General features: G+C 37.4%; 2 protein-coding genes across 2 annotated transcripts; one reads left to right on the forward strand and one right to left on the reverse strand.

Annotated features, from left to right (window-relative positions):
* Positions 1-16,070: 16,070 nt before the first annotated feature.
* Positions 16,071-20,517, forward strand: LOC103449761 (heat stress transcription factor B-3). The gene is made up of 2 exons (XM_008389086.4): positions 16,071-16,666; positions 19,777-20,517. The coding sequence occupies exons 1-2, from the start codon at positions 16,424-16,426 to the stop codon at positions 20,263-20,265; spliced, it is 732 nt and encodes a 243-aa protein (XP_008387308.1). The 5' UTR covers positions 16,071-16,423; the 3' UTR covers positions 20,266-20,517.
* Positions 20,518-24,438: 3,921 nt separating this feature from the next.
* LOC103449760 (ABC transporter A family member 1) lies at positions 24,439-45,949 on the reverse strand. Its single transcript, XM_008389085.4, has 40 exons — positions 45,342-45,949; positions 43,769-43,848; positions 43,363-43,531; positions 42,306-42,388; positions 41,464-41,680; positions 40,881-41,098; positions 40,681-40,741; positions 40,396-40,482; positions 39,647-39,879; positions 39,416-39,530; positions 39,239-39,328; positions 38,595-38,818; positions 38,395-38,507; positions 38,051-38,157; positions 37,511-37,573; positions 36,551-36,637; positions 36,037-36,135; positions 35,770-35,954; positions 35,371-35,425; positions 35,193-35,264; positions 34,198-34,908; positions 33,879-34,057; positions 33,029-33,239; positions 32,496-32,579; positions 31,677-31,718; positions 31,490-31,586; positions 31,012-31,139; positions 30,805-30,909; positions 30,174-30,320; positions 29,315-29,572; positions 29,080-29,215; positions 28,416-28,495; positions 28,121-28,228; positions 27,696-27,846; positions 26,847-26,983; positions 26,679-26,753; positions 26,255-26,555; positions 25,874-26,007; positions 24,771-24,829; positions 24,439-24,689 (listed from the first exon to the last, which is right to left on the reverse strand). The coding sequence occupies exons 1-40, from the start codon at positions 45,426-45,428 to the stop codon at positions 24,608-24,610; spliced, it is 5,670 nt and encodes a 1,889-aa protein (XP_008387307.2). The 5' UTR covers positions 45,429-45,949; the 3' UTR covers positions 24,439-24,607.
* Positions 45,950-60,948: the final 14,999 nt, after the last annotated feature.

Consider the following 60,948-nt stretch of genomic DNA (forward strand, 5'->3'; position numbering starts at 1 on the left):
GCTCCTTAGAGAAGCAAAGTAAGTCCACATCAAGGGGTAGAATTACCCTTTATCAGCCATTCACACGTTCATCATATTATTTCCAAATGACTAGAGCGTGTTCTATACGAGCTTAATTTGTGTGTAGATTTGTATTTTAACAACTTAGAGAAACTGAGACATGGAAACGCATAAAGTCAAAAACTCATTTCCTTCGTAGAAAACCCCCGAAAAAAAGCATTAGATGATTGCGGAAGAAACCAAAATCCAAAAAATGAAAGAAAATAATATGGATTAAGGAAGTAGCACGTCAGAGACAAACAAAACAGACAGCGTTAAATAAAGAGTGTAGAAACTTGGTTAGTCTACAAAGTACGGCACACCTGAAAAGGACCTTAAACAAACCCTAGCTAGCTACCTAGCTTATTTGAGAGAAAGTGAAGTGTTTCAATCACAAAACACTCCCATGCACCCACCTTGACTCATCTTGACCGTTCAAAAACGATTAAGGTCACCACAAAAATGTGAACGGATATTTATTTTTTCTTGATAAGGTTATAAGTATGATTAATCAATTATGATCCTGTGATGAAATGGCTTGGTTGCACATGCACTGATTCATGTATTAGATCGTACTTTTCATACCAATATCATATGTATTACATTATTAATTACATTGTTGATCACATCTCTTAAATTATAGAGTTTCGTTTTATTGATATATACGTCATGTTTATAAAAACAATGTGGCAATAAATATAGTACAAAGAGAAATGCTAGCAACATTCTCATTCTTCTGGGCTCTTTTTTCTTATCTTAAAATGTTGTCTATGATCTGAACTGTATATGTCTAGGTTGTTGATGCACAAAATCAGCGAGGACTTTGGTACAACAGAAAGTGTCAGGTTTGTGACCTTCGCTTGGTTGCTTCGATCACTAGTGAAGATAAGTACATAAATGAATAGGGACATGGAAGCAAACACAAGATGTACGTGGTTCACCCAGATTGGCTACGTCCACGGAGTAAAGGAGTTTTCATTGATTGTGAAGGGTTTACACAAATACATAGGTTCAAGCTCTCCTTTTGTGAGTTCTAGTGAATAGTTTAGTACAAAATGACATTAGAGATTATTGTGGGAGAATGATCCCTATTTATAGAAGAGAGTTTCTAGTTTTGTTCTGACATTGACACGTGTCGTGTTGTGATTGGCTTCTGATGTTGACACGTGTCGCGCTGCGATTGGCTTCTGATGTCGACACGTGTCACATTGTGATTGGCCTCCTGGTTGAAGGGAAGCTCTTCTGGGTCCTTGACGGTATAACGTTGACCGGTGCTCAGTAGTTTCGAGATTGGTTAAGTATGGTACAAACAGTGCTCCCCTAAGTTCCCGAGTGAGGGAAGCTCCTCGGTTGGGGACTTGCAAGATCCAAGCCATTGAGTAATCACGAAACTTCTAAGTACCGAAGTGTGGTATCATTTTCACTTGCCTCATCTGTCTCATACGTAGCTGTGGCATCTTCTCGGGAAGTACTTTTCTTCCATCCAGGGGTGGTATCTTTAACCGATGAAGATGCCCAAGGTAATGTATCAATTTCACTTGAAGCTTACTTGTAGTTTCGGGCTTGGTCAAGTGCGACACAAACCCTATAGTAGGAGTCCCCCAAGTCGTCGAGCTAGAAGATCTGCCGAAAGAGGTGACAGACAAGGTAAGCAATCAGAGCTCCAAGCAATCAGTCCCAGATCAGATATGTGATTTCGAGTTCCGGCTGATTGTTCTCATTCTCCCTATCTTGCAGGCAGCATGAAGGATAAAGGGAAGAAAAATGAGAAGAGATGATATGAGATACTTTTGCTTTTGAAGAAGTAACTTTCCACAGGTTTATTCTTGAACTGGATTTGATTCAGGGTGGTGGACACTTGAACTTGAATTGGGCTTGTGATATCTTCAAGGCCCGTTGGTGGCTTGATCTTTAAGGATTTGATTCAAGAGTGGTGAATCGGCACGTGTAGTTCACGACGCCTTAATGAGTCGACTCAAGAATTTGAGGGTCAAAACAAGTCCATCAAATCTAGAGTATGATCAACCCTGATTATATGGGATACTCTTGCTGTTGACAGAATAGTGAATGTGGTATGGAAAGGTGTCGTGCTGTAGTGATATGTTTCAGCTCACCGGTGAACCTTCTGCTTCAATCTTTTGCATGGCAGAAGTGGTGTGCAACCTTTGCATTTAAATGGTCCTTCAGAACATTCCTTCATAGTGACTCATCCACGCTTGGCAGCTTCAGTGTAAAGAGCCAATATCTGATCAACTGTCATGAGGTATTTGTTGGTGGAATTCATGACCTTGACAGCAGTTGAAGATGAGTACTCGAGAGGAATGCTAAGTAAGCAACCAGGCAAAGGTCTCAGGCAGTCAGTTCCAGATTGGAGGTTTGATTTCAGGTTCCGACTGACTGCTCTCTTTCTCCTTGTCCTGCAGGTGTGAACAAGGACAAAGACAAGGACAGTGAGAAAGCATGATATGGGATACTCTTGCTTTTGACCCTAATGATATGAGATACTCTTGTTCTTGGTGTGGCTTATTTGCTGAGGTATTATCGGGGGGAAATAAAGCTGAGTATTTCGAGAGGTTATGTTGAGGGTGCATTCTCGAATACGAGAAAGGGTTGAGCATTTTTGCAGGTTTTCCTGTTCGTGGAGGAGGGAGGTCGACGTATATAGGGATTTCCCAATAGCAAGTAGTAATGCTATTCCTTTACCCTTCTTGGTCATAGCAATGTAGTGGGAGCTGCCAGCTTCACGTGTTTTAACTTTGTCAGAGCACTTTGAAAAAGTGGTATGTGGTATCTGGAAAGCTGATGTTGCGTGTGAAGATTACAGACAAGCTTTATCTAAGGAAATCTGGTTCTCGAAGTTCTGAGAGCTGTGCCTCTTCGGTTTTCGAATAAGCAATCCCGTCGGGGACTTGGCTCTCGAGATTCGGAAAGCGATGCCGATTCGGCTTTTAAGAAAGTGATTATGTTGGGAGTCTTTTCTCGAATGTGAGTAAAGGTTGGACGTTCTTGCCAGTCTGTCTTGCCACGGAACACGAAGGTCGACACACATAAGGACTTTCCAGTTATCAAGCAGTGGTGCTGTTCCTTTACCCTTGTGGGTAATAGTATGGTAGCTGGAACTTCGAAATTCTCGTGCCTAAACTTTGTCAGAGATCTTTGGCAAAGTTATACGTGATACCTGAGGAATTGATGTTGCGTGTAGAGAGTGGTGATTGAACAATAAGATTCACGTGCTTTCTACTTCATCAGAAATTTTCGACAGATTGCCCGTAATTTCCGCAAAGCTGAGTGTGCATGTGACAGGTGCTGACGAGGTTGAAAAAGCAGGTGCCTCTTCGATTTCTGAGATCGGCCCTTGTGGTCTCTGAGCAGCCCAGCTTTTGAGAAACCAAACGCTTCTTCGATTTCTGAAGCTTTGTCGAGTGCAGATTTTTATAGGGGCTGGCATTAAGTTCCACAGCACACTTGAATCTTCACCAGTAGAAGCTCCATTCTTGCACTTCTGAGATCTTGATTTGTCTAACCTCTTCTCTCTTCAACACCTTTGAAAATGTCTGACCCCTCCGATCGTCATTTTGATTTGAACCTTGTTGAAGAGGCAGCCACGTCTTCCCCAGACAACATATGGCGCCCATCCTTCTTATCCCCTACTGGTCCTCTTACCGTTGGGGATTCCGTGATGAAGAATGATATGACCGCTGTGGTGGTGGCCAGGAACCTTCTCACTCCCAAAGATAACAGACTACTTTCCAAACGGTCTGATGAGTTGGCTGTTAAGGATTCTCTAGCTCTGAGTGTTCAGTGTGCAGGTTCTGTGTCTAATATGGCCCAACGCCTATTTACTCGAACCCGCCAGGTTGAATCATTAGCGGCTGAAGTGATAAGTCTCAAACAGGAGATCAGAGGGCTCAAGCATGAGAATAAACAGTTGAACAGGCTCGCACATGACTATGCTACAAATATGAAGAGGAAGCTCGACCAGCTGCAGGAATCTGATGGTCAGATTTTACTTGATCATCAGAGGTTTATGAGTTTGTTCCAAATGCATTTATTGCCTTCGTCTTCTAGGGATGTACCGCGTAATGAAGCTCCAAATGATCAACCTTCAGTGCCTCATCCTTCTGGGGTTCTGCCTAGCACTGAGGCTCCGAATAATCACCCTCTGGTGCCTCTTCATTCTGGGGCTCTGCCGACTGCTGAGGCTTCCCCTAAGCAACCTTTGTGAAGGCTCCCTCTTGTTTGTTTATTTTGATTCATGTATATGTACATATTTGTAACTTATCGGAGATATCAATAAACAAGATTTGCTTCATTTCAACGTATTGTGTTAAATACACCAAGGCCTTCTTCACTAAGTTCTTTGAATTTTTTCTTTTGTTGAAGCATGTATGTTGAAACTTTGTGAGTGAAGCATGTAGGTTGAGGTAGTGCTCCCTTAATTTCCCGAGTGAGGAAAACTTCTCGTTTGGAGACTTGAAATATCCAAGTCACTGAGTGGTCGTGAGACTTCCGAGTATCAAGGTGCAGTAGCATATGGTAGGAGTCCCCCAAGTCTCTGGTCGAGGAAGTTGACGAATAAGGCATTTCTTTTCTAAGTGGTAGCCCAAAACTCCTTCATATATATTTGTTATGAAAGTTGTTAGGCCCAAAGAAAAGGAGGCCTAGGCAATTTTTATTTTCGATTTTTTTTTCGGTTTTTTTTTTTTTTTTAATTTTCCATTTTTCGAATTTTCAAATTTCCGAATTTTTTAATTTTCGAATTTCCGAAAAAAAAAATTTTAAATAATATATATATTAAAGCTTTGTAGGTGAAGCTTTGGTGTTGAAGCTTTGTAGGTGAAGCTTTGTAGGTGAAGCTTTGAGGTTGAAGCTTTGTTGGGTACCATGAATTGATTTTGCTTCACACTATCTTGATGAAGAGTGTATGAAGCTTTTATATGTTTTGGTGTTGAAATTTTGTATTGTAGGTGAAGCTTTGGGGTTGAAGCTTGATAGGTGAAGCTTTGGTGTTGAAGCTTTATAAGTGAAGCTTTAGGGTTGAAGCTTTGTAGGTGAAGCTTTGGGGTTGAAGCTTGATAGGTGAAGCTTTGGTGTTGAAGCTTTATAGGTGAAGCTTTGGTGTTGAAGCTTTATAGGTGAAGCTTTTGTTGGCACCATAAATTGATTGTGCTTCGCACTATCTTGATGAAGATAGTGCGAAGTTTTTGAGATTGGTAGTTGAATCCCATTGATGAAGCTGATGTGTTCCCTCTTCCTTTTTTTTTTTTTTTTTTTTTTGAAAGGGGGGAACTGAAACATTTGAAATTTGGAACTCCCTAGTGTTAGAGATTTTTCATGTGAGGCTTTCTCATGGTTTGAATTTGAATTTTGAATGTCAATAGTCATGTTGAACTATATATGAGAAGAGTAAGTTTCCATTCTTTACCTTACCTTCATTTGCTCATCTTGTAGTGATTTTTGAAGACAGAGTGCTCTTTACTTGAGATGGATTCTGGCATTGCTTTGTTGTACCATCTTCAGGTTGGTAGTCTTCTCCACTAGATCGGATGTTTTCATTCTTGTTGAATTGTTTGAGTGTTCATGTATTTTGTTAAGAACATAATGAACTGGTTGAGCTTTTCTTCATGCCCTATGAGCTTCCTTATGTTTTGATCCTTCATGTAGTGATAGAGTTTGTTTCTGTTTGTTGTAGATGTCGGAGTCTGGAAGTCTTAGTGATGAGAGCTCCCCCAGCTCTAGCTCTAGGTTTGAGCCTGCAATGTCAAGGTCTTCATGGCCTTTGTTAGAGTCTTGTACGAAAGAAACGTTGGATGATCCTCATAATTGTCAAACCTTAGCCAATATTGGTTCTTCCTCCATGCTAGTGGGTAAGGGGGTTGTTTGTGACGCCATACCCATATTTCGCTCTGAGTTCACAGCGGACCATTTAGAAAATAACTTGTTAGATAGCAAAAAGTAGCTTGAGGCCCTAAGGCGATCATGTAGTATCCCCCGTAGTGTAGGAATACGTTTGGTGCGTTATGAAGAATTGCCTTCTGAGCCGCCCAAGGGTCATGTTATGTTCTATACCTAGGCATTAGTGACCTTGGGGGTGAATTTACCTTTGCATCCGTGGTTGCAACGGATGCTGTCTTTTATTGGTTATGCACCTAGGCAACTCAACCTTGGTTTCTGGGATACCTTGATCGGGTTTTATACTATTTGGATGGAGTGTGGATTAGGTGAGCCTTCCTTCCATCAGTGGCGCTACTGTTATAAGATGCGCCCGGTGAAAACATGTACTGGTTATGCCGAATGTGCATGTCGGAGCGAGAGAGAACGTGTTGTCTTTGGTAAAAGAAAGGCGTACTGCACATGGAAGAAACGTTGGTGATTTCTTTATAATGATTGGGAGCATGCTAAAGGTGTCACGCCTGAGCGACATGTTCCTACTCACTTCCAGACTGTAGGTTGTAATGTATCCATTTTCTCATTATTTGCTATTGTTGTAATTTTCTCTTGCGTCTAAGATTTTTCTTCATGCAGTGACACGAGGCACCATCAAACTCTCCGGACAGGAGCTAGCTAATGTAGAGAAAGTGCTGAAGGTGCCCAAAGAAGATAGACACTTGGGTAAGCTACGACCCTTGTTTCGAAAGTACGGTTTCCAGCCCTTAGTTTCCGAGTGCCAAAGACGAGCGAGTAAGTTGTATCCTTCAGTTGATCCTTGTTCTTCCCTCTTTTTTTTTTCTTTTTTTTTTATAGATATATAATGTGGTATTCTTTACTTTGATTTTCCTTGTTCAGTGGAGAAGGTGGGCAAGAAAGTGGAGACTAGCACCAAGAAAATGAGAGTGCCCATGTGAGTTCCTTCAGAAGACATTCTGTTTCACAAGGAAGCTCGCAAGCACCGAGTGAGACCAATCATTAAAACTAAGTCTCGAGAAGAAGTCCTCAAGGTTGCTGCCTCAAAGAAAGCTGAAGATGGGGCCATTGGATGTGCTACTGCCATAGTTGCCGGGGAAGATAGGCGATTGTTGCCTCCTCTTCCTACTATCAATCTTATCTTTCCTCTAGTTAGGGAGCACATTGGGCAGAAAAGTGATCCTAGTTCTAGCAGCGAGGGTAAAGATAAGGAAGAGGTTGGCAGTGTCCCTTGGAAGGATTTGAAGGTTGCCATGCGGCCAAAAGACTTTGGGTATATCAACAATTGCCTGGCAGGGCGTCGATTCACTTTCGATGAGCTCGGAGAGCCCTTAGCTAAAGATGAATCGGATTGCAACCGGATGTTGAAGCTGTCTTCATTTGTGAGTGTTACTTTGTCATTTCCTTGTTTTCTCCTCTTTATTAGCATTATTTTGGTAGCGATGATCGTCTTGTCATGCAGGTCATGGCTGAGTATCACAACAGACTACGAGAGGCTGAGCGGTGCAAGGTGAAATTGAAAGAGAATAAGCAGCTTGTGAATGATGCCAAGAAGACGAGCAAAGCTTTGGCTGAGGCCATCCAAGTCAAGGATCAACATTTTGAGAGTTTGAAGAGGCAGAATAGTGAGAACTTGAGACTCAAGGTACAGTTTGAGGCGACTAAGAAACAGTTGGAGACAACTATGCTCGAGGTTTCCAAGGTTAAAGGGGAGTTGGATAGTGCCTTGGTTGAGGTTTCTGAGCTGAAGAGTAGTATCCCGACTGAGAATGAAGCTGCTGTGAAGGAGTTCTTGGGCTCCCCGGCCTTTCTCCATGTCCTTAGACCTCGTTGTACCCGGGAAGTTCACTTTGAAAAAAGGAAATTGATGGTTGTCCTTGATCGTTATGATGATGGAAGCGTTCTTCGAAAATACTGTGAAGAAATAGATAAGCATCATCGAAAAGGTGAAACCTTTGACCTTGCAGTTTATTCTAGTAGTGCAGATGAGTCTGGCGATGAGGCTAGTGCTGATGAGCAGAGTCATCAGGGTGATGATGAGTTTGGAAATGCAGAAAATGATGGTAGGACTCATAGTGATATGATCGGGGGTTCAACCTCAGATGAGGATGACTAGAAGTGCTTTCACTTTTTGCATGTACTCTACCTGCACTAGTTTGTTGTTTGTATGGCATGTGCCATGTTATAAGCCTGAGAGTTTTTTTTTTTTTTTTTTTTGCATGTTTATGAGTGTTTGCATTATCAAGCAAGTGTTTGTATTATCAAGCTTCAAGTTTTTGCATTATCAAGCTTCAAGTGTTTGCCCTATCATTAATGAATGTTTGGCTATGTTTGCATAGATCCTTTGTATAGTCTTGTTGACACATACTTAGATTTTATTTTGTATTGAAAACATTTGCGTTAAAGCTTCAACACTTGAGTGTTTCATTGCTCAGAATGTAAAAGAGTTCAGGGCCGAGTTGGCTAAATCACCTCTTTATTGAATTCATACCAAATGGTCTTTATTACATAGGATGCCGAACGGCTGTAACTTAACACTTGTACAATGTGAGTCTATTTGTAATAGTACTTCAAGTGGTCAGCATTTCATGGATGGCCAAGGGTCTTGCCGTCGGAGCTTCTGAGCTTGTAAGAGCCAGGGCGGCTGATGCCGACTACCTCGAACGGTCCGTCCCAGTTAGGACTGAGTGTTCCTTCACTCGGGACCCTATCATAGAGTAATCTTTTCTTCAATACCCAGTCTCCCACTTTGAAAGAGCGAGGTTTGACCCTTGAGTCGTAGTAGTTGGAAATGCGCTGCTTGTAGGCAACATTCCTCAGGTGAGCCTGATTTCTGTGTTCCTCGATTAGATCCAGGTTGAGGGTGAGTTGTTTGTCGTTCTCACTCTGCATGTAGTTCTGGATTCAGTATGTTGCTTGCTCAAGCTCAACCGGGACAACTGCTTCTGTACCAAAAGTAAGTGAGAATGGAGTTTCTCCTGTGGAAGTCCGATATGAAGTGCAGTATGACCAAAGAACTTAGGGTACGAATTCTGGCCAACAACCTTTAGCTTTGTCCAAGCTAGTTTTCAGAGTGCGCTTGATTATTTTGTTAACGGCCTCGACTTGTCCATTAGACTGGGGATGGGCTGGAGAGGCAAAACATAAGTTGATGTTGAACTTAGAGCAGAACATCCTGAACTTCTTGTTGTCGAACTGCCGCCCATTGTCCGTGACTATCGCATTGGGAATGCCGAATCTGCAGATGATGTTCTTCCATACGAAGTCTTCTATTTTTGCCTCAGTAATGGTTGCCAAGGGTTCTACTTCAACCCACTTTGTGAAGTAGTCAACTGCAACGATTGCATAGCGGACCCTGCCCTTCCCTACAGGCATTGGGCCGATCAAATCAAGTCTCCATTGGGCCAAGGGCCAAGGGCTGATCATAGGAGTGAGCGGCTCGGGAGGGGAGTGAGGGATAGTTGCGTAGCGTTGACACTTATCACATGAGCGAGATATTCTGATGGCATCTAGGTGGAGTGTTAGCCAATAGTATCCTTGGCGAAAAGTCTTGTGTGCTAGGGATCGAGACCCAGCATGATCTCCGCAGACTCCTTCATGTATTTCCCGAAGGACAATTTCCGCCTCCGCAGGTGTAAGGCATCTTAGGTATGGCAGGGTAAAACCGCGCTTGTAGAGTTGGTCATTAATGATTAGGTAGCGGGCGGACTTGTATCGAATCTGCTTAGCTTGGACTTTGTCAATTGGGAAGGTGCCATGAGCAAGGAATTTATAAATTGGGGTGATCCAACTATCTCCTTGTTGTAAATTGCACACTTCCGCGACCATGGTGCTTGGTGCTGCCAACAATTCGACATGAATTTTTCTCCCAATCTTGTCTTCCACTGCCTAGGTAAGGCGAGCCAAAGCGTCTGCATGACTGTTTGCCGCTCGAGGAACTTGGGTGATCTGGTAGTGGAAGTGCTTGAGCAAAAGTCGCGTTTGCGCAAGATATGCTGCCATGGAGCTATCCTTAGCATCAAAGTTGTTTGTGACTTGGTTGACCACTAATTGGGAGTCACTGAAGATATCAATTCGTTTAACCCCGAGGTGCTTGGCCAAATGTAAGCCTGCTAGAAGGGCTTCGTATTCGGCCTCGTTGTTCGATGCCTTGAATTTGAAACGAATAGCGTATTCCATCGCCACTTTGTCGGGGGTAGTGAGGACTAATCCTGCTCCGCAGCCCTGTTGGTTGGATGAGCCATCAACATACAGACTCCATGCTAGGGTTGTTGATTCTATCTTCTGAGCTTCCGATGGTAATGAAGCTACAGCTTCAGGTGTAAAAGCAATGTCAACAGGATATGTGAAATCGGCGATGAAATCTGCTACTGCTTGACCTTTTTCGACTGGTTTTGGTTGGTAGGAGATGTCAAACTCACCCAATGCTATCGCCATTTGATCATTCGCCTAGACGTGTCAGGACTCTGGAGTATCTGTCGAATAGGGTGATTGGTAAGCACGATGATGGCGTGTGCTTGGAAATAAGGGCGAAGTTTTCGAGCAGACATGACCAATGCTAGAGCTAATTTCTCAATGTTGGAGTATCGTGTCTCCGTATCTTGTAGGGCATTGCTAGCGTAGTAGACGGGCCTTTTGACCCCAGTGTCCTTTCGAATAAGAACAGAACTGACTGCTGAAGCCGAAACCGATAGATAGATAATAAGAGTGTCACCAACTTCTGGTTTGGAGAACAGAAGGGCTTTACTCATGTACTCATTGAGGTTCCTGAATGCCTTGGCACATTCCTCCGTCCATGTAATGTACTTCTTATTTCCCTTGAGTGCTTTGAAGAAATGAGCACATCTGTTTGTGGCCTTAGAGATGAACCTGGTTAAGGCTGCCACCTTGCTAGTAAGGCTTTGGGTGTCTTTTGAAGTTACTGGCTCTTTCATGTCGAGGATTGCTTTGATCTTTTTGGGGTTAGCTTCAATGCCTCGTTGGCTAATCATGAAGCCTAAGAATTTGCCAGAGCCTACGCCGAAGGCACATTTGTTGGGGTTCAACCTTATTCGATACCTCTTCATAATTGTGAAGATTTCATATAGGTTGGTGATATGTTGGTCGGCATGTTTGCTCTTGACTAACATATCGTCAACATAAACTTCCATGCTCTTGCCGATTTGTTCGGTAAACATTGAATTAACTAGCCTCTGATAAGTTGCCCCTGCATTCTTTAGACCGAATGGCATGACTTTGTAGCAATATAGTCCCCTGTCAGTAGTGAAGGCTGTGTGTTCTTGGTCTGAGGGGTTCATGAGGATTTGGTTATATCCTGAATAAGCGTTCATGAAGCTCAAGAGCTCACACCCTACTGTAGAGTCTATAAGTTTATCAATGAAAGGAAGGGGGAAACTATCCTTCGGGCATCCTTTGTTTAGGTCGGTGTAGTCGACACACATTCAATATAAGACCTTTTGAAGCAGGAGACTTTCCTTGGTTGGATTTTTCTTAACAAGGACAACATTTGCTACCCATGTTGGGTAATTGACTTCACGAACGAAGTCTATGTCTTTAAGTTTTTCAACTTCTGCTTTCATCCCCTCGTATCGTTCAACATCATAAGATCTTTGCTTCTGTTTTACTGGTTTGGTCTTGGGATCAATACTCAAGTGGTGATAGATGATATCGGGAGAGATGCCTGGCATATCTTTATATGACCAAGCGAAGACCTCGGCGTTCTCTTGCAAAAAGGAGATCAGCGACAACCGAAGGGGTGGTGACAAAGTGGTGCAAATCTTCACCATGCGATCTGGATGGTCTTTGGAGATAGAGACATTCTCTAACTCTTCAGCGGGTTGTGCTTGCTGGGTGAATGAGTCATCTCGAGGGTCGTCGGGTTGACTGTTGCCATCATGAAGATCCGTGTTGGCTTCATCTAGACTGGTCTTTACTACCTGGTTATGTATAAAGAGGGTCTCCTTAGGGACAGACAGGTGTTGTTGCTTAACTGAAGTGTTGTAACATGATCGAGCACTGAGTTGATCTCCCCTGATATATCCATTGCCGAAGGGGGTTGGAAACTTCATCAACAACATATGTGTGGATACCATGGCCTTGAGATCATTGATGCCTGTGCGCCCAAAGATGACATTGTATGCCGTCGGACAATTGACCACTAGGAAGTTAGTGGTAATAGTAGCTGTGTAGGGGCCTGTACCAATGGTGGTAAATGTATACTCCCTAAAGGTTGTACGATATCACCAGAGAAGCTTATCAGATGAGAAATCGAGCGATTGAGCAAGTGTTCAGCTACATTAAGTGCCTTGAAAGCTTCAGCAAACATGATATTGACTGAAGCACCTGTGTCTATCAGGATTCGTTTCACATCAAAATTTGCTATGTGAGCCTCCGCGATCAGCGGGTCGTTGTGAGGGTAGATGATACCTCTTTTTTCCTCAGGGTAGAAACATATTGGATCCCAATTAGGCTTTTGATACTTGCCTCCCCTGATGTCTTCCACGTGAAACACTTGGTGGCCAGGTCTCAAAGTTTGTTCACTGTTTTTCATGGCCCTATTGGAAGATTCAGACATGGGTGTGCCACCGCTTATGGAATATATCACATTCACCTGGCGTTGGTTACGATTATCCCTTGAAGGGTGAAGGAGGAACTGATCAATTTTTCCTTCACAGGCCAAAGCTTCAATATGATCACGGAGGATGATGCACTTCTCGCCATCATGGCCATTATACTCGTGGTAGCAACAAAACATGTATGTGTTCTTCGTGGACTTGTAATCTGGTTGTCTTGGCTTTGGCTTTGGTATCAGGTGAGCTATACTGGGGTAGATGGCCGCGCATGTAGCGTTCAAAGGTGTGTATGTCTCATACCTCGGGGTAGGGCCTGTCTTGACACGTGATTGGCCCACTGCGTTGACTGCCTGGGGACGGGCATTATTGTGACGATATCCTGAGTTATCGCGATAGTGCCCCTTATTCTTTTTATTAAAATGAGATTGGTGAGGATGAAAATCTTTCCTTTTGCCCTGGGATTGATATGTCTGCTGACTTGGCGAAGCATTAAATGAGGTAGGGGGTGTGCTGCTACCTTTTGGAAGGTTGAGGTCTTCTCATTCGGTTGGATCTGGCCCCCACTCCCTACTTGCTGATAAGGGGTGACTGTAGGGGGTTTCCCTTGATATGTCTTTGCCTCGGTGGAGGCATGGTTGTAAGCTTGTGCCATCACCTCAGAGTAAGTCTTCCAAGTGTTGGCGTTGATCATGTACTTGAAGAAATAGTCACGTAAGCCTGCCGTGAAGGCCTTGAAGGCGGTCTTGTCATCTGCCTCAGCGCAGCGAGAATACTCATGGCTGAAGCGGCCAGCATACTTTCGTAATGACTCGTTCGGCTTCTGGTGAATAGTGTACAAGTCATCTACGGAATGCAAGCGATCGGTCTGGAAGATATGTTGAGAGACAAACAGCTTCCTCAACTCTTCAAATGAGTCTATTGTCTCAGGTGGAAGACGGCAATACCAGTTTAAAGCTCCGCCAGAGAGGGTGGAAGGGAAGAGAAGGCACCGTTCTTTGTTGATGTGTCTCCGGTATACCATGGTGGACTCAAAGAGGTTAAGGTGTTCAATCGGGTTTTCCCTTCCAGTATAGAGTTGTAAGTCAAGCTTCTGCTTTGTCTTCGCTTGAAGGGGGTGTTGAGGATCCTTCTTGTGAGGGGGTCAGGCTTGGGTTGGTTCCAGTCAGGTATCTCGGCTTGACGTTCAGCCTTCAACTTGTTTACTTCCTCCAGGAGCTGTAGGACAAGGGGGTCCTGAGTAGAGTCGTACACCACTGAAGTTTTCTTTCGTAAGTCCCCATCGCATCTTGGAAGTAGGAAAGTTTGATCAAGATAGCGTGATTTTTCCTTGGACTCGCCACACTGACTCCTAGAGTGAGTATGTCGGAATATTTTCGAGTCCCCTGTACCTTCACGTTCTTCTGGGACTTGTTGCTCATTCCCTAGATTGGCTGCTGGCCTGGGTCGTGGAAGAGGACCGAGTCTTTCAGAAACTCTTGGGTCATTGATCTTCGAGCTTATGTGGATGAGATTCTCTTGACGTTGCTTTAGGAAGTCTCAACAATCGTGATAGACGGCTTTTGATCCTTCCACTCCCTCTGTGAAGAGGTGCTTTCCTCTACTTCTTATGCTTCGGGTTGAAGCAGCTGGGTTGAAAGAAGTCTCATGTTGATTATCACATTGATATATAGCTCGATCCTTATCAGGGATGTCCATGTTGGATATCGGTGACCCTCCGTGTTGGGGGGCATTCAGATGATTGTTAACCTCAACAGGGGCGACGAGCTTGTGTGCTTGAGCATGCCTAGCCTCGTGAAGCATCTCGAAAAGCTTTTCATATTGTTCCTGGAGGACCTCATTCTTCATCACTATCTTGTTGTTCTGAACCTCTAGCTCATCGACTTTAGCTTGAAGAGTAACCTTATTTCCTTCCTGCTTTCGTTGCTTCATACTAGGTCCAAGGGGGGTGTCATTTTGTGTGCTATGGCTTCTTTCGCTCCCCATGTCGGAGAGAGATGCTTGGCCAAAAGAAAGTGTACGAGCGGTGGAAACCAGCTTGACAAAGCTGAAGAGAGTGGGAATAAGTGTCGTTCCCATAGACGGCGCCAAATGTTGATGCACAAAATCAGCGAGGACTTTGGTACAACAGAAAGTGTCAGGTTTGTGACCTTCGCTTGGTTGCTTCGATCACTAGTGAAGATAAGTACATAAATGAATAGGGACAATGAAGCAAACACAAGATGTACGTGGTTCACCCAGATTGGCTACGTTCACGGAGTAGAGGAGTTCTCATTGATTGTGAAGGGTTTACACAAATACATAGGTTCAAGCTCTCATTTTGTGAGTTCTAGTGAATAGTTTAGTACAAAATGACATTAGAGATTATTGTGAGAGAATGATCCCTATTTATAGAAGAGAGTTTCTAGTTTTGTTCTGACATTGACACGTGTCGTGTTATGATTGGCTTCTGATGTTGACACGTGTCGCCTGCGATTGGCTTCTGATGTCGACACGTGTCACATTGTGATTGGCCTCCTAGTTGAAGGGAAGCTCTTCTGGGTCCTTGACGGTATAACGTTGACCGGTGCTCAGTAGTTTCGGGATTGGTCAAGTATGGTACAAACATAGGTCATCCTATAAAGATTACATTTGCAAAACATTAACTAAGTTCAAAATTATTTATCCAATAAGTAGGCAAATCATGTTTCTCGCTTAAACTTCCAAAGTTTGAGAATGTTAGCCAAATGGGTATAACAATTTTTACTTTGTTGATTTTTGCAAAGTTGATCTCTAAATATAATCTAAAAATTAGACAATTTGAATCATCAAGCAACTTGCAGTATATCTAGGCGCTAGACGGCTGACTACTGTCCCGATTAATCCCTAGGCATTTGAAAATTAATAAAGGGCGTCCAGACCTGCTTAGGTGTTAGCCTAGCTTGCCTAGGCGCCCGCTTAGACACGCTTAGGTCGTGACGCTCACATATAAAGAAAATCGATCTTTCATTTTGTGTTTTATTTTTTTTAATAAAATGTCAGAGACTTGTTGACTACTTGGATGAACACTCATTAATGTTTGCTCCCCTTGTTTTCAATATGTTCTAATACTTTATAATCTAGATGTCATTTTATTTTGCAATTTATGTATTCCAATACAATTATGTATTAAGTATAAGAAGACACTTATTTATACGATATATAATAAATGTACTTAAATCCGCCTAAGACCCCGCCCTAACCACCTAGGCGCTAGACCCCAACCCGCAGCCTGACTAGCGCCTAACGCATTTTAGAATCTTAACAAATAGAAGTTGATCAATTAATGGAATATATCAAGCTGAGAGTGCACATGTGTGGCACGATAATGGTTTGTCTTTAATCAAATGGTCAAAAGCAGTAACCACCAAACCCTTTATCCCTAGCCGTCCAAAATGGTGATGAAAGTTTGACCATAATCAAGATCGGGTGGTTGACGTCTTAAGATCCTAATTATTTAAGTATGTCAAGTGCATGTATAGTACGCATAAAAATATGAATAAGACATGAATATATATATATATAGACACATATACATGTATATACATATCTATATAGTATATAATCGAATGTGATGCGCGTGAGATGAATAATTTTCCAGAGTATATAAGGAGGGGGTAGGCTTGGCAGAGACGTTTTAACCATTTCTTTCTATATAACTTAGCACAGAGAGGAGAAGAGGGAGGAACAAAGCCCTTACATTTCTCATGAACTCTGGAGTCGTGTTGGGTTTCTATTGTTGGGGTTGGGAGTTCTTAACTGCCCTCCTTCTCTTCTCCCCTTATCATCTTTAATCTCCTTCTTTTAATTATCCTCTTCTTTTCTTCTAGCTCGATCTCTCTCTCTCTCTCTTTGTCAGAAGTAGTTCAGTTCCAATATTAGATACTAAGTAGATGGAGGGTGTGTGTGATGAGCAGAAGGGTTTGTTGGAATATGTTAGGAAGTCAAGCCCGCCACCTTTCCTGTTGAAGACCTACATGCTGGTGGAGGATCCAGCAACGGACGACGTGATATCCTGGAACGACGATGGGTCGGCGTTCGTGGTGTGGCAGACGGCGGAATTTGCCCGGGATCTCCTCCCAACACTCTTCAAGCACAGTAACTTCTCTAGCTTTATCAGGCAGCTAAATACTTATGTACGTATAAATTTATTAATCCGCATATATGTGTTAGATTTATTCTTAGAATCATGCATATGTTAGATTAAAAAAGAAATTACTACCTTAAACTTCATTTGATTCATGATAAAATGGAAAAAAATAAAAAGGAAATTAAGAAAATTAAGAAAATAAATATATAAGAATAAAAATAGTCTCCATTTGGCGAAGTTGACCTAGTTCCTTGAATTTTCTATAGTCAAACTTTTTGGGGGTAGGTATGAAAGGGTCTACTATATGATATTCTTTTTGTTATTAGATGGACTAACAAACTTTCATCTATATGATTTTTATAAATAAAACATTTTTGTTTTGAGTCTTACATCCGAACTTTCACGACGTTCCAAAGCATGAAATTGACATATTTTATGAATCTTTAATATAATTGGAGCCGGCTAAGTCATGAAGAATAATAAATTAATGTGGACTTTTGAGTATGACAGGGGCCTGTCAAGATAAGAAAATGGGAACTTGCCAATGTTCAATGATAAGCAATTATGCAGTTTGAACTTTTCTTTAAGGTAGAAAGTTGTGCACACGTTTTTTTTTTTTTTTTTCTTTACTTACCGAGAGAAAAACACAAAATATATTTTATAGACTTTCACCAGTTTTGAATCATTTCAAAAAGAGACAATAGCCACCTAACAAACCTAGTCCAAAAACAAACAAATCGAAATTTAAAATCTCAGCCATGCTTCCAATGAACATGTTACTTACTTAACTAAGCCAAAACTAAAAACTAAAACCATCTATAAAAGCTTCAAACTAATTTTAGATTCGTGAAATTAATTTCTGCCCTTTGGCAAAATCAGTTTCACAATTCATGCAGTTCTACAAGATTATTTTCAAAATTTTCTACACTTCTGCAAAATCAATTTCAAAATTACAGCACTTCTGCAAGACCGATTTCAAAATTTCAACACTTATGCAAGATAAGTTTAAAAAAATTTAGTCTACAAAATAAGTTTCAAAATTCAATATTTATGCAATATTAGTTTTAAAATCCTTACACTTGTGCAAGATCAGTATCCAAAATTTTAGTCTACAAGATAAGTTTCAAAATTCCAGGATTTTTGCAATATTAGTTTCAAAATCCCAACATTTGTGCAAGATCGGTTTCAAAATTCCTGCATCCAGATAATTAAAACCTCAAAAATCAAATACCTTGAAAAAACAATACTATAATCAAACATCAAAATAAAAAATCTCAATCATTCTCATAGAAGAAAAAATACTCCTAAATCTAGGGAATAATACAAAGAAGAAGAGGATGGGAGAGAGAAGTAGGTATAAGAAGTAGGAGAGATAGAGAAGGACGAAGGAGGAGAAGAGAGGAAAGACAGAGAGGTAGGAAAATGAGGAGACAGAGAGAGAAATAAGGAGTTAGAGACCCAACTTTCAGACATATAGGGGTAGAATTGTAAATGCAAAGACAATTTAAAAAACGATGAAGACATCACATGCCATATAAATAAGTTTCTTTCCTCCATGAAATAAATGAAAAACTTTTTCGCTCTACAAAATATAGCCTTATATTTTGACTCAATGTGTAATTTCTCCAAAAAGGCATGTGGAGGTGAAAAATATGTGTAGAAATCATTTTTCTTTATTTATACTATTTTTTGTTGAATATTTATACTAATTAGATTAAAAGTTTGAAATTAGTATCTCTTTTAATTTTGGAAAGAAAATGTTTCTAAACAAAAAGTTAGGTAGAATCTCTCCAATCATGCTTTTTTTTAAATAAAATTCTAATAAAAAAAAGAAGGGAAAGCTATCTTAGAGTACCTTTAGAGAATAATACTCTATCCACACCCAATAGTTTATGGAATCATAAGACTATTTTCAATAATGCTATCCATTTTTAAGTTAAATAATAATTAAAATGACTAGAGAGTTATTTTGGGAGCTCTTTATAAAATACTTACTCAAACAATACCTCTTGTTTAGAGGTTCATAATGACCATAAGTTAAAGAAAAGAATCTCCAATCACGTTTTCTATTTTTCAGTTGAATAAAAACTAAAACAACTAGAAAGTTATCTTACAAGTTCTATACTTCAACAACACTCTCTAGTTTAGTTAATAATGATTAATTAGTATAAGCAATAAGAATAAAGTTTGTGTCTAATACATACCACAAAAATAGGCATACAAAATATGAAACTTTAACGAAAAGCACCCGGTACTGTTCACTTTAATGAAAAATCACATTTTTACACTAAAAAGTCAATCCTGGTACTATTCACTTTACCCTTTATTTTATTTTTATCATTAAAACTCAAAGTTTTCAAACATTTTTCACTAGTTTTTCTTACAAAATAAGGAGCTACTAGAATTTCTTTATCGATTTCATTTATTTTTTATCTGACTAGTAACCTTCACACGTGCTGCTATTCATGTGCTTAGGAGAAAGTTATTGCAGTAGAGAATAAACATAAAAGGTGGAGGGTAAGATGAAAAGAGGATATAATTGAATTACAATAATGCCCTTGAATATTTTAAAATTCTTTGGCATTTATGGCTCTAATTGTCCTTTAATCCTGTTTAGTTCACAAAGAGGATATCGGGGGACACCTATTATTTGACATAGTTTGTAGGGCTCATTTGTAACTTTTTCAACATTCCGGACCGTCTCGATTTCAATTCATCATTCATAAATCATCCTTAGAAAAAATTAAACAAATCCAAAATTATTAAGATATTTATTTATAATGAATAATTGACGAACACGGTTGTACAAAGAAACACTAAAATGACCATTATTTAATCCAACGGTCAATAGTTTTGGCTTTGAGTGATTTCTGGTAGACATGATTTTTAAAAGAAGACCTTAAAAATATACGATTAGATCGTTAAAATACATTACAACCCTGCGAAATCTGTGTCAAAAAAATATGTGTACCTCAATTCTAACTCTTAAAAATATTATAAATTAAGTTGACATTAGGAAACTGATGTGGGTAGAAAGGCCTATCATTGCTAATATAGGTAGGGAATTGCGGATGTAATGTGTGTGTGTGTATAATGAACTCTTACAATGGTTTGGTATTAACCTCATGTGTAATCAAATGCCATGCGTATATATAGGGATTTCGCAAAGTTGCCACAAACAGGTGGGAGTTCTGCAACGACAAGTTCCGAAAGGGCGAAAAGGATCAGCTATGTGACATCCGTAGAAGAAAAGCATGGGCCACCAAGCCACAGCCGATCAACAATGCAGTAACCGAGAAAGCTGGAGCAGCTGCACTACTACCAAATGAGTTTGATGAAGACCAAAGGTCCTCCTCAACTTCATCATCATCTGAGTTCTGCTCTCTCGTTGACGAAAACAAACGGCTGAAGCAGGAGAACGGCGTTTTGAGCTCAGAGCTTATGAGCATGAAACAGAAGTGCAACGAGCTTCTCCATTTGGTGGCAAGGTATGGAGACTCAGCTGAGAAAGAGGAGGAAGATAATGAAAGAGTTCCAAAGTTGTTTGGAGTGAGACTGGAGGTTGCGGGAGAGAGGGAGAGGAAGAGAAAGAGAGCTGAAATTAGTAAAAACGCAAGCGTTTTACTATCTCAAGCATGCAAATAAAAAAGTCGCATCCATTTAATTGTGTAGAAAAAGATTTCGAATACAGTGACATTTTAAATAAGCTAGCCATAGCTACTTAAAATCAAGTGGCTTCGGTAGACTAATCAAATGACCATACTTTTAAATTATTCATGTATGAAACGTATGTAAATTCTTATACATGCAGTGTTAATTAGAACCAAAGGGGATAAAAAAGGCATCAGAATTGTAAACTGGTACAACATATATTTGAAATGCTTCCATTTGTTTAAATCAGTGTTTTAAAATACTTGCCTTGGTACAGCTTCCGTGGCTGGGTTCTGCGGAGCTGCTTGATTGGATTTGGCGTTGGCTGTAGGATTTCTTCCGAGTTAATCCGGAAAATTTTGAAGGTGGTGGATGCTGGGGTCTTGAAGCTTCCTTTGTTCTGTTTGTAGGGCTGGGCTCTTTTTCGAGCTTTGGTGGGTTTGTTGGGAGGCCCATTTGTGTGTATGTATCTTGTTTGTATGTGGGCCTCTGATTGTAATCTAAAGTTTGGAATAAAATTGTCTCCTTTCTTCGGAAAGGTTCTTTCAAAAAAAAAAAAGACTTGCCTCGGGGCACGCTTAGGCTGCCTTAGAGGCGGGGCTGCAGCATTTTTGTCTTTGTTTTATGGGAGTCGGCGAAATATTCGCCTAGGTTTCTTGGGGCACACATAGGCGCTTGAGGCGTCGATTGGGCATCCCTTTTTCTTTTTTAAGTTGCGAAAATCTGGAAATTTTTTAGAGTTGCAGAGCTATTTTGAGTTGCAGGCAATGAACACCAGCGAAGGAGATGAAGAAGACAGCTATGTTTTTTAGGCTGAGTTGGTGTTTTTAATTTTTTTTTCTTTTTTTAATGTTTAAACTGATCCCACTTTTCTACATTTATTACCTCATTATCTTCACTTTTTTATTTTTATTATTTTTTTAAAGTAACCCCACTTAAAGACATTTTTGTTGCCCCACTATCTTCTTTCTCTTCACTTTTTGTTTCTAATATTTATTTTCCTCATATACTAGATGTATATATTAGATAAGCATTGTTTTATTTTTATTTTTTAGTACAACGGTATATTTTACATTAAGCGGGAAGGGAAGTTCGGCTAAGTCACACAATGAGCAACCTAATTTGGTATTGAATTCTCTATTCACAAGATTCGAACCTAAGACCTCTCACTTACAAGTGAAGAGGAATACCACTACACCATAGTATTGAGTGGCTTGTTTTGTTTTTGTTTTTATTATTTTCCTGAATATTCTCATGATTGGCCGTAGGAAAAAACATCTTTTTATTTGTATTATACTTTTTTTAATGTTATATTATTCCTTTTGTTTTTTTTACAATTAAATTCAAACACTGTAATGTAATGTCCGTTTTCTGATTCTGTTTTTTTACATTTGCAGCATCTGTTTCCTGGCTCTCTTTTGTTTTTTTTGGTTTTTTTTTTTTTTTTTTTTTGAATTGAGCTGACTCCTCCATGTAAACGAAGGGTGAGAGAGAGAGAGAGAGAGAGAGAGAGAGAGAGAGTGTGTGTGTGTGTGTGTGTGTGTGTGTGTGTGTGTGTGTGTGTGAGTGATAGAGTATACATGTTCTAACTATTTAGGATTCAGATCCTCCCAAGATCAGTTCCATAGGAATAGAAATCCAACGGCCAAAGTCTCTTCCCCTGCCTCTCTTCCCCCTCCACTAATTTTTCTCCCTCGCACCCCCACACCCCTCCTTTGTTAACAAACCCCAAATTCAATTGCATGTCATCTGTGCTCTAAGTCGGATTTATTTTTTTGCTATCCCTTACTGTTTTAGCTTTTTATTTGTCATCTCTTCCTTCTTCATCTTTGAGATTTCTGTCTCTATAATTCTTCCATAGTTATGAAAAAAATCTCTACAACCTTTGTTCGACCCCTTTTTTGTTGGTTCAAGGTTGAGAGCTTCGAAGTGAGGGAGAAAGAGAAGAGTTGAGGGGAAAAGATGAAGGATAAGAGATTTTGGCCGTTGGATTTGTATCACTGGATGAGATCCATCGGTCCAGAGGATCTCCACAAAATTGATCCGGAGAGAATCTAAGTCCGTATTTATAATAGCTTAAGCTCATATGACATTTATAGAGAGAGAATGATAGAATAGTCAAATTCTAACTATTTATAATGACTTAAAGCCTATGTAGCATCATCATTGACCTACGCCTAATTAATAAAAATGTATCATTAATTAAGTCCAAAACAAAAATATGTCATAGATATATGGCTTAATATTAAATTTTTATTAACTTTTGGCTAAATTACCTTATATATATGAAAAAACCTCACACCTCAAGGCTTTCGCCTAGACGGGGCTATCCATCAAACGCCTCGCCCACACCTTCGTCTTTTAAAACATTAGGTTAAATTGAAGTTTCTTCAATCCCTCCATGTAGTGTCAGTTTATTGTCTATGTATGTGAGATGGATTAGTTCAACGTAAATTTTTACGTCCTCCCAAGTAATGTACTATGAACATCTAGTTTGAGGTTATATATTGTATTTGAGCACAATGAAGGTGTGGGGTTGGGGGTTGATGTGGAATGTGGAGAAACGGGGATCTGGAGAGGGCGTTAGGTGTGGTTGTGGTTGTGGTTGGGTGGGGTTTGGTTGCGTGGTGGCTGATGCGGTGGCGTTGAAGGGTTGAGAATGGTATTAGGAAGTCAAATATATTTTAGGAATATTGTAAATATTGTATTAGTTTTGTATCCTTATTTGTAATCCTAGATTGTAGCCTTTACTTATTGTACAAGGAAAACAATATCTACATATAAACGTATCTCGATCAACGGAATTATTTTGGCGTTCTCCAATGGGACTAATTTTATTGGTTCGACTACTAATGGCTTAGTGAAAAATATTAATTATATGAAGCCTGTGAAAATTCATTGCCATACAGTGGTGGTTGGTTTTCAAGTTTATGCTCATATAATTTTGTATTTTGGCACTAATATTGATTAAGCTTCAACACCAAACAAGGGCGCAAGTTGTTTCAGTATAAAAGTTTATAGGGTCTTGAATGGTTGTTTGCTTAAAATTTTTAGTTTTACGCTCCCTTGACTCCATTGAAGCAAAATTCAAGGAGTCCAAAAAAGCTGAAACTGGAACGCTTATGAACACATCCTGATAACCACGAAATATATTGGTGAAGGTGTAAGAGAGCACATTATGTCCATGGCTGATGTAGCTGCCAAACTTGATGCCCTAAATATTAAGATTGAAGACCCCTTTATGGTCCATCTAGCTCTCAATTTTGAATCATTCATTCATCAAATACGTCTTCTTCTGTGATCGATTTCATCTCAACTAGATTTAGTTATCAAAAGGCCTACCCAAAAGGAATTTAAAATTAAACAAGAATATGTGTCACTATCCGTAGTTCAAGGGCAGTCTTCAACAGGCTGACTCCAGCAGCCAGACCAACAAAGAAAGTTTAATGAAGTAGTCTCAATTGAAGAGTAGTTATATTGCTCAAAAGGAAAAGTGGGAGCTGAATGAGTTTATTGCAACGAGAAGGGTAAGAGACAACATGATGCAGAAACAAATCCTTCCAATCCTCCCAATGAAAGAGAGAAACATCTTCCGAGAGTCAATCACAGGGCCAATGAAAGAGTGAACGCTAGAGGGAATAACCGCTTGAGGGTGCAACAATGCATGTCACAAACTCTTTACTGGCTACGATAGTAAGAAAGTGATACAGGTGCAACAATCCCCCTTGATTCGGGTTTAGATAGAGTGGTGAGTTTGCAGATGATCTTGGCTGCTGCTGACCCCAAGCCATAGCACGGTGTCTGCGGCTCAGCGGCCGGAGGAGCTGCTATTAGGGTTTTCTGTTTGGGTCGCGGGGTGAGAGGGGAGGCGAGAGAAAAGGTTCCTCTTTTTACCACTGTTGTAGTGCATTACTGACTCTTTCTAATGTTTCCCAACTTGAAAACGAGCCACGGTGCCACGGTGCCACGGTGCCACGGAGCCGCGGGGCGCCATGGCAGAGTTGAGTTATTCTACGTTGTTGAACGTTTTGTACAAGAAGGATCTATCACCCCTTAACTCCTAGGTAAGGGTTTTAAGTAATAAGAGAAGGCACGACTTTGGGCATTCCTCGCCTCTGTGAGTCATGTCGTCATCAAGTATGATATAACGGGTATAACTCTAATCTGTAATTTCGCAACAAATTACTTTTCACCGAATTTCGATCTTATGTACAAATTTCGTTTCTGATATTTACAGTCTCTGATGGTCTCAACCTTAAAAGCGGGGCCAGATAGTGATTTGCCGAGTGCTGTCAAAGTGTTCAAATTAGATTTGCCTCAATAGACGGTTAAGATCTCACGAGTTAGCCGCAAAATGGTTGAAAATAGTTTCAAGAGTGGACTGGCTAATACTGTATTCCGCAATGCCAAGTTGATGTCTGGAAAAGAGAGAACGTAAACACTGGTCAGACTGAGCTCGAGGAAATATGAACAGACAGAAAAGACATGATGAAATTCACCTGCTCCGTTCAAGGTGCCCAAAGACATCTGCAAGCGAGAGGCCCTGTCCATATGGCAACTGCAATAAAAGTTGAGATAAATTACAAGTTGCTATCCATACTTAACATACGCGCATATTAATCTTGTTAGAGCCACAGGTGAATCCTAGAGATCCCCGATCAACATTCATCCTACTGGCCATCGTTAAGTAGAGAGGTTTACATCGCCCCAAGGAAAAGGTACTCGGGCATCTGAAACACTTCAAAATAGACGTACCTTGCCCCACACTAACCAGAAATCAAGAATTCAGGGATAAGGGTGAGAATATGAATGGATTAGGGTCCAACCTCTCCTAGCATTTTATTTCTGAAAACTGTAGTAAACCAACTAGCATTTTATTGAATGGCTTTCAAGAGGACCGCTTTGCAAAACAAAAGAAGAAATTGAAGCTTGCATTTTCAAGATTTGAGAATGCCTCTGTGGAACTCAAATTCTCAAAACTTTTCTTGGAGATGAAAATAGTGAAAAAACCAACAAAAGTAGGCAATCTGTAACTGCGGACGACATTTATGAGAACTATTTCAACAAACTGACACTACCACAGGGTAGTAGAAAACAAGCTAAGAAAGCTAACCCTAAAATAATAATGGTTTTACAACGTAGTGCCAAATATTTTCATTTCCGTCGTGACTTTACCATTTAACATTGCATGACCAAGTTCAGAAAACTAAAGATGAAGACACTACTATGGTGTGTTAATGAACACAGGCTCCACCGACCCACTATGAAAGCTATTCTAATTCTTATGTGGCCGACACGCACTTGCACACTCATAGACAGTATTTTTGTTCCTATGTGGACCACTGATTGGCTAGTTACGGGCTCACAGTCTGAGCATTTAGACAGCGTGTTATGTTATGGACCTAATAGTATCCGGAATATGAAAAAGTTTGCATTATCCAAAGTACGTCTTTCAAACCATTGAATGCTTGATGGATTTGGACTAGACAGCAGAACAGAGATTAAGATCTATTCTTTTTTTTTTTTCTTTAAATTCCATTATCCACACAAATGAAATCAACAAGAACTACAATTTTTAACATTAATATAAGATAAATTCTACCTGGTATTTAGCACTCAAGCCATTAAACCCCTGGAATATTGCACCAGGGAATGATGTGAGGACAAATGAATCAATTGCTGAAAACTTCTCATTGGACAACCACCACTCAGAAAATATTGGCAATGGTATACCCCCTGCACAAAATCCAAGAGTAAGGAAAAATATAGCAAGACAAAGAAAAAACAACAAAGAAATAAATTTTAACCCTAAGCCCTAAACCCCGGGACCTTTCTGACATCTTCATGTCATCACACCGTCACGAAAATAGAGCAAAAATTGTACAGCAGTCTATGCCCATCCAAAATTTCCAATCAAGTAAGAAAGCCAAAAAAATTCAAAGTTAAACGAACACAAGTTAATAAGTGCATGTATCCTTCATACCATCTCGAACCAACTGCTCAATTAACTGTTCACCAATCACCCCATCAGAAATTGGCAGCGGAGATATTAGTGTCTTTATTCTTTCTTCATTGCCAAGCCATCGTCCAATCATAATTATCATTTCTCGCGACAAACTAATCTCTGCCACTGTGGCATTTTCAGCCAGAATGGAGTCTGCCCCAATGCATATTTCAAGGCCATCAAGTAAGCTCCTGGGATGGGATGGAACAGATGACAGCCATTCTTGAATAACTCGGCACAGATTTTGTAAGTCCACAGAGCTGACTTCAAAAGGTTTAACCTAAGAGCAGGCAACAAAGTTTAAAATATTTCAATGTGCCCGTATATATCATGTCCTGTTATAATTCTTTCAAACCACCCCACTCTACAATGAAGGGAAATAAGGAAAAGAAGAGAGAAATACCTCTAGCTCAAGATGATTTCCAAATCGAGTTTTCAAATGCTGGGGACTACCAATGCATCTTAATCGACCTCCGACCTTAAAAAAAATCATCATAGTGGTGATACAGTGATCTCAACAGTAGAAACAGTAGAGTAGTGTTTCAAGTCGAGTGGTAAGGTAAGTAGGTACCATGATCCCCATACGAGTGCAAAGTGCTTGAGCTTCATTCATGCTATGCGTAGTAAGTATTACTGCTGTCTTTCCTCGTCTGGTTGATAGACGAGATATCACTTCCCACATGAATCTTTTGGCAATTGGATCCATACCTAGTACCATTAATAGTCAGCAAAAATTCTAACTCTACCCAAATAAAAAGCAAATACTTTTATATGGTGCACACAATAGTTTCCATAGAAACAACGCGGGCCCAGGGGGGGGTCTAGTATACGTGTATTTCACAATCCATACCTAGTAGGAGTATCCTCTACATTTCCTAAAACATAATTTAAGATGAATTAGTTGTGTTAAAAGACATTTTCCAAGCCTTGGGCAGCACAACCTATATCAACTTTCATGCAGAAACATTTAATTGTGTTCTTTGTAATTTGAATGGAACAACAATGAGAATCTTCATCAACTTCCCATGAAAGAAATGGTTTTGGTTCTCTCTTGACATCCCTAGCTAGTTGTTGGAACCACCTGCTATCACCCCCTCATATGGCTCCGATAATTGCTTCATGATGCTTTGGCGTTCAATAAGGTTGGTTAGGTCAAGATTTATTTTCTTAGTCAGTTACCTTATGAGTGATAGCCATGGTGAGACCACATATGAACCACACAAAGAATCTCACTCATCCCCTTTTAGTCATCTTCAGTAACTTCATAAATATATGTTATGCCACAAATTTGAAGGCAGTTTCATCATATAAACAGGGAGGGAACAAAAAAATTTGAAGATACTGATCACAACATCCTATACTATAAATTGTTTTAAGGACTAGGCTAACAAGATTTTAGAGTAAGAACAATTATGTATACCTGTTGACGGTTCATCAAGAATGACTATAGGAGGATCTCCAATCATCGCAATTGCGACAGATAATTTACGCTTGTTTCCCCCACTGAGAGAAAATGATGGTTTGTTGGCATGCTTTAACAAGTCAAACTCCATTAACTTTTCCATTACAACCTGTCCAAATAGTTTCAGGATTAAGGGTCGACCAATTGATTGATTACTCAAAACTATCAAAGGTAGAATGCCAAATTCATTCCACGTATTTAGACATGAAAAATATTTGCCTTAGAATTTAGCATGATACAACTTGATTTGAAATTCTAATTCATTAAAGTCTATGCAAATAGGAAAAATAAATCTGAATTAAAGACAGGTGCTAAACAAAAATTTTGTTCTATGAACTCCGTAACCAAAACAAAAAAGTTCTATGAACTTTGGATATACATACATCATCCAACCGGTGATCTGGTACTCCTTTTATTGTGGCATAAAGCTCAAGATGCTCTTTAACAGTTAAGAATTCCAACAAAGCATCAAACTGTGGGCAAAATCCAATCTGAAATTGAATACAAAGTGAGAAACATTAGCTAGGATTTACCATAAATGAAGACAATGGAAAAAAACCTGTCTCTGGATATAAATTTATATAGTCAACCAGCACACTGCACAAACAAATATGACATCCCACAATTTAATATTTCTCGCACACTTATGCACAAATTTGAAGAAAAATTAACACATACATGTCGACGAGCAGCCTTTGGATTAGAGCATATATCCCTTCCAAATATATAAGCAGTCCCATCAGTTGGAGATTCCTCTCCTGCATGGACATTGTTCAATCAAAACGAAGGAATTGACATAATAATTCAACATTGGAAATATGCCAATTAACAATGCAGAAGCACACAAGACCAGAAAATGAATATTAAGCAAAGCAAAAGAGAAACCGTTTTACTAGTGTTTGATAGAAATCACACATTGTCAGGTTCATATGGAGAGCTATGGATGCATTGATGAAACATTATAAATAATGATATTCATCTTAGAAGACACTGAAAGGGTAAGAAAGAGTTAACTCGATTTAAGCTAATATATTCAGGGAGATGATTTCCACACACCCTTTTTCTCCCCATGCATACCCATGTTTATCCTTAGTCATTGGATCAAGTAAAGCAAAGAAGAATCAAAGGACATAAAAGGACGGGTGCGAAGAAAAAGAAAAAAGGGTGTGCAGAAATCATTTCCCTCAAGACACGGTTCCCTCAGATTTGCAGAAATCATTTTTATGACACAGAAAAAATGAGTATAAATAACAATTAACAAATCAGTAGGCAATATTATGCATTTTAAATGTTTCAACAGAAAAGTAATTATCTGATATTCTGGTGTCCAGCAGTTACATACCAGTCAGCATTGACAGAGTTGTGGTCTTTCCAGCTCCATTTGTTCCTAAAAAACCAAAACACTCCCCTTCCTGAACTGAGAAAGTCAATGAATGTACCGCAATTTTTGCACTATGATGCTTTCCTCCTGGAAACACCTGAAATTTTACAAATATTGCTTATACCATCAAGGTTGTAAATCATCACTGTCAAATTCCAAGAACCGCCAATATCATTTAAAGCATATATAAAAATACCTTCCAAAGATTCCGCAAATAAATTATGGCATTGTCAATGGAACCTGAAAGCACCCTAGTTCTTTCTGTCTTTACATCGATATCTTCATCAAGGTCAAGAGTAACATCTGAGGAACTCTTCAGAAGGGGTTCTAGATAACTTGGGGTGCCATGTTCGATACTTCTAATGTTGTTCCAACATTCCTTCAGTGTGGCTAGTGTCCACTTGTTAGAAAGTAAGAGTTCAAGCCCAAGTGTCAAAAGGAAGTAACAAATGCTCTGCCACAGGTGAGAAATTTGAATCAGCACATGCTAAAGGTACTTGCCAACCTTGTACAACTTTCTATCGAAATAGTAAGAAATTTATAAGTTACAAAAATTAAAAGTAGAGTTCAATTTGTTCAGAAGGCTGCAACCACAAGAATTTATACCCAAGATCTCCTACTTTCATATAGATTGTAGTGGGAGGTTCCAAATCCAGGATGTCTAGGACCCAGATGTCTGATTCTAGGTTTGATTACCATCATATCCCAATGGCTTAAGCTGTTAGGATATGTGTAACATGATCTTATACATAAACAACATGTGTTGCTTCAATTTCTTTGTTTCGTCATTCCACAAGGCACATACATTTACAGCTTACATTTTGACAGAATGGAAAACAATGTGACTGCAAAGTTTCAAGTGTAGGGTTTCATCTTGCTGACATGTAAATATTGGAATGGTTCTATATAGAAGAACAATTGAGCAAACCAAAACTCTATGTATGGTTATTCCTTGTTACCATTATATATCTACTGAAACGTCCACTTCTCAAGAAATATTACTTTTCCAGCAGACAGTTGCAGAAGAGTTTCCCGCACAAGGCCAAGATACATACCTCAATACCAAGATAACAAATTGAGCCACCAGTAACGTTCCAATCAAGGGCCTGATTGCTGGATTTATCTTTCATATCTTGCCGGAGAAGAGCCAGTGATGCAAGTCCATCAGCAAAGCAAAACCCTGGAGATAATCTGAAAAAGTTCTGGAAGCATAGATCTAAATGTTAGGAAGATAAGATTGTATCGACACGACATCAGTACCCAGTTTTCTATATTGAATCACGATATTTAGAAAGAGGCAAGCTCAAATTTCTAGAATATCCCTCCATCAGTTGATAAACAATTCTAGACTCATTGCTCCTAAAATATTAGATGGTTCACACCAATAAAATGCTTTTACGAATTAAAACAGAATAATTGGGAAACAATAGTAAGATCAAGTGCAACATTTCAATTAGTCCTACTTTTCTAAATGAATCAACATTTTGAAGTAAATTTTAAAAAGACTAGCTAGATAATCTTCCTGCAGAGTGTTCATTTTATATATACATATGTTTTCCACAAAACCCAAAACTTCACAACAAAGTTAGACGTGGTAAGTGTAAATCAAAGTATTAAAGTAATAAAAGCAGTAGCACTAAGAAGAATACCAATAAAAGATAAGTTACATGTGTGTAGGAATACAACCTTAAGAAAAGAATTTGCACTTGCTGTTGTCTTTATAAGTCCCATGATGAATGAGATAACCATAAGAATGAGTCCCGTAAAGAAGTGGACCAAGAGAACCACATTCTGGATATGAATAAGCATATAAGTACAACGTTAATAACCAAAAGTTGCAAGCTTAATGTCTGAATGTGAGAATAAGAGAATGACACATGGAAAATACACCACCTGAGCCATACTGTGGTCAGAGAAGAAAAATGTAAGGCAATATGTGGATGATGCGATTGCTAATCCATACGCTAAAAACATGACAACTGTTGACAATAAATATCCGCTTCCAATGAACTGCTCCAGACCTACATACAGTTTTCTTGTAATATAAGTAAACCTGAAGATATAATCAATGTTTGATGGAACTCAAGAAAAAATAGAACAAGCGTGGAGCTTAATGCCCTTAATTGGTGTCTTCTGTTCGTGTAGATTATGTTATGTTATATTATCCCGTATCGAAACAGTCTCTTATTCAGCAGACACTAAACAAACAAACAAAAATGTGAATAAACATTTTGAATGCTGCCAATTTTCAGATTTTAACATAAGAAATGACGACATTCTCTTTTACAAAAAATATCAGTGATGAACTGAAGTTGGAGGTTCAAATTCGTACAAGAATAAAGGGTGAAGAACTACAAGTTTAAAGACATACCAAAGATGTAAAAAAGAATTATTGCAAACAATGAAGGAAAAAGGAAGCTGATGAAGTCCCATATGAAAGTAGAAGCCCAATATGAAAGAATAGAAACCTGAGGATGAATATAAAACAATTTGGTTAATCTTATGAGTCAGTAATGAATGTACAAGCGGATGGTTATTTAACCAACAGACAAACGTACCCCACTAATCAGTTGTTGGTGTTTGGCTTTTACTTCACGCTCCTGCATCAGTCAACCAAAAAAAATTTCCGGGGTAAGGAAATACTCAGAGCAGTATAGAACATACAAAATTACATTGAACAACTCTTAGGTAGGTACGTAGTTTAATTGACATAAAGTTTTTGTCATCAATATTGGAATCTATTTCAGTTGAAGCCAGGTTAGCAGTTGCTTGCTACAAGTAGGTATAGTGCTGTCTGGGAGTTGGTTGTGGTTGTTTCTTTATTATAGCCCTTATGTCATTGTAGTGGTCAAGGTCATTGTAGTTGTCATCAATAAAAAGTTGCTTTCTTGTACTAGAATGATGTAGTACATGAAGGGTCATTGCTTTGTGATGTACATTGTATCTGCTAGTATAATGTATCTTCATAATGTGCATTTATTGCTTGGCCTAAATGCATAAATAGTCTTAATCCATCATAAATGTATCTAGTGGATTAAGATTATAAATAAGACCCTTTGTAGCCTGGTGAAGGCATTCAATATTTATGAATTCAATACGTCTATGAAGAGACTCTTCATTGGTTTCCCTAACTAGAGTTCTACTCTGCATTCCTAGAATTCTCTTTGAGAAATTTAGATTATCTTTTACCACTTCCACTACATATACAATTAAACGCCTGCCAATACTAATATAGTGAGTAAATACTAAGGCATCTTCACTTACAGCTGTAACTTCAATTAACCATGTCCTAACGACTAGTGTTAAACAGTACAGTAAATCACTCAATTATGAAGCAAACACATTCGAAGTGGACTGTTGAAGGTATGTCACATTACCTTCACAATAGGAACGGCAAATGATGCAGGGATGAATGAAAATGCAATACTAACAATAACTGCAGCTGAGAATGCATCCAAATCCTGCAAAATGAACACAGGTAAATGTGAAAATTCACAGATCCTCCCATCTGTAATTGAATTGAACCCTATCGAAAGAATGAAGAGGTTTAAAACCACAACTGCACCATGAATGGCCACAGAATTGTACAGTTTACGTTTACCATATTTAACATTGAAAACCCAATCAGTGTTACATAATTCATTGAAGAAAACAATCCTGGCATCACTATACTTAAATAAATTGGTTATGACAAAGGACAGGAGGAGCAGCTTTGAGAATTTGAACATTCCATTACATAAATAAGTCTCACTTATTCCGAATGTTACAAAATGAAAATTAAAGTAGTTATTCAATCAACACTGAAGCCAAAAAAAAAAATTATTTATAGAGTGAGAATGACTTTCTTAGTGCTTAAAGGGTGAACTTGAAAACAAAATCTTAAGAATATTACTGAATGGAAATAACATACATGACGTTGCAGATGTTGGCTATTTGTCATTGGGAGAGGGTGATTACGCGTTTGGATTGTCATATTCTTATTACGAGCAGCAAGCCTAAGAATTGCAGCATTCATTAAATTGATAAAGGTAGGGGCAGCATGCTGACAGGAACTGTTGTGTAGCACAGTGTACCCTAAACTTCCATCATCATTCTGATCATCCATCAAAATTGCCCCATACCTACATCATGCATACATTACAGTGAAGCAAAGAACCGTAAATAAGAATTTCCAAGCTCATCATAGTCAACTAGAAATTCAGCTACTGATTTTGTCACAAGAAATCATTCATTCAGATTATTGCTGTGGAAAAATGTAGATGGAGCTCACAGTTGAAGAAGAGAATGTGTGCAAAATTTGTGAAATTAAAGGATTGCTAATTTGCTAATGAAACCAACATGCGTAGCCAAAAGGATCATGACTTGCACTATTAATTTCACAATTTTGTGTCCCATCTTTGATATATGACCAAATATCTACCTCAATCGACTTGCAATACTAACAAGATTGATGGGTAGATGAAATATATCTATACTATCACAGGGCCCACCTATTCTGCTCTATATATCTCATCTACACTAGATTGAGTTCCAGAACAAATATTATGATTTCTTACAGATGCAAGCTTCCTGTGTAGGGTAAAGGGTACTTATTGTAAACATATTACATTGACACAAAATTTAGAGAAAAAATTAGTAAAGGGGAGACTCATGAAAACCTCATTTTCAAGAGACCTATAAAGAGGGGAAGAGGGGAGGTATGGTAGGGGAATGCAATAAATTTGCGAAGAAGGAAAAACTTTAAATTCGGTTTAACACACCTTGACTGGTAAGATTCGTTAAAGCTAGACATTAAAAATTCGCTAATTGAAAGTAAAACAGGTCCCATGGTTGGCCCAGCTGCCTCAACTGCATCATCCAATATCTTATCTGAATTAGGGAATCTATATGCACTAGGTCTGAATTCTTGTATCCAACCCCCTTTAACATACTGTGCAACCTGCACAAGCAATAGCTTTTAAGCGGCAATGACCATTGATTTTGCAAGCTATGAGAAAACAATTGACAGGGGTACCCCCACAACTCTGTAGGGTACAAAATGAGCATAATAAAAAATGAAAGTCAAAGTGATTGACAAACCTCCTTTGCAATAGGCAAGGACAGATTAAAAGGGATTGGGCCACCACCACCACCACCTCGTAATAGTGGATTAAAATGTGAAGTTGTAAATGTAACAGACTGCTGATCAGGATGTGGCTTGAGCTTGAGAAACAGAAGACCGAAAAATAAGAAAACTGCAGGAATAACAAGCTGGAAAACAATTGTTTTCCGGTCTCTACGAGCAGATATTGCCCTCTTTGTGAGCAATGCTTTAGAATGTCGCCAAAAAGTTGACCTTGAAATGAAACAACAGCTACAGCAATGACCACCAACAAAGTTTAAAAAACTTAAAACTGTAGCGACAACCAAACCACAGGCTCTTCCCACTATTCTAAATAAGAACCCAAGAATCTCTTTATAATATCCAAAGGATTTTTTTGACTCAGAGATCTTTTTGGGAGAAGAATCATGAGAAGACTGAGAAATCAAAGAATCAAGACACTGTTGACCAGTCTTCTGTTCAAAACTAGCAGCTTCAGCATAGTCGCATCCTGCAACCCTCAAGAATACCTCCTCCAAAGTTGTTACAGATATTCCATAACTTTCAATGCCCAAATAGTCCTTCTCCTCGCCAGAACTTGTTTCTGAGTTTGATGTAGATCGTTTCATGCAATTCTCAATTTCCCTAAACATACATTCAAAGGATGATGCGGATGCCAAAGGAAGCTTAAAGGAAATCTCCGTTCCTACCTGCACAGGAATACAAAACCCCACATATAACTTACAGTACTATTAGCAGTTTAGATATGCATAATAATTTGTTAACTAATAAACTATAATGAAGTAAACACATATATCAGTTGCCCTCCCTCCCAACCAAGGGCAGGGGAACAATCAAAAGTAAGAAACCTATTTTTTGTCAATAAAGAAATAGTAAAGCTACAGAGACATTATTGTAAATGATCACTGATTTAATAGCATCTCTACTTTTATTAAATCAGCATGAATGCTTGAGTCATAGATGTGATGAGTACCTCGCTCACACATGTTGCTGATGGGATATGGCGGTAAACAATGTCAGAAGCTACACAGGCAGTAGGTGTCGACTGACATAAAAAAGAATAACAACGCATAGCATGTTAGAGTGGTGCAATGATAAGAGATACCAATCAACAGAATCCAGCAAAAGATGAACAGAAATAGAGGCATTACTTTCACCAAGGTTAAAGTATAACCAACCCCGTACTGACGCTTCAAGAAAAGGGAACTGTGAAAAATGAGAATTCAACATGAGAAAGTTGTATAGCATATTCACAGCAATATGCATTAAAATTTTTATGCATGGGTGAAGTACAGAGGAACATTCCAGATAGTGAGTTCTATACATACATATAGTTGAGCTTTTAAGTGGACAGAATACATATCCCAAATATAAAAAAGGCACGTAATAATTTCAACCCAATACCAAAAGTAATTGTCAGTTAAACCATGCTTCTTAACTCACGGAGAATATATAACTTGATCAGAACAAGGATTCAGATAAGAACTTAGTCAAAAAAATAACTCAATAACAAACTCTAACACTATAGGCTGTGTTTGAACAAGTGAAACCTTCCGCAACATTTCAAGGAACCATTAGCCATGATGGCTATACGATCTCCAAGTACTTCAGCTTCATCCATTGAGTGCGTTGTCAGTAACACTATCCTTCCCTTTCTGATTTTTTTTATTAGCTGCCATGTCAAGCGCATGGAGTATGGATCCATTCCACTAGTAGGTTCATCCAAAATTATAACCTGAAAATGGAAACAATAAAACTTTCCAACCCATTCCAACATGGGAAAGTAACAAGATAGTGCCATTTAAATTTTGTACTACCTTACTGTTTCCTATCAGTGCAATTCCAAGAGACAACTTCCTCTTCATGCCTCCAGATAGAGCCCTCACAGCAGTGTTCATTTTATCAGCCAAACCTACCTGATATAATCACATATGATAAAACAAATCTCTTAATTTGATTATGAAACAAAAAATTGTCCCCATAAGAATGTTATACAGCAATAAAATAAAGGTAGCATGGCATTATAATGGCATTGATAAAATCAAATATTCTGAAAATACCGGGACCAAAAATTTAGTACTGTGACTTCTGTCACAGGATAAACATGTAAACTCACATAGTAAGAAAAAACAGATGTTTGTTGCACATGAAACTTCAAAAACAAAGAAATTGGATCCCAGAAGGATACCAAACAGGGCCTAAGATTCTGGAATCAGAATGTATAAACATAAGATACTGTGCTGTATGTGATACTTCAGTGGCAAGAAGAACCAGTAGCTCAGACTAGCAAGCAGAACCATGAAGGAACACAGCTCTGCAATAATAACTTACTTGATCAACCATATCAACAACAGCGCCGTTCAGAAGATCTTCCTGCACACCCTTCAGTATAGCAAATATTTCCAAATGTTCCCTCACCTGGACAAAATATTAAAATCAGAGATCACTGCATGTGTGTGTTTCTAGGTATCACAAAATATCATTATTAATCAAAAGCATCAACTGAAAGAAATATGATATGAAAAGTACAAGAAGCATCAATAAATTATCAGTATCAACCCCATATTCTTTCGGTTGCAGGGTGATGCAGTTTGAGGGTCATAAAAATGAGATGAGATAGATAGATTCTTTTGGATTATTCAGGGTTGTGGATAAGGATAAACTATAGGTCGTAAAAGGTCGTACCCAGTGCACAAGGCTCCCGCTTTACGCAGGGTCTGGGAGAGGTGAATGTCGGCTAGCCTTACCCCCATTTATGGAGAGGCTGCTCCCAAGGATAAACTATAGGATCAAGTTAATTTTTGGTCAGCCCCAGCAGCCTCGGCCACTGTAGAAATCAGGAATTCTTCCTTGTCAGATTTTTTGTTTGGCTAGAAATCTGATCTTTTAACCCCTAGTGTGAAATTTAGGTAGCTTATAGAGTTTTGTTGTTCACGACTTAATATTTTGATTTACTTATCAAAACATAGTTACGACACGAACTGATTCTCTAAGCACCCGGAAAACCATTTTTCGCAACAATCAGCGTCCAATAAATACAATATAACTACTTGGAGATAGTTACTTTTTCCTTATGAAACAAAATCAAATGGTTGGGAGAGTGAGTTAGAGTTCTTAAGCATCTAATCATTTGATGAACTCCACCTACTTCACATAAAATACATTACAGTACCCATAAGATATCTTACAGCAAATTTTTTTAGCATGTAGACGATAAAACATAATCTTGCTAGTAGCTTCAAAGGAATTATCAGATTCAAGGATGGACAACAGAGCATGCTTCTCACTTACTGTCAATTCTGGAAAAAGGATATCACTTTGAGGACACACCCCCAATTCCTTTCGTATCTCATCCTACACATTCATATTAAACATAAAATATCACACTTTTGAACTGTTCCAAATATTAACAAAAGCAAGCAGAAGGTGTTTGATGGGAAAGATATAAAAGAAAGCCTTTGGTATCACATAGACATATATACAGGAAGATACTTCAAAGTGGACCAAACTGTCCAGTTTTTACATCCCACTGATGGATCATCCTTGCAAAAGATTAGCTAAACTGGAAACTATGGAATCAATTAATGGATCAAAGAAAATAAAGAACGGAGTGTATCCAATTATTGAAGAAGATTACTGAACCCTACAACGTGTTGGCTAATGATCGGCCAGCTTCTCATGTCATATTCTTATCACAGAGATGGTAATCTTCTTCAATCATGTTGTACGAGAGTCAATTAGGGTTGAGTAAGAATGAGGACACCCCCAAACTTTAATCCCTTATTTTACCACTGCTTAATGCTTTAGTGATGCTTGTTAAAGAAAGATTACCATGTCTGTAACAATATTCTTCCCGAAAACCAAAGCATCCCCTGAAGTAGGGCGAAGAAGGCCAACAAGCATTGATATCGTTGTGCTTTTACCAGCCCCGTTGTGTCCTTTCATTGACAAAATTTGAAATCAATACAAACAAAATGATGCATCAAGGACTATAAAACTCTATTTACTTGTTTTCATTTTCTAGTCAATGACAGTTATGAAATGACTATTTATATGTCTCATTTGGTAATTGGCATGTACCACAGCTTCTGCTTAATATGTTTGTGCACGCCCAGATTGCATGGATAGACCTAAAATGTCAACATAATGGTGAGTAGCATATTGAAAACACTCACCTAGAAGAGCAAGAATCTGATTTTCATACATGGTGAGCTCTAATGAGTTAACAGCACAGCATTTCCCCTTTTTACTGGCATAAACCTTATGCAGATTCCTTATTTGGATGCATCTACAAGTAGACAAAAAACGTAAAGAACAGAATAATGAATTTTTAAAAAAAGAAATTCCCAAGAATTCAAAAATTAAACAGACCTACCTATGGTCAAGCTCTTGTTGTTTCATGTCAAAGGTTATCGCTTCCACAGATGCTCTGGCATTATCTTTCCCAGAAAAACTTGCCTTCTTGCAGTCCTTGTCATGGCTATTAACTTCTAGACTGGAATTGTGATTATTAAGTTCCTTAATGCTTGGATTTTTCCAGAAGCACTTCTGAAAAATGAAGTTCCATGGATATCTAATTCCATTCTCCCTCGGAAGGACCTGATCACATAAGCCAATTTTGAATTCAAGAGGAGGATTCTACAGTTTACATTCAATCTTTACCACCTAAAATATAATTGAACATAATAAGTTGAAAATAAATAACTAATGGACATTTGGTGGTTCAAGATTCTTAGACAACCAGTGGATTCTCAAAAGATTAAGCTATCAGGGAATGGAATAACGATCTATTTTTAAAACTAACAAAGGGTAATTTAACCTCGTTCTCCAGATGAAGCCAATATTATATCACAATGTTTGGTAGTTTTTTCCCTATTTTTAACTTCCTTGAACAATAAAATATTCTAGACTCTGATTACATCCACATTTCTAGCCTATATGGCATATTGACATGTTATCGATCCATCTATTCGAACATTTAGGAAACTCTATTAAAATATGGGATTCCAAAATATATACCTTGTCCAGATAAAGACCAATTAAACAGTAGAGCAATGCATCGAGCAACATCATCAGTAGACAGACCAGAAAATTCACTCCAGATGATGCCTACAACGATAATAGTACTCAAAATTAGAACACATTGATAGAGGTTAAAATAATTTTGGTAGGAAATGACCCATATTCACAATGTACCCGCCATATGTTGCTCCAACGAAGGCCAACATGAGCACGCTCATAATCAGCAAAGTTAATTGACCCTAGAGCAAATGCCGTGGGCGAAAGCAGAGAAGCAACAACCTTTAATATCCTGAAAGAGAAAATGTATATGAAACCCATCTGCACTACAGAATTTGCAGACCATTAAGAAGGGGGAGGGGGTAGGAGAGAGAGGCACCACAGAAATGTACAAAGCTCAGAACTTACATAGGGACAGCCTCATCATTGACAGAGTAGTAAGGGAAAAAAGCACCCAGAAAAGCAAGGGTCCCAACAGCAACAGCTGTCTTTGCCCGTGTGAAGCATGTCGAGATTAAAAATGACAGCATAATCGCGCTCAGTCCGAAGAAGAAGAAGTAAATGAACACAACTGACTTATCACTATATTTGAAAAGGTTACCCATAGTGGAAACTGTAATGATTGCAGAAGAAATAGCGAACTGCAGAAGAAATCAAACAATCAGAAAGCAGTGGAAAGTCCAAATTTCTTTTACTTTACTCTTTCGCCAATGGAACTTAAACTAGATTAAGGAATATAACTTATAGTTGACCATCGAATGCAGTTTCCCAATCCTTAAAGCAAATGGGCTCAAAGTTGAGAATAAAAAAAGTAAACCTAATTTCTCCATCTTCTGGTCTAGTGTACCTAATTATATTCATGATCTAACCCAACCCACTACTGATATGCTACACTAACACTATGTGCTTAAGAAATCTAAGGACACACTTCCTTGCCTTGTAAATTGATCAATGCTAAGGACCCTATCATTGTGTGACACTGCAAATAGTAGAGCCATGCAACAATAGTTAGATTTCTATGCAACAATAGTTAGATTTCTATGAAAAGCCAAAGAACTGAAAGTTCGATATTGAAGTGCATTAAAAAATTCTACTACAAATGCAAAGAGCATGCAAAGTGGAAATTCAACGAAAATACAAAAGAACAGAGAACCAACCTGCAAAGCATATGTAATGAACCATGAGAGATGGAATATCCCGTCTTTTAGACCCATCATATAAAGACCTTCTTTTATCTTCTGTTCCTGAAACATTGCAAGGACAAAAAAGGGTTGCAGTCCAAAGATTTCAATCCAAAACATACAAATCAACATAGAGGATGAAAAACGACACTGGCCCAAAACATTAACAAAGGTAGAATACATAAATAAATAGAAACAATATGGTGACTAAGAAAATCATCATCTTTGTACCAATTAAAGTTATAATAACAGTTACCAAACCTTCTCAAACACCGAATAGCTGATCAACCGAGAAATTGGGTAGAGGAATCCCAGAAGATACCTGATCATCCAAGTTCCAGATCAACCAAATAGAGCTTGTCAGAACATCTGAGCTAACAAATATTGACTCCCAAGTCCCAACACGGATAATACAAAATTATAAAAGAAATGTAGATATACAAAATTCAAGGTATACGTACAATACACCCATCACACTTTTTATGATGGACTGGAACTCATCATCAGTGTATTCACGAGTTGGAAACGGGACTATTCGAATGTTTGATGGGCTGTAATGCATCCATGGAACGTTTAGAAAGGAAGGTTCACCAAAGGACAGCGATGAAGGAAGTTCTATATCCTTGGTGTCAGATTGTTGGGCCGCAAAAATAATAAATGAATCCAGTACTTGCTGGAGCTGCAGTTGTACAAAGGCATTAGAAAAATGGATGCGGTTTTTTCACAAATATAGTCGACGCAGTTTCACCAAAATTTTAATTGAAGAAAAGGGATTCGTCAAAGCTGTGAAGAAAATAAGTTGTGAAGAAAAATAGTAAACATATTTAATATGGAAGAAATTTAGAAGATGCACTGTCATTGAATAATAATCGTTAAACTTGTAAACGAGCTTCTTCGCATATTTTGATTTACATAAGTTTTTTAGAACATTAAAAGCCTGCTACTGACATATAGTTAGGAAGAAGCTCCATTCAACAACTAAAGGAACAAGTGAAATTAAGAAAACAAAAATCAATAACTGAACAATGAATGAAGCAACATTACAGTTAAAAATCCACTAGCGCTGTATTGCATGGTCGGAACAGCATTTACGCCAAGTTCCAAGTCATTGAGGTAGGGGCCATTCGTGTCCATGATGGATTTGACATCAGGAAATCCCGAGAAAGCCCATGTGTGATTAAGACGTATGCTATAATCAAATGATTGAGGACCTTGATCATGAAATACAACTGCTCCTTTGATTTTTGGATTCAAGCAATTCCTAAACAAAGAGTGGAATTTACTCAGTCACACAGCCAAATTCAATAATGCAATTCTCATAGAACCAAACAGGCTGAATTCATTAAACCAAAAAGCCATCCAGCTAATAATGGTCAGCAATTAAGAGAAACAGTACAGCAATGAAAGATGTTTCAAACTATAAGCATAAGTCAGATGGCTAGGTCCTTTTAAGGGGGATATTGGTGCACAAAAAAGAATACCACAACATGATTTAATTTGTGCATCATATAAATCATTTCAAAATCATGCATGTATGATAGACCTCACATCTAAATCCATGAAGATGTGTGCATCATATCCAGGAAACCAAAATCAAATTCAGAAGAGGAAAACTATAATGCACCAAGTTAGTAACAATATCTACAAGAATGAAAGCTTATTCACATCAATCAAGCATGCAGGAAAAGCTACAGTCATGCAGTCCAAGTGACCAAAATATGTAAGAGATTAAGAAGGAAACATTTGAGCCGCACTAGAAAGTCAGCAAAAAAAAAAAATTTGAAATTTGCAGTTCCTCACTAGTCTTTTACAGTCCATCAGTCCCAATTATAATAGAACATTTTAAGAAAATTTCAACTGTACTGTGATACAAAAGTATGACTTACAAGATTTGATTGCAGGTACCATAGAGATCTGAGCGTATGTAGGTTTCCAGCTCCTGTTCATCTTTGTAAACTCTAGAAACACGCTGTGAGTATGAAATGTGCATTAATTAGCTTGAGTCATCAAAACTTTGCCAAGGAAATTAAAGGAGGACACATTGTAAAATCTGTTATTTTATTTCTCTATTTGATGTAAGAACGCTAAATCTATGCAAAGGCCTCACTTAAAATGTTCAAGAAAGCTATATGGCAATAAAAAGCCAGAATTTTGCATTTAAATGTACAGTTAAAAAGTGGAAGAAAATGAGATTCTTCTAACAAATGAAAAACAGTAGAATTCACAACTATTGAACACTGGATCAATCATTGGAAACTACTAATAAGAATATATAATGCACTTGTGAGTTGTGACAGAAAACCTAGTTTTCACCATCATGTGTATCCAGGTAGTTTCCAGTGTGTCTGAACCAATGCTATGATTTAGAATTTGAGATAAAACATAATCAAGAATTGCCTACATTAGTTTGTTGATGAATGAACCATATGTCAACAGTATTTTGTTTTCTGTTTTGGTTTGGTCTTCTTGACCAACCTCTTTACCTGTTACCTTTGACCTTAATACAATCATTCTTTATCAAAAAAAAAAAAAAAAAAAAACCATATGTCACATTAGCCCCAAAATTATTTTTCTGAAGATGAAGCATTCCTCTACATGAAAACACCATTTTAAAAACTAGGGTAGGATGGTACAGTACCCAAGATGTTTGTTTAGCAATATTATTTTGCTTGATTGAAATCAGTATAGCGTTGATACTTAACCGTGGGTAAAATAAAGTCCGAACCAATAACATCCAATCTATCTAGAGTTGTAAAATAAAATTCATACAAGGCAAAGAATTCAATGTCAATATTTTGCAAATAAATTGTGAAATAGAGAAGAGGTGTAAAAAATTGGATGCACTAAAGAAAATAATGCATCCAATTAAACATTAGCACAGAAACACAATCACACATTACAAAATATGGAAGTAGCATGCAAAAGAATGTTAAAAATTGTTACCTTCAAGAGGGGAAATTTAACCGACATTATGTTAATCATTGACCTTGTTTCTTCTGTATCTGGTGCAAAAGCCAGAAACTCTTCCTTATTCAACAGTAATTCCAATACTTGTTCAAAATTAGGTGACACTCCTTTGCCCACTTCCACAAACATCCCATTCCGGATATACCTGGTTAAGCCTTGTAAAACTTAGTTGTAATACTTCTAACAAAATAAGAAATTTTGTGAAACATCCATTTAGGTTTTTGAGAGAGTATTGCTCAAAGTAAAACACCCCTTAAAATATAGATAGTACTAAATCAGGTAACAAGCACATAACTGCATGCAGCACACACACAACATGCATGCAAGGACACTACACACATAAACACAATACATGAATTAGCCAAAGTTTGTCAACACTTACGGCTGCGCTGGATGAATCTGTGTATCAACATGCATCCTCACAGCTATTAACAACAACATCACCACTGTAGGAAGTAATATCTGGCAGAAAATCATTAGAAATTTTTAGATTGATTTCATCAACTGTTATACACAAATTTTATCCAAAAAAATTAAGAAATGAGAAATATAAGCAGAAAAATTATTCTAGTTGGAACAATTATGATAACACAGCCAGAAAAACTGCCACTTTGTAACCAAAACTCAGAAGGAAAACAGTAGATTTTCATCATTTAGTTTTGAAATTAAAATTAAGGAAGCATAGTAGAATAAAGGAAACAAAAAAAATACGATGACAACAACTTACTTCAACATAGCTTGACCCCAACTATTTGAGGTCGAATAGTACATGAATCCTAGTTCTCCAACCTTACGCTATATTTTTTTAAGTCACACTCTACCTTATCATTCTTAATTACCACTACCCATGTTCTTTCTTGTCTTCCTTTTCCCCTGGCACTAGCCTCTCTGCTCATTAAGTCACTCTGCTAAATGGTGCATCCATTGAACTTTGATGAACACAGACAACCCACCATAGTCAGTGAACTATCATTTTTATCAGAATATGTGCTAATTAACCTTCTAAGTTCATTTCAAATCCTATCCTTTCACGTCTTCCCATACACAATATCAACATGCTCACATCTTGTTCAGTTCTGGTTCCATATGGCATAGCATCTATCAGTTCTTCTGTAAAATTTACCCTTCTATCCTAAAAGTATCCAATGAACATGTACACTCCACAATTTAGCTATCTAGACGGGATGCAGTTACTGATTCATGATCTGGCATTTACAAAACAACCACATAAAACAACGAAAAAAATTATATTTTCCAAAAGGCATAAAATAGTATGGATGTGATTCTAATTGTGCATCTTGATCAGTTGGATAGGTTCTTAGTAGATATCGATGCAAAGCTTTTGAAAATATGTTTGCATATGCTACATTCCTTTATCATTTCGTCCAAACGTAGCAGTGCCTATAAGTACATGAACTTTTTAGAGTACTCATTCACTCTCATTTTATGAACCGCATCATCTTGAATTTCTCAACCCTCATGATTGATCTGATAGAGAGAATTTCACTATCTGGAATCACTTGACCCTTGAATTTCACCGCCTACCTACTCTTCTTTTCCTACAGAACATTACATATAATCGTTCTAAGATGTAGTTCCTTTACAGTCGTCGGTCGGATAACTCGAGCTTTTCTCCACAACTCTAATTTAGAAATTATCCTCTAAAAATAGGAAAACAAATGTCACCAAAACAAAAATTACCAAAATTGAAATGAATTACAGAACAAATGCGGCTATAATTGCTGAGCGATTATTGAAATTTTACGAATTCCTGAACGAATTACACACTAAAATCAAACAAAAACAGACAAAAAAACTCCGAATTTCTGGTGATCACGTAAAAGCATAGAAGAAAAATCAAGACTGGAAACATTAGCAAACAAATCAAGATCAAAACTAGAACAAATTCAAAAACTGAAACAAAAAGTAGACGGAATGAGGAGGGAGAGAGAGACCTCAGCGCAGGTGACGAAAGGGTGACGAACTTTGAGAAGCCAATTCTTCCATAGCATAATCTTCAACTGCCTCCGTCCGGTCCCCATCTCCGCTGCAAAGTTCAAACCCTAGTAGCTCGCAACCGTACAGAGTCCGGTTTTCCTCTTCGTTTTCCGCTTTCTCTCTCTCTGCGTTTCAGAATTTAGAGAGAGAGAGAGATACAAAAGTAGAGAGGGGGTGCTGACTACGAGGGCGGAGGTGGCAACTGGGAAATGCTTGAGTAAAAGTCCAAATTAGACATCTGTTTAGTGTCAGGAGCATCTCTCTCTCTTTCTCTCTCCTCTCTCTCTTTCTCTCTCTTCTCTCTCTGTCTGTTGAGGATTGGTGAAAGAGATAAAGGAAAAAGTAAAGAAAATATAAAATATAAAAATATGAAAAAGAAATCGTAACGACAAAAGCAAGGAATTTTTGTGGTTTTTAGAAATAACTAATTAAAATTAAGTGTTTGTTTGGAGGGGTGGGAATATTAAAGTGGACTCGGTGGAAAAATTGTACGTTTGCGTTTGGCTGAATTGGGTGCTTTGGTTTGGTTTGGACTGGGCGGCGGAGGCACCTTCCCGTTGCCGGTAAGTTCTGTCGTTGAAAAAACGTGTAATATCTACTGAGGGTTGAGAGTGACGTTTACCTACCCGCGAGATAAATAAGAAAATGTTGTCCCAATAGTAACTTCAGTGTATCATAATATTTTAGTTTAATCTGTAATGTTGTGTACAGAAAGGGCTTACATATCATATTGTATTATTATACCAGATATCATGGTGTGTGGTGAATGTATTCATATTGTATTGTATTGTTATATAAAATTTTGCTTTAGATTACAAGAGGCAGGTGAGAGAAACCAAAAATTTGTATACCTTATAAATTGTTGGCTTATTAGTTGAAATGACCCTTGAAGTTAGTTTTGTTTTATTTTGACCCCTGAAACTAACATTTTCAACTATTATGGTTTCACTTCACCCCATTCCATTAAAGAACTGTTAAATTCAAGGACATTTTTTACACATTTATCTCTAACGTACACACTAAACCAATCTCAATTCCATTTTGTGATGACTCTATTATATACCCATGAGTTTTGGGCATTTTTTAAAATAAGTTATTATATCAATAAAATTTTGAGCAACAAAATCATTATATCAACCAAAATAAGGTAACATTTTTGTTCTTACCGTCATTTCACTTGCAAGACATTCATGTATTGGCTCGAAATCTTACAGTTGAAAAATACTCATTACAACAGAAAGGAAACATGGTCAGCTTATTTCAAGATATTTTTCTAATCGAAATTGGACTAACCACAAGTTTCACCCATATAAAAAAGATCTATTAGTTGCACAAAATACTCATGCCAAAATACTTCTCAAACCAAAAAAAAATCATCTAAAGCAAATGTGCACAATTTGCAACTAAAATTTTCACATTGTTGCTCGAAATTTTTCTGTTGATTAAATAATTTATTTTTAAAAGGGCCTGAATCATGAGGTTTTGAATTAGAGTTGTCAAACATGGAATTGAGATTGGTTTAGTGTGTGAGTTAGAGGTAAATATATGTGCAAAAAGTCTAAAATACCCTTAAATTTAAGGAAAACTAATGAAAAGGGTTTGAAAACTTTGAGTTTTAATGATAAGGACAAAATAAAGGGTAAAGTGAATAGTACCATGTTTGATTTTTTTTAGTGTAAAAATGTGATTTTTCGTTAAAGTGAACGATACCACAGACTTTTCGTTAAATCTCCCTTAAATTTACAATCCTTTAACATAATCAAGTGAAATAAGACCAAAAAAGTTGAAAATGTCATTTTTAATAGCAAGTGAGACAAAACTTGTTTCATGCGATAAATTAAGACTAAATAATAGTTTCAAGACACATTTCAATTAATGCTTGTTTATAAAATTCAAACCTAAATCAACAGATAATATATATAGAGAAGTATTATTGGCACTCCAAAAATCTCATTCTACACTCCTCACAAGTGTATTTTTCTTTCTAAATATAGAAAGTTTGGAATGTAAAATGAGAAATTTGGAATGTCAATAATAATTCCCTATATATAACTCAACAGCTTAGCATATGTAGTTATTAGTGTCATGTTTGACCACTTGGGTACAACCCACCGCCAAAAGTAGTGAACACATCTCCTAGTCCCAGCGAAGGAGATAAAGCAATAAATTAATCAAGGAATAGGATCAAGGGACAAATATTTTTACAAATACTTTTACACTCTTTTTAAGCCTTTTGATTACATGATATCCAATGGTTCTTATTTATTCATTAAATGACATGGATGCTTATGTGGATTTAACTAATATTAAAGATAAACTAAAACTAAAAAAAAGTAAAATTTGGAAAATTAAAAATGTAATTAAAAAACCAAGATAATTTAACTGAAATTTATTCTCTTATTCCCCTTTCGATCAAGACTTGAACCCCTAATAAAAAAATCATGAAACTTCTTCTTGTAAATATAAACTCGAGCTTTGTCCCTTGATTTAATATTTTTGCAGAAAGTGGTTGCTGGATTATGCACGAGCTTAGCCTTGACCCTAAACTTTGTTACACAAGACCGAACTGTGGCTTCTTCATCACTAGCTATGCCAGACAATCAACAGCAGCAAATGCACTTGCCACAATGCAACCATGATACACAAGAACCAATGATACCAATGACGGTTATGGCGAGGCCATATGATTTCATTTGCAGAAGCAGCATGTTCTTTCCCAACCAAATTCTATTGCAGACCCAACTATGGCATCTTCATTAGGCATGGCTAGACAAGAAGACTACCTTCAGCACAATGGTTTTATGAATAATGCTTCGACGGACATGCCACAACATTACTACTCCAGTACACAAAAGCCAAGTAGTGGTACTGATTCATCTCAATATGATCTGTTGCAGACTGGTACGACTAATTTCGCTGATCCAAGCACACTACTTTGTTACACAAGACCACCAGCTAGACTACTTTGTAGCCGATCCTACTGCGGCTTCTTCACCAGTTAGTTCATCCAATCTTGATCAAAATCATCAAATCAACAATAAAGATCAAAATCCACTTCTTAACTTTGACTACACCCAAATTTATGATTGTGATGGTGATGACATCAAGCTTCCTCATCGGCAAAGAAGAAGTTTCATGATTTTTTTATTAGGGTTCAAGTCTTGATTGAAAAGGGAATGAGAGAACCAATTTCAATTAAATTATCTTCCTTTTTTAATTAAAATTTTAATTTTCCAGATTTTATATTTTATGATTTTATTTTATCGTTAATATTGGTTAAATCCATATAAGCATCCATGTCATTTAGGGTGCGTTTGTTGCACCTGACTATCTCGGATTAGACTAGTTTTATGGATTAAGTTGGACTGTCTTGGCTTAGACTAAACATGATAAAAATAGTGAAGTGTTTAGTGCAGTGCCGGATTAAGTGTCGGACTAAAATATTAACCCAATTTTTTTGTTAATAGGAGAACAGGAAATTAAGAAAGAAATGCAACGCCACGTTGTATATGGGCAGCGTAAAACACTAGAAAATGGAGATGAGCAAAGCATGTCGATGATGAGAAAGACCACACACTGTATATTCCTTCAAGAAAGAGATTGTGCTAACAAAATTAACCCAGAACTCAAAATTAAACCAAAAAAAAAAAAAGGAAATGAAAGAAATTAACATCAAAATTAAACCCAGAACTCCACACTGCAACGCCAAATCCATGTAAGTTTTCCTACCAACCAAACAAAATTATCCCAGAACTCCAAAAGGTCCAAGAATGCTCTAGAGTGTGGGACTGCAGCGCTATTCCTTTCAGTGGCTTCGACGACACCGAATCTTGGTCGTCAACGATCTCTTCTTCTTCAAGCTCATTGTCGTCCTCCCTCGATGACACCGAATCTTGGTCGCACAAAAGATGAAGGTGGTCATCGTCGACGGCCTGGCTATGGTGACGGCTCAACAAAAGAAGGCGGAGCATCGATGGACTGGGGGGTTTAGCAAATGAAAGTGGGGATTAGATGTTGGCCTGGTTTCCTTCTTCTAGTCCTTGCTAATACCAAGCGAAAGCGTGGGATTAGGTTGAGAGGTTTAGTGAAGCGCGCAGGGACTCGTAGTCAAGGCGAGTCCCATTTATTTTAGTCCCACAACCTACCAAACGTAGGATTATAGTCCTACTTAAGGTAGTCCAAGCCAATCCCTCATAAGGAGATGTAACAAACGTGCTCTTAATGAATAAATAAGAATCATTAGATATCATGTAATCAAAATGCTTAAAAAGAGTGTAAAAGTATTTGTAAAAATATTTGTCCCTTGATCCTATCTCATTACTCAAAGTATCCAAATGTATAATTAATTATAAAAAACCATGAACATAAAAGATGACGTTGTAGGTAGGGATGGGCAAATACCCATCAGTTATGGGTAACCGCGGTTATCCGCTCATTTAAATTTCGCGGTTACGGTTATGGGTAACTGTTTAGATAATTAAATGATTATGAGTATAACCGTTTACCAGTAAAATTTAAATGGGCGGTTATGAGTATTAACCGCGGTTATAACGGTTACCCGTTTACTCGTTTATGAATAATCTGTAATTTTGATTTTCAATTAAAATTAGGGAAGTCGTGGAAGAACAAGTCTGAATTCATATTTTTAGATGTTCTAACTATTTCTAACAAATGGGTTTCTTTTCTTTCTCCTGATATAATGTCCTGTTTGTTTTACATGTTTTGTATACACTTATGTAGTCGTGGAAGTTAGTCCTTTATATCTTAGAAAAGTTTGAATTCATGTTCTGCTTGTAAAACTAGGTTGTTATTTGTAAAACTAGTTTGAATTCACAATGGATACAAATGTTCTGCTTGATATTTTAGAATTAAGCATCACATATATCTATATTTTTACATTTTTAGAACTCTGAAGTCTGAATTCATGTTCTAGGTGCTGCAAATTGATATTTTAGAATTATTGGAGTTGTTGTAAGATCCCACAACATCCAGGAGAGTGATCCTTATATGTATATTCTCATTCCTACCTAGCATAAGGCCTTTTGGGAGCTCACTAGTTTCGGGTTCCATCGGAACTCCGAAGTTAAGCGAGTAGCGCGAGAGCAATCCCATGATGGGTGACCCACTGGGAAGTTCTCGTGTGAGTTCTCAGAAACAAAACTGTGAGGGCGTGGTCGGGGCCCAAAGCGGACAATGTCGTGCTACGGTGGTGGAGCGAGCCTGGGACGTGGTGGACCCCAGGCCGGGATGTGACAGTTGTATACGCTTACAGTTAAAAAAAATGTAAATAGGCGCAAAAAAGAGTAAATGGGTTAAAAAATGGATAAACGGGTATACAGTTACGGTTAAATGGGTACGCAATTATGGGTATGGTTAACCATTTATAAACGGTTATAGATATTGGTATAACTGTTTAGGTAATTACCCAACGGGTATGTGTATAAACGGTTATGGGTAAATAACCGTGATTACCCGTCCGCTATAACCATTGCCCATCCCTAGTTGTAGGACGCAATTGTAGGATCATAATGTTGCAGACAAAATATTAGGTCTTTCAACTTCTAAGCTTCATTGTCGCTGGGCTGTGGGGCTCATTGGTTTTCTCATTGTGACGTAAATATATATAATTATGGTGGTATTTCTATATCATTGGTTACGATTAGTATTTAAAATTTATTTAATACGGTTGATATTTTCAGGTAAATATTCAAAAAAATCATAGAAACATAAAGAAATTGGGTGTGAAGTTTAAACTTCACCTCATATCAGATAAACTTTAAATTTAGGCTAAAATCAACACATATCGTCGATATTTCTAACACGTTTGTTAAATATAGGATAAACTCTTATATTTCATCCATAACAATGTTTGACAATTCCTGAAGTTTCATTTTAAATTTTTATCATTTCATCTGTCGGTATTACACAAATTTGCATATCGATATTTCCTCTGATAGCGATATTTTAAACACTGACTACGATATATCACAATGCAGTATATTGTATTACGAAAGTCCTTTTACACAATCTCATACAAACTTTTCATATTTCTTTATCAAAAAAAATATTAGAGAGAACACATGTAAAAATCATATTTGTGTCAACCTCTAACATGAGAACAATTTATATAACATTGATAACCACCACACATCATTTCACAGTAAAACAAAGAAATTTGAACCAAAATGTATACACATTTTTACCCTATAAAAATATACACACATTTTTATTTTATTAATACCGATGGACAGAAATGGATGCATGTATGGACCGAGGTGGTCTCGAGACCATCCAGAAGTCCGAAGAAACGCATGTGAGGACCATCCAGCGGTATGGGCAGGTGATGAAAGAGAGAAGACCACCATGATTGTGCAAATGTTGTGCAGCATAAGCTTTAAACCAAGAAGAAAAACCACCATAACTCTGTTGTTCTTTGACCTTGGTTGTGCCACTTAGCATTTAATTAATAAAGAGATGGTGTATTACTCAACCAATACTTTTTATACCATATGTTTGACACTGTTATTTCTTTAAAATTTCACTATATAATCATACGACCTTTGAAAAATATTTGTAAAGTACTAGGAAATCGTAATCACTTGACCCCTTCATCTCATACCATCAAATTCACTAAAATACTAATGCAAAAATATAATATCTTTGTATGTTATAAGATAAATAATAAACTCAAATCCTCAATGCAAATATAGTTTTTTAGAATGTTAGTACCATAAAAATGTGGTTGTTATTGACCATAAGATGTTGAGATTTTTATGGTACTAATATAAGAGGTTGAGGTTTTTATAAACCATAAAATGTGATTATTATTGATGATTAAATTATTACTTACTTATTATTTAATAAGCTTATTTTTTATTATTAACATATTGTAATTTACAAGTTTAACCTAAAAATAGTCAACCTAGCATTAGGTCATCTCCAACCGAAGGGTCTAGAGGGTCAGAAGGCTGAAAATAGCCCTAAAACCGTCTCCAACCGAGGGCTAGGCCAGAGGGCTGGGGAATCTAGGAGGGCCCCACGAAATTTCAAAGGGCCAAAAGGCCAAAATGTTGGCTGCTGGCTGGCTATTTATTTTTTTTTATGTTTTTCCTATTGTTGTTGGTTATAACCGACAGTAATAGGTATTCATAGGCAAAAAAAAATTTATTTACTATTAGTGTCGGTTATAACCAACACAAATAGTTTGAAATTTTTTTCGAATATAACGGCTAGCTGACTTAGCTAGCCGTTGGGTTTTTTTATTTTATTTATTTAAACATTTCTTTTCTTCTATAAATATGGTGAAGTTCTTTCAATTCTTCACTTCATTTGCAATATTTCCTTCTTCAATATTTTTCAATATTTCCTTCTTCAATATTTTTCAATATTTCCTTCAATATATTTTCCAATATTTCCTTCATCTATAATATTTGTTTCAATTTTTCAATAATACTCCTATGATGGCGGATGATGAAGATAATAAGAATTATGGATATTAAATTTAAGTTGTTGTAGTTTTTAAATTTAATTTGTCATTTTTAAATTTTAGTTGTAGTTTTTAAATATAAGTTGTAGTTTTTAAATTTAAGTTATTGTTGTTTTTAAATTTAAGTTGTAGTTTTTAAATTTAAATAATAAATTATGTTTAACCCTTTGGCCCTCGGTTGGAGACAGTTTTTTGTGATAGGGCTAAAACGAGTCATTTGGCCCTCTGGCTCTCGGTTGGAGACGGAGACAAATATGATCATGTACTGTTCATTAAAATATTAATATATTGAAGAATCTTGAAGGGTCAAAAGGCTAAAATGAGTCATTTGACCAACCCTCGATTGGAGATGACCTTACTCTTTTCAGTGTTGGAATTCACTGGTATCAACATGGCAACGTGGCTTTGCCCGACCACATAACATTCCTACTTAACAGTCAAGATTCTGTCAACGTAGACTACATCGGGTCAATGTACACGTGTGCAGGAGCTTCAAGAAGGAAGCTTCCTTGTAGGGCCCAGTTTCCCACCCAGCCCAAGTGCGTTCTTGGATTGATGTGGCAGGAGTAGGACCAAACTGCGGGTCCCTCTTTAGTAGGCCCAATTGTGACAGAAAGATGATGTGGGTGGGTGTTTGCAAATTCAATTCATCTATTCTATGATCACGAGTGATTTTGTGTTTTTCTGACACCTTTGTTTCATTTGCTCAAATAAAAAAAAAAGAACCAACACCTTTGTTTCTATGGATATTTAATTTATTTCTCACATTTTATTTCTTTGTACATGTAAAATAATTTACTGAACTTCTAACACCATCTCCAACTCTTGGTTAAAACATGAAATTTTTAACTAAAAAAATAGGTTTTAACCCAAAAATAATTTTTCTGTTCCAACCCTTACAGGTTAAATTTTTTAGTCCGAGATTATTAAATAATGAATTTAGGATAATTTTTTTCTTAAGGTAACTTTTTTTTAAGAAAATTTATATAGACTATCTTAATTAAATTTTATGAACACTTTAACCTAAAAATATTTAGATTCCGATAAATATTGAAAAATTATTAAACCGACAACATGAAACTCATGGAATATTATGAAAGAATATAAAACATATGAAAGAATATTTTTTTAATTATTCTAGCCGTTAGATTTACATTTGGACCATTAGATTTTCTTACTTTTTACCTTTGGATTTGATCATATTAGATATTGGTCATTGAATTTAATGAATTTCTAAATATAAAACTAAAGAAAAAACATACATACCGGCCCACTAACCTAGAGAGGAATTCTAGCCTAAATTTGTCCCAAAATGAGTTTTGGGTTAAAACTCATATTTGGTCTAAGGGTTGGAGCAAGTTTGGGTAGGTTTAGAACCTAAAATTTGAGTTTTAGTCCAACGGTTGGAGTTGGTCTAAGAATCCTATTTTTATTTTTTTTTAACTTTTTATAAATTATTTTTCTCTGGACAATCATTTTTCATTTTTGTTGGACGCTCATTTTCCTAGTATTTGAGTAGAGTTTCAAAGAACCTTGGGTCAAATTTTAGAAAAGTACGACAAAGTGAAGTTTAAATAAACACAATGAAGTGAAATTCAACAATAACGAAGTTCACCAATATTGGCTACTACGTTGTTTAATAATTATTTTCCATAAGAAATTACAAAGTCCTTTGTGGTAATTTTAATATGGGCATAAGTCTTTTTATTTAAATAAAATATATCAGTATCTACGTACAAAACTTGGGTGTACAGAGAATCATTCTTCTATCACACGTCAGAATTATTCCAAGTAAAGCCATATCATATGCATCCAAACGTATAAAGGTATCTACGAGAGATTTTCAGGATATTCGGAATATAATACAAAGAAGTGGATGACGTTGATCTATGTATTTAGGGGGGTGTAGTCAAATTAGGATTTGACATGATTTTAATGTACTTTAAAATCAGAGGGTAATCAATTATGATTTTAAAAAATGATTTTAAAAGACTTTAAAATCATGGTGTAGTCAAATTAAGATTTAAAAGGATTTTAAAAATACATCCAAATCCAGAGGTAGTTAAGTGAGATTTTAAAAGATATTTTTAGAATGATTCTAAATCTATGGGCATTCAAAAAATAAAGATTTGGTAGGATTTCATGAAGAAGTGGATTTCGTTGGATTTGAGAGCTTGAAGTATATATACCCCCAACACCAAATACAATCCCACCTCAACCCCTAGTGTCACATCCCGGCCCGGGCCCCCACCACATCCTGGGCTCGACCCCATTGTAGCATGATATTGTCCGCTTTGAATCCCGACCACGCCCTTACAGTTTTGTTTCTAGGAACTCGCACGAGAACTTCCCAGTGGGTCATCCATCATGGGATTGCTCTCGCGCGAACTAGCTTAACTTCGGAGTTCCGATGAAACCCGAAGCCAATGAGTTTCCAAAAGGCCTCGTGCTAGGTAGAGATGTGAATATATATATATAAGGCATACAAGATCCACTCCCCTAGGCGATGTGAGATGTTACAACTAGGATTTCTTTCAAGCTTACGTTCCATTCTCCCTCTCTTCGGCCCTCACTTCTCAGCTAGAACTACTCAGTTAAACTCATTGAATCTGCTATGGAAGTGGTAGGTTTGTCAATAGAGTTGCAGATTGACTTAAGCTACATAAATATTCCATTTCAAATCAAACCCAGAAGTTTGATTACCAATCAAATCGGCAAAGTAAGACCAAAATTCAAAACCCACCATCTATAATGTAAGAACATATCAACCCACTAGTAAAAAAATCAAAACCAAAGAAGAAGAATTTGATTTGCACTTGAAAGTCCAATTGAATCACTTGTCGATGCCCCGAATTGAATTTGAATAAAAAACAATCATTCTTTAGGGAGACAGAAAATGGATAAGACAATTAAAAAGTGTGAATTGGGTTGACAGGCTTGAAAAGGAAGCAGCTGCATAATCATGTTTTAGGGCACGGAGGGAGAAAATGGTGTTTCTTTTGTTATTTGAAAAAAAAATAAAAACAGTCTAATAAAGATAAATGAAAGGAAAAGACTATGGAAATCCATCAAAATCTACAAATAAAATCCATACAATTCCATAAAAATCTATAATATAAATCCATATAAATCTGTCAAAATCCATATAGAATTGTAAGTACATTAAAATTTTTTTGAAATCTGTTACTTAAAAAAAGTCTATTAAAATCCCCTGAAATTCAAATTGACTACACCCTATAGTCACTTATTTATTGTCAATTATGGTTTTTTTAAGTACATTGATTATTGTACGATCACTCTCATTACAACATACATCAGAGTTGAATGAGTGATTCTACTAGTACATGAATGTTCCATAACCAATCTTCATTTTTCTTAGTCTTTCGTAATTATAGGGTAAGATTTCTACACATTATTTTAAGAGAAATGCTTAGGGGACTCTCTCCAAAGTGGGTCTTTCCATGGACTATTTGTCATCTCATGCTTTGGGCACAATGTTATGTAATGTTGTCATAGAAATTGACATTAAACTGTGAAGTGATAGAGCATCGATGAACAATCCCACTTTAAGAAAGTCCGCTTAACATTTCTCTTATTTAAAATTTTTTGCCTTATCTACAACGCTTTTTTTCCTCCCTTCCCTCATAAATAAAACAATAAAAGAATATGAAGTTTGATTGTACCCAATTTCCAGAGAAATTTTTTTTTCTTTTTTTAAGTACATCGATATTTTTACACTTAGGAGATAGTGGGATCGGTTAAGTCACACAATGTGCAACTTAATTTGGTATCGAATTCATCATCCACGAGATTTGAACTTAAGATCTTTCACATTTAAGTAAAGAAGAATATCACCCGACAGTAGTACTGGTTGCTCAAGAGAAATTCTTTACAAGTGAGATTCTAACAAACAATAAAATGTAGGTGTTGAGGACGTAAAACATCAAATCCACAGTTGAAACTTGAAAGTCCCCCATTGCTATAATTTTTTTTTTCTTGGGTGAAACCCTACTGCTATAACTAATGGTAGTACCTACCAATCAAAAGACTAGCAGAACCTGCCATTCAACCAGATGATCAAAAAAGTGAATAGGATGTGATTTACACTTTCAAATAAGAATGAATGATTAACATTGTAATACCTACCATTCAACCGGTTGATAAAAAAGGTGAGTAGCATATGATTTACACTTTCATATTTAGGTGTCATTTGATAATAATTTTGTTTTCAACTTTTTATAAAATATTTTTTTTGTTAATTGTTTTTCAGTTTTTGAAAATATATAAACTGAAAGGTACTTGTGAGTTTTTCAAATTTTGATTTTCAGTTTTCATTTTCTAAAAGCTGAAAACAACTGTTAAACAAATTTTTATTATTATAAAAGAAAAATACACTTATGAGGAGTGTAAAATGAGAACTAAAACAATATAATTGTTACAAAACAAGCTCAGAGAAATAACAATTAGTTGAACTTAAACACACAAAATCATTAAATAGGTCTCTGTTAGCACTTAAAACTAGGAGGTCAACAAAGTACTAGTATCATTAAACTTTGGTGGGTGTAGAAGTGCAACTGATATGAACATGAACAAATTTAAGTGGTTCACCAGAAATAATGGGCTATATCCACTAGTGAAGTTTGCTATAAATCTTGTTGTGTTACCAGGATGCTTTCCATAACGTAATTAAAATTCTCTCTTGGATTTGACCTCTACTTAGAAGTATTCGTTCCTTTTGGTACCGTTTAGTATGCAGACGGGACGTAACGGGACAAAACAGGACGAAACAAAACATAAGTTCCATGCTACGTTTGGTAGCATAGGATGGAATGGGACAATTTCGCGTTTGGTACAAGCAAGACGGAATGGAACGAATGATTAAATGACAAATTTACCCATATTTCTTTGTTGACTCCATCGACTCAACCTAATGGATTTTCTGCAAAACTTGGATTTTTTGCCGCCATATATATGAAGGTGGAGTGAAGCCGACAACTTGTTTCCAGATTGCCATTGGTACAAACAAGAAGAATCATTCTTAGATTTACTTTCATTTCGTGAGGTGGGTTTCTCTAGGATTTCCAAAGCATTGAATTTGGACCTCTTGTCATTGGATTTTGATGGTCTTGAAGGCCTCATAATAGGAGCTGATTTAGGGGCTTTCAACAGCTTCTTGTTGTGTAAAAAAGGGTTTTGGAATTAGAGGAAAAAGAATGATGAGAGAGAGAAAGAACCTGAGGCAACCTCGCAGGGCTTCAATGGAAATGGAAGATGAAGCATCGCTACCATTGTTGCTACTGTGAACGATGATGGCATTGAGATCCTGTAGTGGATTTCGAGGGCTTTGCCCTTTAGTTTTTTCTTGTTCATTGTTGCCAGTGGTGGTGCCGGAGATGAAGCTGAGTTTGAAACCAAAATAGCACTCAGCATATCTGAAACCAAACCAAATGATTTGAAAATCTAATGGTGGGAAAAAGTTGGGTTTGCTAGGATTAGGTTAAAAAGGGGTGGGATTATTTGTTGCAAGCAGCAGGGGTGGGAATATTTTGGGGTGGGTTTGTTTTCTTTTGCTTGGGAGTGGGTTTTTTTTTTACATGCATGTTTTCGACCCTCGGTTGCCCTCGGATTGTTGGATATTAGGGAGGGTTCGGCTTTGGATGAACCAATGCATAGGCATAGTTAGGTTGATGGGTTTGTGGTGAAGGAGGATGAGGCTACATGAGAGAGGGATGGTAGAAAAGAGGGTGACGACGAGAGAGAGGGGATGGTAGACAATGGAATTAATGAAAAAGAGGAGAGGTATTTTTGTTTAAAAAAATTATAATTTTGTGTCCCACAGGGTGGAATGAGTAATTCCAGGGGGAAGAGGTGGAACGAAAATTCAGCCAAAACTCATTACGTGGAACAGCGCGTTCCGCCTGTTTTTTGGCGCACCAAACGTGGGACGGAATGCCTTGTCCCATTGCGTTCCGTCCCGTCCCACGTACCAAACAGTACCTTTATATAGGTCGGGGGATGTGCCTATAAAGTCTTTGGGGCTTTAAGTTTTGGACTGTCCTAATTGGTAGATTAGTTGTATGAGTGGATGGAAAGATATCTTCTCTGAATCTTCCACAAAGGCTATCAAATTAAGTGATCTAGACCTTTCAAATTTCATCCAACGGCCCACTTGTTTTGACATCTTAGAAACTGTAATAATTTTTTGCCGTTGGGTAAAATTTAAAAGGTCTAGATCATTTGATCCGGTGGTTTTTATGGAAGATATCCGGAGATGATCTCTTTCCTGAGTGGACCTTGTTGTAGGTAACTCTCTATTATTCAGCTGACACGTGTGGCAAAAGTAACCTTTGAACAGATTTACCTGCTTGGTTTTCCACGTCGAAAACCTATCGAGCATAACACTCGTCTTTGAGAGCAGTTCCAGCCTTGTCAATAGGCCGGGGGACAGGGGAGAAGAAAATGCCTGAGGGCCTATCAAGTTGCTCCAGCCATGAGGAGCCCGAGCTCGTGGAGAAGGCCCGAGCAGGGGGCCTGTCAATTTGTGACAGCCCCGGAGCCCGAGCTACAAGCCCATTTTTTATTTTTTTTCTGTCAGGCGCGTGCACCCCACTCGCGCGTGGGGGCGCGTCGCCCGACAGCTTTTCAGAAAAAACAGTTAACTTTTCAGCCTTTCACAATTACCGTTGGGAAGCCACGTGGCTTCCCACGGTCCGTTCGATCTCAACGGCTCCTTCATTTGGACCGTTGGATCTCAATGGTAAAAAAAATAAAAAAAATCTGATTTAATATCAACCGTTCGATCTGAGATCAACGGTCGATATTAATATGCTTTATAAATAAAGAAAAAATAGTTTTAAAATTAAGAAAAGTTACCGTTGTGACACGTGGCACAATCTGGAGTGTTGGAATTCAAATTTTTTTTAAATCCAACGGCAGAAATTAATTATTGGAAAAAAAAATTTAAAAAAATGGAAAAAATCCAAAAAAATTGTAAAAAATCGGAATAAACATATTTAAATCCAATGATGACATTGGATAAAAATCTTATCGAAATCCATCGCTAAATAATTGTTTTTTTTATAAAATGACACGTGGCGCAACGAGAATGATTTAAAAAATCTTATCCGAAATTACAAATAATTTTATTTTGTATTATTTAAACAAACAAAAAAAACTAATATTTTATTGCCTATTGCCAGGGGGAGGGCTCCAAGGGTGGAGATGCAAATGGCAATTATTGTTCATTAATGGCAGTTACTATTCATTAAAGGCAGTTACTGTTCAAAAGGGTGGATTCAATAGTGGATTGCCAGGGGGAAATGCTCCATGGGTGGAGTTGCTCTGAGTGATTGGAAAGTAACTAGACCGAGCACTAGGTTTGACAAAGGTACCCTTGTAGGCTTTCCTTCGATAGGTGATATGATTTTTACTACTTGCAAAAAATAGAAATAAAAATACTTAAAATATATGTAAAAGTATAAGGTAATTATAGTAAAAATGCTCGTGCAAGATAGTTCTCCATAAGAATTATTTAAAATAATTTATGTTGAAACAAAATTTTAATTAATTATTTAAAACAAAATTTAGAAAAGGTAGATTTTAGAATTTAAAATAATAAAAATGAATTTTAATAAAAACAATTAAAGAAATTGGTAAGAAAATAATTTTAAGAAACCAAATTGAAAACATGCAGTTGTGAGAAAACCTTGGTAAAAGGACATTAGAGTTCCGGTCACTTTAACAATCTTATGTATTTTTACCAATTACTTATGAATTACACATGCAATTTTGAATGTTAGGTTTTCCTTATGCATATTCTTCTCGTGATATTCAATTAATATAAAAAATGCAATCCGTCTGTGATATTCAGATCAAATATGAACATGCAAGACTCATTAAGTTTTTTTAAAAACCTTGTGAAAAACCACGCAATCCTTAAGAGCGTGATATTCACCTTAAATGAAATTACAATTATCAACCACAAGAGCCCTACTCAATCGTCCGGTGATATGTTGATCGAATTGCATTAAACTGCTTATCTAAACATCCTTATAGTTGCGAAGCATTAAGACAAATAG

The sequence above is a fragment of the Malus domestica genome, chromosome 12 (assembly GCF_042453785.1).
Source record: "Malus domestica chromosome 12, GDT2T_hap1".
NCBI lineage: Eukaryota > Viridiplantae > Streptophyta > Magnoliopsida > Rosales > Rosaceae > Malus > Malus domestica.

Coding starts and splice junctions, on each gene's coding strand:
- LOC103449761 (XM_008389086.4), top strand. CDS start 16,424: ATGGAGGGTGTGTGTGATGAGCAGAAGGGTTTGTTGGAATATGTTAGG. Junction 16,667..19,776: donor TCAGGCAGCTAAATACTTAT/GTACGTATAAAT, acceptor GCGTATATATAG/GGATTTCGCAAAGTTGCCAC.
- LOC103449760 (XM_008389085.4), bottom strand. CDS start 45,428: ATGGGGACCGGACGGAGGCAGTTGAAGATTATGCTATGGAAGAATTGG. Junction 34,058..34,197: donor CCTTGCCTATTGCAAAGGAG/GTTTGTCAATCA, acceptor TTGCTTGTGCAG/GTTGCACAGTATGTTAAAGG. Junction 33,240..33,878: donor AACGAATCTTACCAGTCAAG/GTGTGTTAAACC, acceptor TGCATGATGTAG/GTATGGGGCAATTTTGATGG.